At 44.6% G+C, this 71,570-nt stretch overlaps 1 protein-coding gene, 2 long non-coding RNA genes and 1 pseudogene across 4 annotated transcripts in view; all 4 read right to left on the bottom strand.

Moving 5' to 3' along the window:
* Positions 1 to 1,230, bottom strand: part of LOC114211774 (uncharacterized) — a 2,566-nt gene extending 1,336 nt beyond the window's left edge. The window contains exons 1-2 of the long non-coding RNA XR_015766746.1: positions 783 to 1,230; positions 256 to 652 (exon numbers count right to left, since the gene is read on the bottom strand). This is a non-coding gene — a long non-coding RNA (uncharacterized LOC114211774). The remainder of the gene's footprint in view (positions 1 to 255; positions 653 to 782) is intronic.
* Positions 1,231 to 20,209: 18,979 nt separating this feature from the next.
* LOC114211622 (uncharacterized) lies at positions 20,210 to 34,207 on the bottom strand. The gene is made up of 4 exons (XM_088018394.1): positions 33,954 to 34,207; positions 33,521 to 33,854; positions 20,764 to 20,890; positions 20,210 to 20,681 (listed from the first exon to the last, which is right to left on the bottom strand). Exons 1-4 carry the CDS (start codon positions 34,081 to 34,083, stop codon positions 20,214 to 20,216), a joined length of 1,059 nt encoding a protein of 352 aa, XP_087874520.1. The 5' UTR covers positions 34,084 to 34,207; the 3' UTR covers positions 20,210 to 20,213.
* Positions 34,208 to 35,821: 1,614 nt separating this feature from the next.
* Positions 35,822 to 38,464, bottom strand: LOC148162550 (uncharacterized). Its single transcript, XR_015766754.1, has 2 exons — positions 38,034 to 38,464; positions 35,822 to 37,934 (listed from the first exon to the last, which is right to left on the bottom strand). It is a non-coding gene; the product is annotated as an uncharacterized LOC148162550 (long non-coding RNA).
* A 24,337-nt stretch (positions 38,465 to 62,801) lies between these two features.
* LOC114211702 (T cell receptor beta variable 5-5-like) lies at positions 62,802 to 63,719 on the bottom strand (annotated as a pseudogene). The gene is made up of 2 exons (XR_015766727.1): positions 63,424 to 63,719; positions 62,802 to 63,287 (listed from the first exon to the last, which is right to left on the bottom strand). The product of XR_015766727.1 is annotated as a T cell receptor beta variable 5-5-like (transcript).
* Between the last annotated feature and the right edge of the window lie 7,851 nt (positions 63,720 to 71,570).

The following is a 71,570-nucleotide window of genomic DNA, read 5'->3' as shown; positions in this document are numbered from 1 at the left end:
ACCGGCCTGCCCGTTTTCATATTTCTAGGTCACCAATTATGTTAAAAAACAAAACAATTTTTAAAAAGTTCCTATTTATGTACTGAACAGAACAGAATGGGTGACTAAGATGATCCTGGGAAAATACCACAAATCGAACGCTGAGTGAGTGTAACCACTTTTCCACTCTTGGCCTAACTGTCAGTGGTTTTGGTAGGTTTCTGCCCAGCTTCTGTCTACAAATGAAGCAATGAGAGCCGTAAACCCGCTTCTTACTGTTGTCGTAGGATGGGCAGGTGGAATGGTCTAAAGGAGGCTCTTGGATCCAGGAAACAGAGAAGTTTATGCACAGGGGAGAGGTAAAAGTGCAGTTCTGTGTCTTTACTGCTGGCGCAGAGATACACTGCTGAGTCCCCGGGGCTTGGCAAGTGGATGCTGAGAGAACAGAAAGAAGTGTTGGGCCGGCTGGATTGGAAGTTCTCAGAGGTGTCTGCTTCTCTGTTAAGGTCTGTATCATAGTAGTAAAGCAGCAACTTTGGGGCTTGGCTCAGCTTCTGTTGGTACCAATACATGATGTCATGATTCAGATTCTGAGAACAGCTCAAATTCACTGGTCTTCCCACCCACGTAACCTGGTATCTTGGGCTCTGGATGACCATGGCATCCATGTGACCTGCAGAGAGAGAAAGAAAACGTAGAGACAGAGTCAAGAAGGAGACTGCTATTGCTGCCATAAAAGAAAGGTACAAAACTGAGGACAAGATAGCTTTAGTCAAAATACTTCCTTTCTGACCAGGACTCACCTGCTCCAAGGAGACAAAAGGCCACACAGTGGAGCAGCCTGGGAGCCATGGCAGGACCACAACAGGAACGGGGCATCTGTCTGCCCCAGACTCTGATCTCTGGGTGGAGAGATGGGCGTGCAGAGTCCCTGGTCCCTGACAGGTAGATCTACCTGTGATGACCGTCTGCTGTTGGCTTCACCAAGGCAAGGGTTACTCCTTGTTGTGATATTACACACAGCTTCCGGCTTGGCAGCAGAACCGGGGCTTGGCCAGATCACGTGTGGAGTAGAGGTGGTGCCGCCTCATATTGCCCCCCTTCCTATATCTGCCCCAGGCTCATCTGGACCTCTTGTCTCACTCCTCATTTCTTACACCCTACAAGGCAAGTCAGAGGTTCCTCAACACAGGAAGAGCTTTTGCTAAACTATCATTTATAAACCTGTTGAGATGTCTTTGTGTCTTGCTGTCTGCATCACAGATGGATGACTGATGGCTGCAAACTATCTCCACCTTAATACAGAAGTCAAGCCCTGCAATTCCTCTATTTATATCCACACTTCAGAGAGGATCAAGGACATTCTCTACAACTCTCCGTTATTGGTGACACCATAATGCCTCCTTGTGGCCAATAGAAAAGTGTCTAGAAACATTTCTCCTACAGTCCCTGTATTTTCAACTCAGACCCTGAACTCAGGGAGCCTACCAGGCTCCTCCTGGGTTTCCCCTCCTAGGCCACATCGTGGCCCCCCCTCCAGGTATTGAGGTAGATGGTGCTCAGCCTGGTTGTTTTCCATCTCTTAGGGATCGCCATCTCTTGTTGCCTGATTCATAATGTTTTGAAAACTGTTGTTTCATATATTATGTTTATTTGTTTTAGCTGTTTCAAGCAGGAGGTTAAATTAACTCATGTTAATCCATCTTGGGTAAAAGCAGAAGTCCACTCTCAGGGCCATAATGAATTTCTTCCTGCTCGGTCCCCAAGAGTTTCAATGGTTATAGACCTTTTTGTCAGTTTCTGAGCATATGGTTTCCATTTCACACAGGAAGGGTAATATTTTATTCCACAAACATATAAGACTCAGTCTGGAATTTCAAATTCTATATCTGTTAACTTTTCCCTTTTATCTAGCACTTAAAGGCCTGACCAAATATTCAGTTTTCTAACTGCATTTCAGGGTCTTTGTGTTGTAATAACGTTTAGTCTATAAAGTCTGTGACCATTTGGGTGCTCCAGGATGAATGCAGGACATGTCATCATAAGTCCTGTGTCATCTCTATCATATGGGCACTGAAAAGCCAGCCTCAACTGTGAGGCCTAGATTTGGTCTGAAACCTGGTAAGTCCCCATAGCATTGGCTCTTCCTTGCTCTGCCTGTAAATTCTCTTTTCTCTTCTAACTGGTGAATTTCTTTTTCTTTTTGGATTACCTATATATTGTGTAGGAGGTGAGGAGTATTTCAAATTTAGAAAGAAAAATGGACTAAGACAAAGGTAATTATCTTCTTCCTGTTCTTCCTTTATAGCTTCATCCTAAATAGTCAGAGATACATTTTACAACTTCCTCCTTCCTAGGACAAATATACGCTAGTGTATATAAACTTAAATAAGGACTTTACTGATTTAATTTTTCCTTTCTTTTTTTTTTATTTGTTTCTTTATTTGAGAGAGAGAGAGAGTGAGCGCATGAGTTGGGGGAGGGAAAGAGAGAGAGAGGGAGAGATAGAGAATCCCAAGTAGACTCCCAACTGAATGGAGAGCTCACCCAGGGGCTTGATCTCACGATCCTGAGATCATGACCTGAGCCAAAATCAAGAGTTGGATGCTAAACCGACTGAGCCACCCAGGAGACCCTACTGATTTAATTTTTCTTAAATAACCTTATATACTATACAAATTATGTTCCCCTTGACAGTTTATCTTGATCATCCCTACAAAATAAATAAATAAATATACATATTTGGTTTTCTTTTAACTTTTTCATGCCTGTGAAATGAAGCACAATACACATAAATGAGATCAGATCATACATTCTAGGAATGTATTTTTTTTTCTTGGTGCTTTTGTAGTCATCAAAACTTTAACTACGATTGGGGGCACCTGGGTGGCTCAGTGGGTTAAGCATCTGACTTTTGATCCCAGTTCAGGTCTTGATCTCAGGGTTGTGAGTTCAAGCCCTGCATTGAACTCAACCAACATGGAGCCTACTTAAAAAAAAGCAAAAAACAAAAAACCTTTAGCTATGATTGATGGATGAAACTAACAAGCAATAAAAAACACCAATTCTTTTAATAAAAGAAAAGTTTAGGCGGAGCAAGATGGCGGAGGAGTGGGGCCTGGATTTCATCTGGTCTCAGGAATTCAGCTGAATGGGGATCAAACCATTCTGAACACCTACGAACTCAACAGGAGATCGAAGAAGAGAGTAGCAACAACTGAACAGAGAAGCGACCACTTACTGGAAGGTAGGACGTGCGGAGAAGTGAATCCGAGGCGATATTCGGGAGGATAGACGGCGGGGGAGGGGGCCTCCGTCGGCCTCTTCTGGCAAGTGCTAGAGCCACGGAGCACAAAATCGGAACTTTTAGAAGTCGGCTCCCCTGAGGGACGTCGCTCCAGTGGCTAAGCGGGGGGTGGAACCCTCGGGGTCACAGAAAGACCGGGGGTGCCTGAGTGCGGCAGAGCTCCCAGGTATCGGAGCAGGGAAGCCGGCTGCAGAGACGGAGCCAAGGCGCGGGCTCTCAGCTCGGGGTGGCCATAAACTGTGATCTGCGGCCCAGTCGGGCTACTGCTCCCCCAGCAGGGACCCAACAAGCGGCAGATCCGGGGAGACTCCCCTTCCTCCCCTGGGAGGAGCGGCGCGGGAGCGCACCGCAGGGATCTGCTGGGTTTGGAGACTCCACACGGGGTCGGGTGCCAGACATAGAAACGCTCGGTCACAGGCCGGGTGAGCACGGAGTGCGGCCGGAGACCGGGGACACGGGAGTGACTGCTTTTCTCTGGGGGCGCACTGAGGAGCAGGGCCCCGAGTTCTCAGCTCCTCCGGGTGGAGATTGGGAGGCCACCATTTTCCCTCTCATCCTCCAAAGCTGTACTGAGAGCTTGCAGGGAACAAAAGCTCCTGAGAGCAAACCCGAGGAGATTACTTAGCCCGAACTCACAAGGGCGGGGCAATTCCACCTCCGGCAAAGACATTTGGGAACCACGGCAACAGGCCCCTCCCCCAGAAGATCAGCACGAACAGCCAGCAAGCCAAGACCAAGTTTACCGATCAAGGAGAACGGGAGAACTCCAGCGCTAGGGCAACACCGCACATAGAATACATGGCTTTTTACCATGATTCATTAGTTTTACAAAGTTAATTCTTTTAACTGTTTTTATTTTGAATTTTTCTTTTTCCCTTTTTCAACCAACATCTTATCAATCCCTTTTTTAAAAAAAATTATTTTCATTTTTAGAGTCTTATTCTATCCCTTCATAGTAGTTACCCTTATTTTTGGCATATATATATAAGTTGTTCACTCTTTAAAATTTTGAGATACAGTTTCTTCTAACAGATCAAAATATACCCTAAATCTCTAGTGTATGACTTTGTTCTAGTCTCCTTCCTGATCACATTCTCTCCCTTTTTTTAAAAAACCTTCTTTCTTTTTACAAACAACTTATCAACTCCTTTTATAAAATCTTTTATAATTTTCATCTTTATAGTCATCTTCCATCCCTTCATTGTATCAACCCTTATTTTGTACATATATAAGTCTTTCTTTCTTTAAATTTTAAGAGGCACTACCTTCTAACAGACCAAAATACACCCAAATCTACTGTGTGGCACTGATCTATGCACTAGCCTGATCATATTTGATCATATTCTGCTTTTTTTTTATTCTGTTTTTGTTTTTATCTTTATCTTTTTCTTTTTTTTTCCTCTTTCTTTTTTCTTTCTTTCCCCTTATTTTCCTCTGGTTTCAGGTCTTTTCTGATTTGTTTAGAGTATATTTTCTAGGGACATTGTCAACCTGTTAGCATTTTGTTCTCTCATTCATCTATTCTTCTCTGGACAAAATGACAAGACGAAAGAAATCACCTAGGCAAAAAGAACAAGAGGTAGTACCGTCTGCCAGGACCTACTCAATACGGATATTAGTACAATGTCGGCCCTAGAGTTCAGAACCATGATTTTAAAGATACTAGCTGGGCTTGAAAAAAGCATGGAAGTTATTAGAAACACCCTTCCTGGAGAAATAAAAGAACTAAAATCTAACCAAATCGAAATCAAAACGGCTATTGATGAGGTGCAATAAAAAATGGGGGCACGAACTGCTAGGATAAATGAGGCAAAAGAGAGAATCAGCGATATAGAAGACCAAATGATGGAAAATAAAGAAGCTGAGAAAAAGAAATAAACAACTACAGGATCACGAGGGCAATATTCGAGAGATAAGCGATACGATAAGATGAAACAACATTAGAATAATTGGGATCCCAGGGGAAGAAGAAAGAGAGAGAGGGGCACAAAGTATATTGGAGCAAATTATAGCAGAGAACTTCCCTAATATGGGGAAGGAAACAGACATCAAAATCCAGGAGGCACAGAGAACCCCTCTCAAAATCAATAAAAATAGGTCAACACCCTGACATCTAATAGCAAAACTTACGAGTCTCAGAGACAAAGAGAAAATCCTGAAAGCAGCTCGGGAGAAGAGATATGTAACCTACAATGGTAGAAACATTAGATTGACAACAGACCTATCCACAGAGACCTGGCAGGCCAGAAAGGACTGGCATGATATCTTCAGAGCACTAAACGAGAAAAATATGCAGCCAAGAATACTATATCCAGCTAGGCTGTCATTGAAAATCGAAGGAGAGATAAAAAGCTTCCAGGACAAACAAAAACTAAAGGAATTTGCAAACACGAAACCAGCCCTCCAAGAAATATTGAAAGGGGTCCTCTAAGCAGAGAGAGTGCCTAAAAGCAGCATACCCAGAAAAGAAAACGGACAATATACAGTCACAGTCACCTTACAGGCAATGCAATGGCACTAAATTCATATCTTTCAATAGTTACCCTGAATGTAAATGGGCTAATGCCCCAATCAAAAGACACAGGCTATCAGATTGGATTAAAAAACAAGACCCATCAATATGCTGTCTGCAAGAGACTCATTTTAGACACAAAGACACCCCCACATTGAAAGTGAGGGGGTGGAAAACCATTTACCATGCTAATGGACACCAAAAGAAAGCTGGGGTGGCAATCCTTATATCAGCCAAATTAGATTTAAAACAAAGACTGTAGTAAGAGATGAGGAAGGACACTATATCCTCCTTAAAGGGTCTATCCAACAAGAAGATCTAATCGTAAACATCTATGCCCCTAACATGGGAGCAGCCACTTTTATAAGGCAATTAATAACAAAAGCAAAGAAACACATTGACAACAATACAATAATAGTGGGGGACTTTAACACCCCCCTGACTAAAATGGACAGATCATCTAAGCAAAAGCTCAAAAAGGAAATAAAGACTTTAAATGACACACTGGACCAAATGGACTGCACAGACATATTCAGAACATTCCATCCCAAAGCAACGGAATACACATTCTTCTCTAGTGCCCATGGAACATTCTCCAGAATAGATCACATCCTAGGTCACAAATCAGGTCTCAACCACTACCAAAAGATAGGGATTATTCCCTGCATATTTTCAGACCACAGTGCTTTGAAACTAGAACGCAATCACAAGAGGAAAGTCGGAAAGAACTCAAATACATGGAGGTTAAAGAGCATCCTACTAAAGAATGAATGGGTCAACCAGGAAATTAAAGAAGAATTTAAAAAGTTCATGGAAACCAATGAAAATGAAAACACAACTGTTCAAAATCTTTGGGATACAGCAAAGGCAGTCCTAAGAGGAAAGTATACAGCAATATAAGCCTTTCTCAAGAAACAAGAAAGGTCTCAAATACACAACCTAACCCTACACCTAAAGGAGCTGGAGAAAAAACAGCAAATAAAGCTTAAACCCAGCAGGAGAAGAGAAATAATAAAGATCAGAGCAGAAATCAATGAACTAGAAACCAAAAGAACAGTAGAACAGATCAACGCACCTAGGAGCTGGTTCTTTGAAAGAATTAACAAGATTGATAAACCCCTGACCAGACTTATCCAAAAGAAAAGAGAAATGACCCAAATCAACAAAATCATGAATGAAAGAGGAGAGATCACAACCGACACCAAAGACATACAAACAATTATAAGAACATATTATGAGCAACTCTATGCCAGCAAATTAGATAACCTGGAAGAAATGGGTGCATTCCTAGAGATGTATCAACTACCAAAATTGAACCAGGAAGAAATAGAAAACCTGAACAGACCTATAACCACGAAGGAAATTGAAGCAGTCATCAAAAATCTCCCAACAAACAAAGCCAAGGCCAGATGGCTTCCCAAGGGAATTCTACCAAACATTTAAAGAAGAATTAATACCTATTCTCCTGAAACTGTTCCAAAAAATAGAATGGAAGGAAAATTTCCAAACTCATTTATCATGCCACCATTACCTTGATCCCCAAACCAGACAAAGACCCCATCAAAAAGGAGAATTACAGACCCATATCCTTGATGAACATGGATGCAAAAATTCTCACCAAAATACTAGCCAATAGGATCCAACAGTACATTAAATGGATTATTCACCATGACCAAGTGGGATTTCTCCCTGGGCTGCAAGGTTGGTTCAACATTCGCAAATCAATCAACGTGATACAATACATTAACAAAAGAAAGAACAAGAATCATATGATCCTCTCAATAGATGCAGAAAAAGCATTTGACAAAGTACAGCATCCTTTCTTGATCAAAACTCTTCAGAGTATAGGGATAGAGGGTACATACCTCAATATCATAAAAGCCATCTATGAAAAACTTACAGCAAATATCATTCTCAATGGGGAAAAGCTGAGAGCTTTCCCTCTAAGGTCAGGAACATGGCAGGGATGTCCAGTATCACCACTGCTATTCAACATAGTATTAGAAGTCCTAGCCACAGCAATCAGACAACAAAAAGAAATCAAAGGCATCCAAATCGGCAAAGAGGAAGTCAGACTCTCACTCTTTGCAGATGATATGATACTGTATGTGGAAAACCCAAAAGACTCCACCCCAAAACTGCTAGAACTCCTACAGGAATTCAGTAAAGTGGCAGGAAATGAAATCAAGGCATGGAAATCAGTGGCATTCCTATACACCAACAACAAGACAGAAGAGAGACAAATTAAGGAGTCGATCCCATTTACAATTGCACCCAAAACCATAAGATACCTAGGAATAAATTTAACTAAAGAGGCAAAGGATCTGTACTCAGAAAACTATAAAATACTCATGAAAGAAATTGGGGAAGACACAAAGAAATGGAAAAACATTCCATGCTCGTGGATTGGAAGAACAAACATTGTGAACATGTCAATGCTACCTAGAGCAATCTACACATTCAAAGCAATCCCCATCAAAATACCAACCACTTTTTTCATAGAAATGGAACAAATAATCCTAAAATTTGTATGGAACCAGAAGAGACCCCGAATAGTCAGAGGAATGTTGAAAAAGAAAAGCAAAGCTGGTGGCATCACAATTCTGGACTTCCAGATCCATTACAAAGCTGTCATCACCAAGATAGTATGGTACTGGCACAAAAACAGACACATAGATTAATGGAACAGAATCGAGAGCCCAGAAATGGACCTTTAACTCTATGGTCATCTCATGTTTGACAAAGCAGGAAAGAATGTCCAATGGCAAAAAGACAGTCTCTTCAATAAAGGGTGTTGGGAAAATTGGACAGCCACATGCAGAAGAATGAAACTGGACCATTTCCTTACACCACACACAAAAATAGACTCCAAATTGCTGAAAGACCTAAACGTGAGACAGGAGTCCATCAAAATCCTAAAGGAGAACACAGGCAGCAACCTCTTCGACCTCAGCCTCAGCAACTTCTTCCCAGAAACGTCGCCAAACGCAAGGGAAGCCAGGGCAAACATAAACTCTTGGGAGTTCATCAAGATAAAAACCTTTTGCACAGCAAAAGAAACAATCCACAAAACCAAAAGATAACCGACAGAATGGGAGAAAATATTTGCAAATGACGTATCAGATAAAAGGCCGGTATCCAAAATCTATAAAGAACTTATCAAACTCAACACCCAAAGAACAAGTAATCCAATCAAGAAATGGGCAGAAGACATGAACAGACGTTTTTCCAAAGAAGACATCCAAATGGCCAACAGACACATGATAAAGTGCTCAACATCGCTTGGCATCAGGGAAATCCAAATCAAAACCTCAATGAGATACCACCTCACACCCGTCAGAATGGCTAAAATTAACAAGTCAGGAAATGACAGATGTTGGCGGAGATGTGGAGAAAGGGGAACCCTCCTACATTGTTGGTGGGAATGCAAGCTGGTGCAACCACTCTGGAAAACAGTATGGAGGTTCCTCAAACAGTTGAAAATAGAGCTACCAGCCGATCCAGCAATTGCGCTACTGGGTATTTACCCCAAAGATACTAATGTAGGGATCCGAAGGGGTATGTGCACCCCAATGTTTATAGCAGCAATGTCCACAATAGCCAAACTGTGGAAAGTTTATAGCAGCAATGTCCACAATAGCCAAACTGTGGAAAGAGCCAAGATGTCCATCGACAGATGAATGGATAAAGAAGAGGTGGTATATATACACAATGGAATATTATGCAGCCATCAAAAGGAATGAGATCTTGCCATTTGCAACGACGTGGATGGAACTGGATGGTGTTATGCTGAATGAAATAAGTCAATCAGTGGAAGACATGTATCATATGACCTCACTGATATGAGGAATTCTTAATCTCAGGAAACAAACTGAGGGTTGCTGGAGTGGTGGGGTTTTGGGAGGGACGGGGTGGCTGGGTGATAGACATTGGGGAGGGTATGTGCTATGGTGAGCACTGTGAATTGTGCAAGACTGTTGAATCACAGATCTGTACCTCTGAAACAAATAATGCAATATATGTTAAAAAAAAAAAAAGAAGAAGAAGAAGATAGCAGAAGGGGAAGAATGAAGGGGCGTAAATCGGAGGGGGAGACGAACCATGAGAGACAATGGACTCTGAAAAACAAACTGAGGGTTCTAGAGAGGAGGGGAGTGGGGAGATGGGTTAGCCTGGTGATGGGTATTAAAGAGAGCACATTCTGTGTGCAGCACTGGGTGTTATGCACAAACAATGAATCATGGAACACTACATCAAAAAGTAATGATGTAATGTATGGTGATTAACATAACAATAAAAAATTTAAAAAAAAGAAAAGTTTACAGGCCTCCTTAAGACACAGTCTATGATTGTAAGGCTGCTTGGTCAGAGTCAGGAATTTTTTAGATTCTTTGTGCCACTCAAAGAGGCAGAGAGCGGACATCACCCCCCACCCCAGGTACGAAGAGTATTAATACAGTAGAAGGAGAAGAAGAAAAGTAAAGTGTAAAATATTACAGTTCCTAATGGGGTTGAAGAGTTGCTGCAAGGCAGTACCAGGGATGGAAGGAGAGGAGGTAATGGGAGAGAAACGGATGCTTGAGAGAGCAATTTTGGAGATGATTCAAATTATTTGTGATTACAGGTCTAGAATATAAAAAGTAGATGTGAGTATCTGAGATACACTGGAGGAAATGATCACTGAAGTGAGCAAATGAAAAAACTGAGAAGCCCTGTATCATCTAGGTGTTGCAAGCCATCTAAGATGTTGGGGGTTTTAAGGTAGGAGAGATGAGAAATGCTTGAGGATCAATAATGAAAAGCAAATGGGATGCCAGTGCTCATGAGGGTCACTCACAGAAACCAAAGATACCACCACTTAATGCCAGTAAGAGGAACTAAATTCCCTACCACTCCATTTCTACTGGGAAGTCAGGATCTGGGAACTGCAAATCTAGGATTATGATAGTGGATGTGGGTTCATAGGACAGTATTCACATGATCTTGAATTTCCAGTGAAACTTAAAACACAGACCTCTTAGAGCCAAATGCCACCAAAGCATTGCTGACTATATTACAATCTTATGTGTATGTGGGCTGCCATTGGTATACCTGTGAAAAATAAGACTGTGGAATTTGAGAATTACCACAACCAGGATGAAATGCAAGGTGATGACTATGAATTTCAGGCAAAATCCAGAGAAGAGTTTGTGGTCCTGGATCCGACAAGGACATGCCCAGAGAAGTCAGGGTGTGCATTCAGAACTGGTCGAACGAATTACGACCAGTTTGGGAGACATCATTTGGGAACTCTGTGTTTTTATAAATCAGGCACCTGGCCGTGGATTCATAGCTTTCTGAACAGCTGAAACAGCATTAGACAGCAGCAACCAATGAGGAGTAGATGGAAGGGACAGACCCCCAGGTGGGTAAGGATAGAAAGAATTCAAATATTTCTCAAGAGAAGAGTACAGAAACATCCAAAGAAAAGAGTATCTGGGTCTACCATGTTCGCTTTCTATTCTTTTAGTTCCTTGCATGTGTGTTGTGGAAATAATAAAGTGGAATGTTACATGTAAATCGAATTTACATTAAAAAATGAATTCGGGGCATCTGCCTTAAGCTCTGGTCATGATCTCAAGGTCCTGGGATCAAGCACCATGTTGGGCTCCCTGCTCAGCCGGAAATCTGTTTCTCCTTCTCCCTCTGCCCCTCCCCAACTCATGCACATGCACACGTGATCTCTCTCATAAACAAACAAACAAACAAAATCTCTAGGAGCATCAAATGATACAGCAGCTCTGGAAAATAATATGGTTCTGTATTTCAAAGGTAAGAACACACTCACCAGGTGACCCAGCAATCTCACTCCTGCGCATAAATGTATCCCAGAGAAATGAGGACTTATGTTCACCCAGAACCCTGAGCATAAATGTTTAGATATAGAAGCTTTATTTGTCATAGTCAAAAACTAGAAACAACCAAAATGTCCCGCCGGAGATGAATGGCTAAACGAACTCTGGTACATCCATGCCGTGGAACACAACTCAGTGATAAAAGAAACGAACTATGGATAAATGCAGCAACTTGGCTGAATCTCAAGGGCAATATGCCGAGGAGAACAAGCCCATTTCAAGAGGTCACCTATTATATGATTCCATTCATAAAACAGTCTCAAAATGACAACATTATAGATATAGAGAATAAATCAGTGGTTCCCAGGGGTTGGGGTGGTGTGTGTGTGTGTGTGTGTGTGTGTGTGTGTGTGTGTGTGTGACATTATAAAGGAAGATTTTGGGTGTTGCAACAGCTCTGCATCTTGACTGTGGTGGCAGCTGTGTGAACCTATACGTGTGACAGAAATAACGTAGAACTGCTTCCACACTCGGGGCCAATGTCAATTTCATGGTCTTGATAACTTGAGTATGATTATGTAAGATATGGTCATGGGTGGAAACCAGATGATGGGTGACTAGACCCCTTTGTTCTACTGGACAGCTTCCTGTGAATATATAGTGATTTTTAAATGAAAAGTTAAAAAATGTGAGGGTGGAAAATAATTCTGCTACAATTAAGGAAGACTGTTCGGAAAACAGAACGAGAAGGGTTGGAAGAAATGGGAAGGGCTGGGTGGGTCTGTGGAGACAACCACGCCCGCTTAACCATTCTGATGAAGGTGAAGGCACAAGGGAGCAAAGATCACCAACTTAAGAAAACCCAGGCTATGTGAGGCATAGTTTTGAGTTTACTTAATCACTTGAAAGCCCAGTGGGTGACATTCACCCTCAGTCTTGGACTCAGTCACCCTCTGTGAGAATTTGTGAGGAATGCCAGAAACCCACCCCCTATTGTCTTCCTACCAAAAGTTTTCTACTGTGATACTGAGAAGTATCTGTTCTTGCCTTCCCCAGAGACATGAAGAACACCAGACCCACATCCCTGTGCTGACAGGGGAGAAGCTTCGAAAGACTGCAGAGGACAGCTGGGGGCTGGAGGCAGAAGGGGAAGCTTGAGGGTTTCTGCATCGGGAGGGGGTGACTCGGCAGCACTGTGTCTACACTGCTGGCACACAGGTACGTGGCTGAGTCTTCAAGTTCTGTGGGCTTGATCCTCAGCGTGGAGAATGATTTGTCAGGCATCTCTGCTGAGAACCGTTTCTTGGGCATCCCCGAGTCATCTACAGGAGCTTGATTGTTGAAATAGATCAGCAGCTCTGGTCCCTGCCCCGAGGTCCATCTATACCAGTAAAGGCCTGTGTGACCAGAAATAGGCTTGCATCTCAGGGTTACTTCTTGTCCCACCTTTGTCACCTTGTGCCTGGGTGTCTGGATGACTCCAGCATCTGTAAACTCTGTGGAAAGGGACAGAATTTGGAGACAGAATAAAGAACCTTAATGGAATTATAATTGGAAATATCTAAAAATGCTGATTGTTTATTTCTGGAGACTCACCTGTTCCCAGGAGACAAAGGGCCACACAGCAGAGGAGCTTGGTGGCCATGGCAGGGTGGCGGGGAGGAGGCTTCACCGGATGAGGCCCTTGTGGGCATGAACAGAGGGGCGGGGCATCCTAGTTCCTCTGAGTTCCACAAGGTGGAGAATGCCCCAACAGTGATATTTATTGCTCTCTGTCACTACTCATGGGACCTCCTTCCAAAGGTGAGCATTAATTCTCTACAGAAGATTGACTGGACTGGATCATAACTACTTCAGGATGTGGTTGGCTCATTCAAAGCACCTCCCCCAACTGTACCCGTCACAGCCCTGAGCCTCCAGCACTCTGCTGTCCTGATGCATCACAAATCTACTGTCTGCTGGACATTTCCAAGACTGGGTGTGCCACCAGGGCCACAAATTCTGATACCAATACATTACTTTTCAAATCTCAAGACTTTCATTATTCCTCTCATGGGCAATCTCTATCTCCCAGACACAAAATCAAAATAATTCCTTGCTTAATTAGGGCTTTGCCTCAGATTCCTCCCAGAAGCATTTTGACTGGGCCACTGCGCTCTTTGGGAAGAGACCTAAATGGAAGTGCTGGGAAGAGACAGGATTGTGAAGATGTTATTCCTAGTGAAGGCTAGAGACCGATGCCCTCGTGCTGTGTGATTTCCCCCAGCCCACAGCACAGCGCTTCCTGTAACTGCATTTCTATACGTAAGGGATGCCATTTTACTTCTCTGTGGTGAAGCTCAAAATTGTGTTAATCCTTCAGGCACTGGTATGGATTGTATATGATAAATGAGAGCTTTAGCTCTCCTTGAAAATCCACAATAAAGTACTCCCCAGTTAATCCTGATCTTCTGATGCCTAGCAAAGCTCTACAAGGTTCTTCAATGATTAACACCTGACTCTCTCCCTCTACTAAGGTAACTAATACTTACAAACTCTTTTGGAGGTGGGGATGGAAATCTGGAAAATGACCTGTTTCTTGGGGTATGAATAGTAATGATTTTTGTCCATAGAGAAGATGGAACACATTAGCTCCATGTTTCCGCTGTTGGTGCAGAGCTCTACTCCTCCAACTTCCCAAGCTGGGAGTCTGTCAAGATGAGTGAAAAAGGTATGATTAGCCACTTGGAAGTTATGATAGTAACACTTTTTTTTTTTTAAGATTTTATTTATTTATTTGACAGAGAGAGAGACAGCAAGAGCAGGAACACAAGCAAGGGGAGCGGGAGAGGGAGAAGCAGGCTTCCTGCCGATGGTGGGGTTCGATCCCAGGACCCTGGGACCATGACCTGAGCTGAAGGCAGATGCTTAATGACTGAACCACCCAGGCCCACCAACACTTCCCTAACAGTAGAGAATCAGCAGTGCTCACTCCCCAGTCCTGTGTTTACCTGTTTCAGGGTAGCATCCTTTAGCCCGTGGGTGAAGAAGGCAGAGCTGCTTACAGAGTTTAGGAAGCACAATATTAACAGAGATACATGGAAAGCACCCTGAAATCAGGGCATAGCATTCCAGCAGGGATTTTCTTACCCCTGTCCAGGATCTATCTCCTCCAGGATACACAAGATCATAAAACAGAGAACCTTCGAACATGTAACAAGTTCAGAAAGTGAGTGGGCTGACTCCTTCCTCAGTACTCTGATCTTTAGTTGAAAGAGAAGTCAGACTTAAAGCCACTCTAGGCCCTGGTGATGTTAATGTATTTATGGACTTCTGAAGGTTCAGAGCTGCTCTGACTTAGAATATAATCGGGCTGTCCTCAGAGCGCTGCCTTAACCCCCTGGCCTACCCCATCCCCCTCAGTAGGATGGGACCAGGTTGGGATTCCAACAGCTTCTCTGATGTTCCTGGCTCGGTAGCTATTTTGTTTTGCTTCTATCAGGACACACAGTTTTATCCAAGCAGCCCCTGGCCCCCAAAATCCTGTGCTTGCTCAGAGGTGCCCACAGGGCATAGACAGATGGCCTTGAGGGCTCATTTCCTAAATCTTCTCAGCAACTTAGCCGAAAGCTGGCTCAGTGATCTATATTAACTTAGAGAAGAGCAAGATCCTCTTTTCTATCAAGACACTTCTACTGGGAAGGGGCTTCCATTATTACGTAGTCACAGAAACGTGCCCTACCCCGGCCTCCTGTCCCAGGGCAGGGCAGGGGCCCATTCCATAGAAAATTGGCCCGGAGCTCTGCAGTCCATCTTTGACCCACATAAACGCACACCTCTGTGTGTTCACAGGACTTGGGTTGGGGATCGTGTGCTTGTTTGCTTCTGCATGTGTCTATTTTTCCCACAACACACACAAAAACTATCTCAGTTTGGACTGATGGTGCTACTGTGGTGTGTATATGTGGCCCCTTTGCCTGGCAACCATTCTATGCTTGCCTGCAGTTTCAAGCTCCCTATTGGTCTTAACCCATTTGCACAAGAATAGAAGTCTTTGGGTGCTTCCCTACTCTCTCCAACATTCACCCAGTGTCTGCAAATCAAGGTCATGATTCAGCCATCAAGCCAGAGCTTCTCACTAAGGCCCACGGCCAGGCGACTCTCCCAGCTTCTCCCCAGAGCCGCTGAGTGGTAACGGAACCAGTGTCTCCTGGTGGCCAGTGGGCTAAGAGCCAAAAAAGGAAATGAGCCTTTTTTGTCAAGACCCAAAGTGCCCTATGCTGTGTTACATGGGTATAGGTGCAGAGGGGAGCTGCAGATGTTGGTATTCTAGGGGCTCAAAAATAATAACCCCTGTTTCTAAGACTGAAAACATTTGAGAGAGAGAGATATTGAAGTCAGAGAAACTGGAATCCAAATGGCAGCTTTGGTGCTGGTGAAGGTGGGGCTGAAAGGTGCAGCTTCAATAGCATTCCTCTGAATTGAATGGCCAACCCCCCTGACTTCCCTACCGAAGAGAGTCTGCCTACTGATTTTACTGTAATTTCAAGGCAGGAGAACAGAAAGTGTCTTCCCCAGATGCAGACAAATACAAAGATACAAGCTGGAGGGTGTGATCTGAGCCTGTTTGGTTCCTTCCTTTCAAAAGTCACAATCAGCTAACTCCGCTCTCCTGCTACAGAGAAGAGAGAGGGGATGGGTGGTGGCAGCTCTGGAGGACCGCCCCCATGAAACAGAGTGGTGAATAATATTGTATGCAAGTGTTGCACTTGTGAGCAGAAAGAGATGAGCATCTGTTAGGACAGTTCTGCTCCCACCTGGAGACATCTCCTCCAATATCATTACTGCTCTTTTGGACACCCCTTGGAACAACAGTTGTGCAATTAAGCAGGGTCTCAGAAGATATGAAATGATTCAGAACAGTATAGTAATTAACTCCAAGTCCACACTGGCTGAAAAACTGAGAATTAGCTATTCTCCCTTCCCTCCCCAATCTGTCCGGCCATATTTCCCATGACGACAAAATAGAGGATCAGTGCCAAAATGAAATGACATCATAATGAACTACCAATAATAAAATACCAACACCCAGCGATGCCCTGAATCTGAATCTGTATTACCTTCATTATAAATTTCCTTGTAAGCATCCAGGAAAGTCCAATTCCATTTCTTTTTTTTATCAACTGACTCTCTTTGCTCAAATATGGAATGTTCCAGGCCTTGAACCATATTTATTCCTACTCTAGCTTTTTAGTTCTACAAGAATGATGCAAATGTAATCATTATATTTCCCTTTGCTCTTACCTCATTCTTTAAGAAAGATTAGGTTGAAGTTCCAAAAGTAGAAAATGCTTTTAAAATTCATCCTGTTCCGTCTCAAACATAGTAATGTTAGTAATAATCACTGGAACTAAATTTTTAAATTTTATGTTTGCATCCTGATCCACGTCATGAATCTTTGTAATATAGTCTCGAAGGTTATCTCTGTGATCCTCCCCAGTGAGAGATGTGACATTTGTGACATCTGGGTCTTCTAAGACAAGCACTATGAAAACAAATATTGCATATCTTCAAATTCCTCTGCTAATGCCTTCTACAAGGTATTCTCATTGTTTTGCCTCTTCCTCATTTATTTGCCCCATTTTTCCTAAGCCGTTCCTAAGATTCATAATTTTATAAATATATTTATATATTGTATCTGTAATAGGCAAGCTCTTGTAAGGCACAGGCTATAGCTGACACTCTGAATAATTTCAGTATTTTCAACGGATCTTTCTAAGCATTCCCCTGTCAAAACTGTCCAGACCGTACGTAGCCGTTTTTACAGGTGTGGTTCTGAAGGCCACTCTCATCTTTTGGGGAGGCGTTCCAGTGGAATGAATCCTCTGAGATCCTGCATGGTTTCCTCTATTAGACTTCTCGGGGCCCAGTTATCTGATCTGCCTTAGTATCAAGAAAACATCTCTCTTCTCTAGTAGCTCCTTTGAGAGCAACTGAACCCAACGCTTCTCTTCTTCCCTTTAAATCTGTCTTTCCTGGCCCTCAGGATCCCTTTTCCTTTCACATGAGAATACGAAGTCTTCTAAGATTTTAGCACTTCTCCCAAGGAAATCTCCTTCTTCCTCCAATTGAGTAAATCTGCATTTTAAATTTTGTTTGCAGTAGTTTGTAAATGCTTAAAAAGAATCCGGTCCCAAATTTCTTGTGTCTGATTCCCATTTCCATCATTTCTTAGCTATATGACTTTTGGAAAATTATATATCTTTCTTCTTCTTCAATTTCCTTGTCTGTAGAATGGAGTACTAATTGAATGTTTTCAGCTTCTAGCAGGAATATAGTAAGAACCATATAAGAACTTTCTACTATAAATAGTTTTCCTTTGTTCCTATCCTGATGGCAAAGAGAAAGGACAGTGTGCAATGTTTCATCCATGCTCTTAGCACATGAAACTCTCTGTGACATTTTGTTCCAGCCACAAGAGCTCTTTCATTTGTCCTCTAAGCTTTTGCAATAATTATGTTGATTGATTTTGGGTCTTTGTGTGTACATGATCTAACTTATTTCTCCCTGAGAGTCCTCCTAATTACTTTTTCTTCAAGAGAGAGGGTCTGGCCAGTTTATGCCTGCTCTCATGTACAATAAATTATTTCTGTCTGGGAGTTCACCAATTACTGATAGTTCACACTCTTTGACTTTCAAGAAGACTCTTGGAAATATAAATTCTCCCATGACAGGCCACCTAATGAGACTATTTCAATAGGTATGTTCTCACTTCTGAAAGACTCAGTATTAGATTTGACCTTGCATTTTTAATCTCTTAACAGTAAATGGGAAGGTTGTCATCAACCAGGATCTCAAAAAATATCCAAACACGAGTAGCTGCCATTTTATAGCGCTCTGTATGATGGAGAGCCCATGCCTACAGCTGCGTCATCCAAAATACATATTCTGCGCTTGAATTGAGGAGTAGGGATGGGAAGAGATCTATTACTAAACCCAAATAAATCTGTTGGATATTATAGATACCTAATGCAAATAATCTACACAGAACTGCAGAGACCATGGTCTGTTCAACTCCTAATGAGATATAGCTCTGATCACTGACACTGAACAAAGTGCAACATTTCGCCACTTAGTTTTAGATTATTTAAACAGAGAAAAATTATGGCACATAAAGTCAAGACCTTCTTTACTACCCCCTTTGGTTCTTTCTTTCCCTCCATGATATAACCATTATTTTGGGGTCAGTGAATCTTTCTCCTGCTTTTGCTTTTACACTTTTGTTTGCATATGGGTTTTATCCACAACCACCGTCAAAATACATGGCTATATGTGTTGAAAGCCTTTATGTACTTTCCATGGATTAACTTATCTCTAAAAAAATACCACGAGGCTCTTATAATGATTATTCCTGCTTTAAAGATGAGAAAATTGAAAAGATGAGCGATGAAGTAATTGTGCCCACGGTAACATATTTAATAAATGTATAAACTGTCTGTGTGATGATTAGGTCACACAGGTCATATGTGTCCAGGAGGCGGGTTTTAGAGCAGGCGAAGAAAAGGGTCTGGGAGCAGCAGGGAAGAGCCAGGCCGAAGAACACACTGAAATCAGACACGGAAGCAGATTCTGTCCCACCGTAAACATGACAGAAACTGAATCTGATCTTTCAGTTTCCATCTTGAAGAGCAGGACCCCAGAATGGCAAAAAATGGGAGAATGACAAGTGGAATTTGGCTGTATGGCAGAACTCATTGAACCCGAATCTCCTTGGGCAGTCAGAATTCAGGCGTCTCTGCACCAATTGCCAGAGATGCCCCGATAAGGGCTGAGAAGGGTTCAGTACCTAAAATAAGACCGTGGGGAAGAGTAATTATAACCATTCAGAATGGATTGCAGAATGGAATGGAAGTGTCTAGCATAAGTCAGAAGAAGAATACAGGTTCAGGATGTAGGATCAGGAGGAAAGAGGGCAAAGTAAGTGTGTGTAGGTCTGCACACTTGTAGATACTCAGTGTGGAGCCTGTTTTTATTGTCCCAGGGCAGGCAGCCAAAGAGGCCCTACCAGCCCTGAGTCCCACACAGCCTTTGGCTGGCACTGGCCTCTGCTGTCTATCCTCAGGCAGGCCAGGACTCTCCTCAGGCAGGACAGAGACTGATGAACCCCAAGATTCCAGGAGTGGTAGCTGGTGGCTCATGGAATAAGCTGTCTGCTTTGCCCATATTTGAGATGCTCTTTGAACAGAATGAAAAGGCCCCACATAAACATTAAGTTACATTAACCTTAGAAAGGAATGTCCACAGTCACAGTGAAGAGGCTTCTGTTACAATCAGGAAAACTTGTGCTGGTGGTGGGGGATTCTATTAATACCCAGTGTTAGTAGAGAATGAAAAGGACCGAGGAGTTGTGAAGACATCAGTTATCAGGAGCGCCTACCATTCGGATGGGCATGGCAAATGCAGGAAGGCAGGAAAATCTACAGGGTGTGTCATTAAAGTCTATCTGACATGTGGTGAGTTCTGAGCTCGCAACTTGTCAGGAATCCCTGAAACCCATTTCCTAAGTTATTTCCCACATAAGATTTTCTATGTTGCTACCTTATCATTTTCTGTCGTTGTCAGGCCCCCAAACCCACTCATTTATCCTGGTGAAGGAGCAGGAGAGACCTCTACCCAGGACAGCTGGGGGCTGGAGGCAGAAGGGGAAGCTTGAGGGTTTCTCCATCGGGAGGGGGTGACTCGGCAGCACTGTGTCTACACTGCTGGCACACAGGTACGTGGCTGAGTCTTCGAGTTCTGTGCGCTTGATCTTCAGGGTGGAGGATGATTTGTCAGGCATCTCTGCTGAGAACCGTTTCTCGGGCATCCCCGAGTCATCTACAGGATCTTGATTGTTGAAAGAGATCAGCAGCTCTGGTCCCTGCCCTGAGGTCCATCTATACCAGTAAAGGCCTGCGTGACCAGAAATAGGCTTGCATCTCAGGATTACTTCTTGTCCCACCTTTGTCACCTTGTGCCTGGGTGTCTGGATGACTCCAGCATCTGTAAACTCCGTGGAAGGGGACAGAATCTGGGGACAGAATCAGAAAAATATTGGAGTCACACAGGGAAACCCAGAATGAGAATGTTACATTTTCTGGGGACTCACTTACCCCTAGGAGACAAAGGACCCCTAAGAGACAGAGGGCCGGGGTGCCCATTGCAGGGTGAAGGCAGATGTGGAACAGCCCAGACCAGGGCCCTTGTGAGCATGAGCAGAGTTGCGAGTTTGGGGAGAATCTATCTCCACGAGATGTGTCTGTCAGTGACATCACTAAATAAGCCGCCACCCACAACTCAGGAGCTCCCTGCAGAGGAGGCTACGTCTCTGAGAGATGAATCAGGCACAACTGAACCCAATTACAGCTGCCCTGAGATACAGATTTATGCAACCAGAGCCTACCAGCTATCCCATTTGAACCTAAACTCCAAGTATTTGCAGATAACTTCATTGTCTCCCTGCAAGCCAGCTTCTCTGCAAGCTCTCATACTCCCCTCACCTGTGGTTAAAGGCTCCTGGTCATATACACATGCTCAGAACCATCCATCAGTTAGTTAGGAGTTAGGCTCTGAGCACTCCAGAAAAAACAATACCATCTGCATTGTTAGGGCTCCAGGGGCTGAATTGATGAGAACTGATTCAATCTGAAAGCTCTTACTTGCAGTGAAAAACCTTTCTGAGTTTATTTATCCTTGAGCTCTGTTAAATTCCCAAGGCCCATGGGATAGAATCTTCCACACTTCTCTATCCCCACCATGAAATAAGTGGAGGATTTTCTCATTCTTGAAGACGTGCAAATAAAATTCTCTAGAGTTGATTTAAATATATTCTTACTCCTAGAAAAGCTCATTGTTTTTAAATCAATAACACTGAACCTTTCCCTCTAAAAGGGGTCTGATGCCACAAACCCACTTCTGCTCATGGTAAAGGTTATGGAGAGCAGAGAGAAGCGTTTTTTGGGTTGGTCAGTTAAGTTGTTAATCAAGAAGAAGGACCAGTTCAAGTCTGTATTTTGTGGTTAGCATAGAGATGTACTGTTGAGTCCCCTGAATCTAAGGACCACATGCTAATTTTATTATTATTTTTTAAAGATTTTATTTATTTGAGAGAGAGAGAGAGAGAGAGAGAGCACGTGAGAGAGAGAGAAAGCATGAGCAGGGAGGGGCAGAGGGAGAGGGAGAAGCAGACTCCCTGCTGAGCAGGGAGCCAGACACGGGGCTCGATCCCAGGACCCTAGGATCATGACCTGAGCTGAAGGCAGACGCTTAACCCACTGAGCCACCCAGGCGCCCCGACACATGCTAATTTCAAAAAGCAGATATTTTTCAGACTGGATTATGTTACCTGAGGTACCTGTTTGTCTATTGGTTTCTATTGGATCCAGAATGTAAATCTCTGGCCATTATTCTGTTTCCAAAAAGATCATTGTTTGCTCTTTCCTTGTTACCGTGTACCTAGGTGTGGTAGACAGAACGATGGCTCCCCACAGATGTCCATGTCCCATCCCCGGAATTGTGGGTGTGTTATATTACATAACAAGGGGGAATGAAGGTTCCAAATGGAATTAAGGCTGCTGATCAGCGGACCTCAATACAGGGAGTGTATACTGAAATTTAAAGGTGGGCCCAATATAATCCCAAGGGTCCTAACATGTGGAAGAAGGAGGAAGAGTCAGAGTCAGAGTCAGAGTGATAATAGCACGAGAACAGCCTCGACCGGCCATTGCCGGCTTGGAAGATGGAAGGGCTCTATGAGCCAAGGAAGGGTGGTGGCCTAGAGGTTGAAAAAGGCAAGAAAACAGTGTCCTTAGAGCCCCTATGACCCTGCTGACACCTTAATTTTAACCCCAGTTAGATCCATTTTGGACTCCCGACTCGCAAAACTGTGAGATAACAAATCCGTATTCTTTTGGGCCATAAAACATGTGGTAATTTGTTAGAGCAGCAATAGGAATTGAATAAATTACAGTATCCATGGGACTGGGGCAGAAGAGGCAGTACAGGATACAAGATAAGGTTAGGGGGAGAGACTGATACACAATCACATAGAAAGAACCTGAAATCAGGCCAAGGAAGGTCCAGGCAAAACCTTCTTATCTCTTATCCCCAGACATCATCTGCTTCCAGGGGGCACATGGGAATCTGGAGCAAATGGTAAAGTCAAAAGTACATTGTGGCATCTTCCTGGTGAGAACAGAAGACCTTGGGGAGAAATTCTGTTGTTCTGGCCCACCCCAGTCCCTGCTTGGAAAGTGCATTTGCGGGTGGTGTCCCCGCGACTGCCAGCTCCCTGGGGCCAGGGTCCCTCTGATGTGGTCCAAGGTAGCATCTGCAGGTCTCCCTGCTTTACCAGCTGCAGAACCACAGAGCAGATGGGCTGGCCGGGGTTGGTTTGGGTCAGGCTCGCTAAAGTTTCTCTGACACTCAGCTTTTCCCAGCCCAGAACATGCAAACCTCACCAGCCCCAGCTCCGTGAGCTCCCACACCTTCAGCAAACCACAACAAGCATACCTGCCATTCAGAGTCCAGTTCAGAACAAAAGTGTCTCCATAAAATAGAGGAAGGAGCCTTGGTCTTTAATTCCTTCATTCTCAGCCAGCATTCAAGGTATCTGCAATTCCCTGAATCTAAACCCAGCCCCATGGTTTAACCCTTAAACCCTCTCCTTCCAGGGGGCTTGTTCAGCCCTTCTGGACTCTAGATGACAGTGAAGCCACAGTGCCTCCTAGTGGCCAATGGGAAGAAACAGCACAGATGTGTTCTCTTGTCAGGACGGAAGTGGAGTTGTGCCTTGTTTCATTGAGTACAAGGGGTATGGGTGTATGATTTGTTAGTATTAGAGGGTCAACAGCTAATATTGTCTTATTGTGGCCTAAGATGGAACCGATAGTTAGACATTGGAGCCATACAGGTGGACATGATAATGTCCTTTTTGATGATATTGGTAAATACCAAAATAATGGTAAATAATGGGGCTCAGATGTGAAACCCAATGGTCTGGCTAACACTATACTGAGTCGGAATTTAACTCATTTTCTCTCTCCTCCAAACTGCAGTCTACCTAGTATGAAAAATAAAGTTCTCCACTAATCTTAGTTCATGCTGAGAAAACACCAAGGAATCGATCTCTTGTCTAGGTACCAGGAGGAAAGCACAAAGATGAGGAGAGACTAAAGAAAGATGAAGAAATTAAATGAGATCACTTATTTCCCTTCCCATATAGAAAAGTCGATAAGGAATGGGAAGATTAGAACAGAAGTATTAGTAGGCCCACCCGCGTAGCTCAGTTTGTTAATTAAGCGTCTGCCTTCAGCTCAGGTCCTGATCCCTGGGTCCTGGGATCAAGTTCCACGTCTCCCTCTCCCTCTGCCCGTCCCCTCTGCTTGTTCTCTCTCTCTCAAATAAGTAAATAAAATCTTAAAAAAAGAACAGGAGTATTACTTTAGGGAAATCTCCCAAAATGGGGAATGTGGAATAAAGTGATGTCTCAGGAGACTGGGTTTAAGTGGGGAAGATGGAGCCACTTGTTAGTTATTTTCCCAATTCCAGCCACTGCTCCTTGGGTGTACTCGTGAAAAACCGGCTCAAACGCATCACGACAGTGCAGCAATTAAATGAGTTCCAAGTCCATTCTGTGTTCTCTGCTCAAGTCTAAATATTCACTCCTTTTTCTATTTCCTGTCCTGCCACATGGTCCAATGACATGCCAGAGGTTATGGATAAAAGTAAAAAAGAACATAAAAGTACTCCAATAATACTCCAATGACAAATACTCCAATAATAAAATGACAAAAAACAAATGTCTCAATTTGACTATAAATACCCTTTACATTTTAAAAAAATTCTCTAGTTGAAATTAAAGTTTAAGTATAACATCTCTATGCCATTTAAGTTAAATACAAAGAAATTATAGACTAAGAATCTACTATTAATGCATTTTGATTTAAAATTCTAAATAAGGAGCACCTGGGTGGCTCAGTCATTAAGTGTCTGCCTTCGGCTCAGGTCACGATCCCAGGGTGCTGGGATCGAGCCCAGCATTGGGCTCCCTGCTCTGCGGGAAGCCTGCTTCTCCCTTTCCCACTCCCCCTGCTTGTGTTCCCTCTCTCGCTATGTGTCTGTCTGTCAAATAAATAAATAAAATCTTTAAAAAAATAAAATAAAATTCTAAATAAAATTCCTTGACCTCAGTCCCTAGAATTATAAATAAGAGCTCTCAAATCAATCCTTCTGTTGTTCCCCAAATAGTTGGGTGAAATGACAACATCAAAAACCTCAGTTAATTAATGTCTCAAAAATATAGTGGGAGACACAAGGCTGGAATCTTGGAGAAGGTGAGTGGCTGGAGAGGACAGCATAACAGTCTCTTTTTGCCTTTGGGGGCATTTGCCTACCCCGACTCAGTGCTCACGAGACTGACTCACTGGCCAGAGGGACAAAAATCAAAGTCCAGAATGTACCAAATGTACATGAATTAACAGATTCAAAGTAAAGATGAGATAGAGATAAATCTGTTCTCTAGGTGACCCAGGCCACCTCAAGCCTTGAATTCTGATTCAGGTGGCCCCAGGTTGTTTATACCCCCATGCACTTGGCAGAAGCAAAATGAAATTCTCTCTGGAGGAAGATCTGTCCAACCCAGCAAAAATTTATTTCTACAAATCTAGTGTCTGGCACAAAGCCAAAGATAATTGGATTCATAAGGAAAAATACAAACACCATGAAAATACAAACATCATGACTGAGAAGGAGCAGAAAAAGAAAATCGACAAAAATAGCCCCACAAAGATGTCAGATGTGAAAATATTCAGACAGACTCTGAAACAACTATGTTTCCTATCTATGAAGAGATAAAGGACAATCTCAGAAAATGTTATTAGGCTGAGTAACTATAAAATATAGCAAATAAACAAAGAAAAAAGGAGACAAACAAAAAAACAGAGTCTCAAATGTAGAGAACAAACTGATGGTCACCAGGAGGCAGGTGAGTGGGGCGATGGGGGAAATAGGTGATGGGGATGAAGAGCGCACTTATCATGATGAGCACTGAGTAATGTGTAGAATTGTTGAATCACTGTATTGTACACCTGAAACTAATATAACATGGTATGTTAATTTACTGGAGATATATATATCAGCAGACTGGAAAAATAACCAAATAAAAATTCTGGCACAGAGATGGTGGATAGTTGTATTCATCAATGACTGAAGTTGTCAGACGAGTAAACTGGATGAAGACACGGGCAGAGCTGTGCACCAGATAAATGGACGTAAATTATGACTCACCTCTTGGTTGGATAAGGAAGGAAGTAAAACCACAGGGGCTGAGGGGCAGTAACAGTGTTTTGAGGGAAATCTCAGGAAGCTGCTTACTAAAGAGTTCTAACCAATGGTTCAGAACGATGGCCACTACTCTCTTAGGGAATCTGACAGAATTTATAGTGGAGGATATGGATCTCAACACAAAGGTTGTTAATTGAAGAGTTAATCTGAGGGCATAAGTGGATCGGGGGCAACTGGTTGTTTCAGAAGTTCTTACTAAGGAATATTTAATGCGCGAGGGAGCTATTTTGATGTGCTAAGGCAGCCAGCTGGAGATGCCCTCAAAGTCTCTGAACTAGCTGGCTCAAGCCCGGGGCACAGTGCTGAACTGTGTTGGTTACTTTGAAGAGTTAGATCACTCTGGAGAAAGAATTCATTTTGAGCCAAGATTTGGGACTCGATGCCAGGATATCCATTGGTGTGTATTCCTTTGAAGTCGGAGAAGGGCTGAATAATACAGCTGAAATTATCAACACCATCATCATTAACAACACCAGGAGAACAGGAAAAAAATGTTCTCCAAGCACATACTGTGTTGAGACTTTGCTGCAGAAAACTTCCCACAGCAAGCTGGAGAGCAATTCGAATAATTTAGACAGTGGTAAGAACCACAGAGGGAGAGCCTGCTGTTAGCTACTCTCGAAGATTTGCCATCTGTATTATTAGAGTTTATTGCGTATGTTTTGTGATTGCGTATTTTCATAGGGGAACAGCCATCACTGGCCCTTGGGGCCTGAGTGTATGACCAGTCACGTCCAGTTTGGGATCCTTGAGTTATCCCCAAGAAGTGCTTCTAAATCTGAGTCATAATTATTTTCAAACAACATTTTCAGTCCTCCTGTCTTCCCTTTATAGGAATCATAGCTTATCTCTGCAAGCCCACTTCTATCCCTCGCATAATGAAGGATAAGGTAAGGCCTCCGTCTAGAGCTTCTGTGAGCTGACTAGAAAGGGGAATCATAATGTTTTGTGCGCAGAAAGGAAGTGCTTCTGGGATGCTGTGGCTAAGTTAGCTGCTGGCACAGAAATACAAAATCGAGTCCCCACCTCAGCAGGCTAGATCTTGAGGGTAGAGTCTACTCCTTTGGGCCTCTCTGCAGAAAATCAATTCTGAGGCAGCTGTGAATCATCTAATATGGCCTCATCCTCAAATGCAATCAGAAGCCCCAGGCCCTGTCCCAGGTCTGTCGATACTGGTAAAGGATTCTGTGGCCAGAAATAGGATCACACCACAAAAAGCCATGGCCTGTTTTTTTCTGTGATCTTATGTCTGGGAGCCTGGGCGGCTCCACCTTCTACAAATTCTGTGGGGAGAAAAGAATTTGAAAATGGAAAAAAAAAAAAAAAAAGAAAGAGTGGAGTAATCACTGGAAAGATAACATGCAGAGAGATCTTAGTGTTCTAAGGACTCACCCACCCTCCAGAAGACAGAAGGCAACTCAGTGGAGGAGCCTGGTGCCCCGGGCAGGGTCAGGACGGGAACGGGAGGTTCACCAGGTCAACGTCCTTGTGAACATGAGCAGAGGAGGATGGGCATCCCTGTTGTCCCCAGGAAGCAGTTCCTGTCGTGACATGAGTGTCTCTGCAAATGGCCACAGACTTAGAAACCAAGTGTTACAAACTAAACCAAATCTAGGAGGTTATTGAACGTATCTGTAGACTGTGTGTACGTTTATCCAAGTGTCTTCACGCATTGTTCCATCGTTCCAGGGTGTGAGTGATGGGGTTGACCACCACGCCTCTACATTTCCCACCACCTTCTCATTCTGCTGGATGTTTCCACTTCGATGTATCAAAGACAACTCACCGTGAACTATAATGTCACAACCTCTTTGTATTTTCTGGAATCATCCTTCCCTCTGGACATTTTTCTTTCACCACGCTCTCCATTCTCCCAGTCACACGAGCTTAGACAGGATGCAGGCTGGGGAAATTGCTACAGCATTATCCTAGAAGCACATGGAACTAAGTGACACACTCAAAGGTAACGGAATAAAATGATCCCTGAGTGCAGGTTAAGGTGGAAGCTTTTATTCCATCTGAAGGTCAAAGACTAGTTTCCTCCTTGCTTGCTCCAATCTCCACGGTGCTTTATGTACCAAGGTCTTCATCATGGGGCTTCCTATACATCTAGTTCATCAATGTAGCATCTTCAGTCTTATCTGGGAAGGCTGGAAAACTCTCTAATCCCTGAAAATACCAGAGTGGATACGATAACAATAAATACAAAACAGAACAGACCTTCTGGAATCTTAAAAAACTTCTAGAGTAATAGAACTGAATTCAGTGGTTAGTATCTGGCTTCCTTCTTCTTCTTTTTAAACAGGGCAACATTAGCTATAAACACACTTCCTTCCCTTGTCTGGGTGGTGAGCTAGGAAGTGCGGGAGGGTTGGAGAGGGTCCTGCTAGTTGGTATGAAGGGACAAAATGAGAACATGTGTGTCCAGAGAGGTGGGAACAGTATAGCCGTGGGCTCAGATATATTCTGCTGAGTCTCAAAAACTTAGGGCTTACATGTCAAGGTTATCAAGTGAAGACCCAGAGATGGGGAATTACCAGATCCACCTGTTTCTCTCACAAATTTCTCTCTCATCGAGTAAAAAAGCAGTTGACCTGAGCCCAGCTTAGTTGGCACCAGTTGATAACTCCAATATGGAGAGATTTTTTCACATCAAGATATCACTACTTATTCCGACCTGTGACCAGGGGTTAAAGAAATTGAGGTCTGCCGGTCCCAGGAAAGGCACCCCCCATGTGTTCCCAGGCCTCGCTTGCCTCCTGGGCAGCCCAGCTGATGAAATCTATGACCATCTGTAGTGCCTCACTAGAATCAGGCGAGTATTAGAGCTCATGAGGGCCAGCGCGCACGAGGGACCGTGCTTGTGAGGGACAACAGAGCTTGTGAGGGACGGAGCTTGGGAGGGTAAAACCTCTCAGCTCCATCTGATCCCCTTGTCTCCTCATTAGGCAGATATATGCTGTTCAACCACAACTCGGGGACGCACTTGTTTTCTTCTGTTTACAGTCAGGTCAGCTTCCCACCTTGTGAGTTTTTTACTAACCTTTAGGATGTTCCAACTCTCTTGACGCAGAGAAAATGGCCCTATACATTTGCTGAAAGGCCTCTTGGCATTCACTGCGGGTTAAATTTTGTGCTCATCTCAGAGATATAGAGCTGTTTTGTCTTCAAGCTATGAATTGTCTTGTCTTTGGGGACGTCTTTTCAATCTTACCCTCTTGCCTGCGTGGAAAATACACTATAGAGCTGCAAGAGGTCTTCTCTTATAGACTTATTTCATTGTAACTACAGAATGTCTCAGAGATTAAATTAAAAATGAATATAATAAATACCATCACACTGAAATAATGCCAATATTGTGGGATCTTAAGATCTTTTCCTTCAACAAACAATGAATCATGGAACACTGCACCAAAAACTAATGATGTAATATATGGTGATTAACATAACAATAAAAAAATTTAAAAAAAAAGATCTTTTCCTTCAACTTTTCACCTATGGGAAAGCTGAAAGAATGGTAAAATGAACAGAACAATAAATTGTACATCTGTACACCAATTGCTGACATTTTGTAACATTTGCTCTATCTCTTTGTATACATTTTACCTTTAACTTCTGGAACATTTTATCCTTAGTAATTCAGTTGGTCTCTCCTATAAAAAGAGGACATTCTCCTACATAATCAGAAATGCCAGCATTGCAATCAAAACAATATTATTATCTAATATATACTTCACATTCAACCTCCTCCAGCTGTCCTAAAAGTGTCCCTTCAAGATTTTGAATTTTTCTCCTCTGGGACAAAATTAAAGATCATGTTGTTGATCAACTTGGTTGTCAGGTCTCTTTAGTCACTTTTAAAAAGGCATCTCCCCGTGAGAGACTATGGATTCTGAGAAACAAACTGAGGGTTCTAGAGGGGAGGGTGGTGGGGGGACGGGTTAGCCCGGTGATGGGTATTAAGGAGGTCACGTGTTGAATGGAGCACTGGGTGTTATATGCAAACAATGAATCATGGAACACTACATCAAAAACTAATGATGTAATATATGGTGACTAATGTAACATAATAAAATAAAATAAAAAATAAATAAAATAGGCATCTCCGTCATCAACTTATCTATAATGGTTTTCATGACTTTGATTTTTTGAAGAGCCCAGCCTGCTGACCAGTTAAATGGCCCACAGTCAGAATTCCTGCATTATTACAAGTTAAATATCTTGGTAAGTATAGACTGTATGTGATGTGTAGATAATGCTCCTAGTACTTTCTCTGCCCTGGATCTGGAAGAAGTAATTTCTGCCCTGTCCCTTCTATTGAGGAATAACCTTTAGAAATCAAGTACTCTGCAATGGGATTGCTCATTGGTACTGGAAGCACAACCTACAAGGAAAATAAAACAATTAGCTGGTTTTTTAATTGTTTCCTAGACCTTTCCATGGATAGAATTAGGAACTACATCATCTTTAAATTATAAGTTCATATGGATACCTCCAATTCAAATCAAAACAAATTTCTTCCTCATCTTTCCCTGTTTTGTTTTTTATTATTATACCTCCCTTCTCTTAGTAGGAATCCTGGTTCCCCACAATATTGGTGAATTCACTCATTTGTCTCTTCTATAGTATATTACAAAGGTTTCAGGAGTACGACATGCACTGAAAATATAACCAGCAACCAATCTCCCAAGTGAACTTTATCCTCAATCTCATTGAGCCTCATCACAGTAACACTACTAAAATATAAAGACAAAGAGAAACTCTGAAAGACGACCAGACAAAAAAGACATTACTTCCAAAGAAGATTTACAAATGGCCAATGAGTGCATGAAAAGATGCTTACCACCACTAGTCATTAAGGTAATGCAAATCAAAACCACAGTGAGGTTCTACTTCACATTTAACTAGGATGCTGTAGAGAGAGGAGAAGGAAAAAAGTGTTGGTGAGGATGTAGAGAAATTGGAACCCTTCTACATTGCAGATGTAATGTAAAATGGTACAGCTGCTGAGAAAAACAGCTTGACAGTGCCTGAAAAAATTAAACATAGAATTACCGTATGACCCAACAATTCCACCTCTAGGTATATGCCCCAAAGAATAGAAAACAGGAACTCAGATACTTGTAGGCCAATGTTCATTGCAGAATTATTCACAAGAGCCAAAAGGTGAAAACATCTCAAATGTCCATCGACTGTTGAAGGGACATACAAATGCCGTCTATCCATACAATGGGATATTATTTGGCCATAAAAAGGAATGAAGTTCTGATCCAGGCTACAACATGGATGAACCTGGAAAGCATTATGCTCAGTGAAAAAAAAAGCCAGACACGAAAGGAAGAATATGGGGTTTCTATGGGGGCAAATTCATGCAGACAGAAACTAGACTAGAGGTTACTAGGGCCTGATAGGAGAGAGAGGTGAAAATTTTCCAGTCTGGTAAGTTTGAAGTCATAACTTATTTCTGTATACAATACTTTGATTCTAAGTAAGCTTGAGGATCTATCTACATGTTTAGTGGTAATTCATGTTTACTCTTATGTGAATCACCTAGATTAAATATTGCCATTTTTATTGGGTTTTCTTTCTTATTAAGTAATGAGAATTCTTTATTCCTTCTGGATACCATTAGACGAGGTCAGCTATGCCACAGAAAATAAAACAGATCCTAAAATCTCAGTGGTTTAACCAGTGACCGCAGATTTCTCGTGACCACAGAACACAATGTGGCGTGAACAGGTTTCTTCAGTGGTTGTCCACCAAATTACGATCCAGTGAGCCAGGCTGCTTCCATATTATAATTCAGCAATCTATAACTTGTACATTCCGAGTTCATCACAGCATGGGAAAGAGAGTTGAAGGGTGTCTGCACAGAAAGCAGTTAACACAGCGTGAGACTGTTGTGCTCAGAAAGGCTGCTTGCAAGATGGGCCATTGGCTGCCATCTGGGGACTTGGCTGGTAAAGTTATCTGTGCCGATACCAACTTTTCCCAACTAAGAAGGATGGTTCACTTTGCCTAGACTGTTCATGCAAACACGGAGTTTATGCTGAACACCAGATTTCCTTCTGGGAAACTACATTTTTAGTATGTGGTGGGCAGTGAGTGCCCATATGAACAGCCCCCAATAAAAACCTGGCCATTAAGTCCCTAAGGGGCTCCCGTGGCAGAAACACCGTACCCATGTTGCTGCCTTTTTGCCACGGGGGGAAGTGTGAGCTCTGTGTGACCCCTCCACGGAGGAGGAGAGCATAAGGACGCCTGTCTGTGGATTCCTTCAGACTCCACTTGTGTCTTTTCCCCTTGTGATCCGCCACTGAATAGTTACTGTGTCACTAATAACTCTTAGCCCTGACTACAACTAGATGCATCTCCTGTGAATCCTTTCAGCGAATCTCCAAACATGGCGTATACTTGGGGACCCCCAACACAATGCCACAGGACAATTTAAAAGGCAAGGCTTGGAAGAGACTTAGATAATTTTTACACACTTCCCATTGTTCAGAACTTGGTTGTAGGTTCCCAACTCCATAACTGCAAATGACGCTGGTAATTGCGAAGCAGCCATGGGGCTTCGGTGGGCAGGAATGGCGTCTGTCACACCAATTCTTTATCATTGGTTTGCACTCCTTGTGTCTTTTCCCGGTCTGTGGCTTACCTTTTCATTTTCATGGTGTGTTTTGATGCAGAAGAGTTTCATGCGACCGGAATTATAGTTTTCTTTGTGGTTTGTGTTCTTCTGTGTCTCCACTTAAAAAAAAAAAAATCCTTCCTCAAATAAATGCTTAAAAATAGTTTTCCTAATTTATTCTAGTAAAGTTTAAGTTTTACTTTTCATAATTGAAAGTAGACCTGAAATAGATTTTCATATGAGGGATGAAGTAGAGTTCCAGAACTAAGAGGGAGGGGCATATGTTTAGTGAAGAAATAGCCTGTAAAAAAAAAGATTCCAAGGGAAGAAAAGAACATGGTGCATGCAAGGAAATAACTGAACGTGTGTGAGTGTGGCTGGGGCAGACAGAGCCTGGGAGACTGGGCAGGGTGATGGTGGAGAGACGGGGGGAGGGGCAAACATTACAGGACCTTGCAGCTCTATTACCTCACAGAAGAAAGGCAGCCAGTAGCAGAGACCATATGAGTGAAGGTCTATGACTTGTAAGTTGAAGGGTAGCAGAGGCTGGGGAAAGGAGTAAGGAGTAAAGAAGTCACTGAAACTCAGAAGGGACAGAAGAATGTGGGGGCTTTGAGATTATCAAGGGAATCTTCCTGTATCTGAACTAAAGATGCATTTTCCTTCTGCGAGTGGAAAGAGAGGCCAGCAGAAGAGAGAACCAGCAAGCTAAGGATGTTGCGGTGATGTCCAGTCAGGCTGAGACTGGTGTAGGGACGGACTTCAACCCCGAGGGTCATATTGCCCACTGTCGTAAGGCTCTCATGCTGGCAAGAGTTCTGTGACTCCACCAGAGGCAGGGCCTTTTTGGGGCTCAGACCAGGCCTCGTGAGTTCAGGGCAGCTCAGTCTAACTACCCTTTATGTGCAAAGAGGAGGCAGCTGTGCAGCGCTGTGGGGTAACTGTTGGCACAGAAGTACACAGATGTCTGGGAGGAGGCAACAGATAGCAGTATGAGTTGGAAATCCTCCTTATTTGATCTAGACGCATTGTACCCATCGGAGACGTCTCCTTTATCAGTGCTGCCAATATCGATTGAATAATAGATCAGCCTCAGCCCATGTCCCAGGTCTTGTCGATACCAGTACATATAGTCATAGTTCTCTGTCTGGTGACATCCCAGAGTCACCTTCTTTCCTGTGCTCACTATCTTGTATCTTGGACTCTGGGTGATGCCAGCATCCATGTGTCCTGTAATAGAGAGTGACACAGACTAATGTTGTCATCTTGGGAGGAAGGCTTGTGTTGAGGTCTTGGGAATTCCAGGGAAGGAAGCCCACCTGTACTCACCTGCCCACAGGAGACAAAGAGCCACACAGAAGAAGAGCCTGGTGACCATTTCAGGTGAAAGGCAGAATCTCATGTCTTCTAGTTTTGTTTTGGGGAAATAGAACTTGGGCTTCCCGTCACTCAGTGACATCACTGTCCTTGACAAATGCTTGAGCTGCAGAGCTAACCTGCCATACCCCTTTCCCCACAAGAACGAATCATTTCAATATATACAAAGTTGAATGTCTCAGAAGGGGGAGAATTTGTTAGTTTGCTTTTTGAAGAAATCTTATATGTATATATACTCTTCCTCTACCTTTTAGTAAGGAAACTTGTTCCTCTATGAATAATGATACAATTCCTTATTTGCATCCTGTTACAATTTTTTCATAATATTTCTGTAGACTAAGAAAAAGTATTATGATGGTCCTGGTTCTTTGGTGACTTTTCTGCTCAAAATTTGCCTCCAAATACCTTTTAGTTTTTCTCTTTGCCTTAACTCTGGATAATTGGATGTTCAGCCTACAGTGATTTTCTTGTTTAAAATAACCATGTCCAGAAAGTTTTCAAAGTCTCAAGGTCAGGGTCATTGGAATTTGAAGAATTATTTTATGTTGTCTCACAGTGCCCTGAGTGATGGGAGCCCTGCCATCTGTAGTCAGGTCTTTAGGCTCTCACGAGTCAGATTCCTCCCCTTTGTTTCAGACGAGGCCACGGAGCACCAGGCCACATTAGTTCTTAGTTCCATGATTCTGCTTTCCGTGAAAAAAGAGGAAGCTCATTAGCAACGTGGATGAGATATCCATCCATGGGTTTACATGGAATTGTTTTGTCTCCATTCAGAAGGTCTTGCACCCACCCAATGGGTGCATATAGATCGAACCACACATTTGCTCTAGTGTCAGACTTACAGCTAGTCAATATCAGTACACACTGTTATTTCCTAGATAGGTCATATCTCAGTGTGAAGCTTCTCTATTCCTGTGGCTGCATTCTTGACATACTCTTCCTGGGTAATTCCAACAATCACACAGCAGTGAGAAAGGACATGGAATCAGAAATCTGACACAAGGAGTGCCTCACAGAAAGGCTTGTGGCCGGGGCCTGGAAAACCCAGGAAGTACTCTCCCCTTATGCACAGGACTCACCTGGTCCCAGGAGATTAAGAACCACACAGCAAATAAGTCTACTTCCCATGGCTGGGTCGGTACAAAAAAAGGGGGGATTTATTCAGCTAGGACTCACATTCTTTGGGGTAGGGTACATGGGATCTCAGAGATCTAAGGATTGTTCTCATAATAGAGTATGATCTACTCAGAGTATCAATATCCTTAATGATACCTAATTTCTTTAGGGGGATAAGCATTTACCAGGAATATTTCTTTGTAAATTTATTTTTAAATTAATTATTGATTCACAAATTTGTCACAAAATTTGCTAAAAACATAGACCTCATCTCGAAGCTTTGTCTGTTTTTGTTTTGTTTTGTTTTGCCTTTTTTTTTTTTTGCATTGGTGTTTCCCAAACACCTGGAATACTTCCTACACGTGGTGAAGAGTGAAGGGTGGGCTGGCCATAAAGTCAATGAAGAATAACTTCAGGCCCTTCTCATTTGCACAGGACCTTTCCAAGACTTAAATTTTTTTTTTCTATTGTCTTTTTCACATAGCACCCTAAAATTTATAAGGTTTAGGCTCCATAAAACCTGGATATGCTCTGCACATGTATTCAATAAATGTTTGTTGAATTAATGAAGAAAATCCAGGCAGACTCTGCTTTTGTAAACATAACCCTAGTCTGTTCAGTTACAAATAGGTTTGGAGCATTAAGGGAGCAGAGACCCATAGGAGTCTGTTGGGGATTCAAAATAAACCAAAACAAACTGGGAAAAGATTCATTCATATATGTTATTATAAGACTTGGAGAGGATGGATGACAATACGGATGAAGGAAAAATGGCGGTCTCTTCCAAAGGGAAGGGTCTTCCAATGGTCCCCTTAGTCCATCGCTGTCAGAGAGCAGAAGGGAAGAGGGAAGGAAAGAACCGGATAAAGGAGCGATATTGGGGATATGCGGGGGCATCAGGAGATGGAGTCCACTGGGACCTTCTGAGAAGCCTAGGAAATGCCTCCTTGAATTGTCCCCCTGAATGCAGATCCTGGAGGTTCTGTGTCTTGGCTCCTGTCCCGCCAGGAGCATTCGCATGCCTGCAGCTAAACCTATGATGTCACAGACAGCCCTGGGGCCGAAAGCCCAGGGATCAGGGCATGTGTGTGAGGGGCACGCCGTCAGCATGAGGTGAATGGAGGCAGACCTGCATGAAAATACTGTCCACAGCAGTGGAGGGTGAAATCAGAGGCAGGACAGAAGGCCCTAGAGGCTCTACCATGATGGACTCTTTTGAATAAAACTGTACGTTCCTTTATCAGATCTTCTGTGTGATCATCAGTCGCACCAAAGCTGCAATGTTCTGGAAGCACAGCACCTTCTTGCATATCAGACTTAATATCAAACAAAGAGTGCTGTCATAGACCTCATTTTCTCATTCCCATAAGAGGCAACCGTTTGCAGTTAATTTCACATAATACATTATCAGATGACTGTATTTACATTTCAGATGACTTCGTGTCTGGAACATAGGTGAGTCAGGCAAAAGTAATCCATGCCTGCCTTTGATCCCAGAATTGCACCCAGTAAATCATTGTGTTAGGCCAGAGCTTTGTCAGAGCTGACAGGGGAACCAAGATTTCTTGGGCCTAATCTTTGTGTTAGGCAATTTGTTTTATTTTCTTGCATAAAATCTCTGCAAGACACATATTATTGGCCTTAGTTTACAAGTGGGAAAACCCAGTCAAATATTTTCCTGGTCACCAGTCCAAGGCAGGTCCGAATATGAACAGATGGAAATCTCAGAAGTCCTCTTTCAGCAGGTAGCCTCCCTGCGCAAATGACTGTGTCAGGGCCCATGTTTCTGGAAGGTACTTTTAGGTCAGTGTTCCAATTGTGAAGATGCCTTCCTCTACCAAAATGCGGAAGGGGGGTAGCAGTTAGGTTGGCGTGTGTCCCATATCTGTGAGCTGCACCTCCTTCAGCAAATCATCTACAAGCCCCGAGAGAATTAATCGAAATAACGTACTTAAGTATACGGCACAGAGAAAATGAGCAATAAATAAGGGAATTTTCTATAAGTTCCCAGAAAAGGAATAGAATTAAAACCGTGTGTGTTCACTAATAAGTTTGTACCTGCCACCAGGAAACGGCTATGCCGCACATGTACTTAACTGTAGCTCTCTGCTGTTTTCTGCAGTTACCGGCCTGGGCAGAAGTAGCAATTTCAGCTTTTCTGATGGAAAGTGCTAGATGTATGAGCGAACTGCAGCCTCTGCAGAACCTCCTTCCTCCAGAACGTCCAATGGTTTAGAAGCACTAGTTCCCGTATTAACTCCCATTCTGCTTGAGATCCCCAGGGGGCTCCTATTTCCTTGGCTGAATCTCCGGTAGACTGGAAACCCCCTAGTCCCTCAGCTCTTGCATTGGGGGAATACCCTGGCCCCACCCTAGTGGAACTGTGACCGGACAGATACACATTCTCTGGCTTGCAGCTAGTTCTAGAAGTGGGCAGGCAATAGGTATGGTAACCTGACACCATGATGTATGACCTCCCCACCACAGCTCAGCCAGTACCGAGATGGAAGACACGGTGGTCTGCGACATCTTGTTGGTTAAGGTCCAGGAAACCCATTCAATTTTAGGGAAATGTTGATTTCAGAGGCTTGGAGACCTATGAACTGCTGAGCTGAGAACCACTCCGGGATGTCTCCTTTGTCTCTCTCTGCTCCTGTTCATAATACTCAATGAGGAACCGGGAGCCCTGGCCCGGGGCCTGCTGGTACCATCTCACGCTGCTGTGCCCAGTGATAGGATGGCATTTCAGAACAGCCTTCCCCCCGCGGCCTTGGATTAGGTGTCTGGGGGTCTGGATGACTTCAGCACCCACTGGACCTGTAGAGGGAGGAAATAGCCGCTGATGACCTGGTCTAGGAAGGAATTTGAGATTCCAGCATCAGTTCAAGGGATGTCCCACCTGAGCTCAGGACTCACCTGCCCCCAGGAGACAGAGGGCCACACAGCAGAGCAGCTGGGTGCCCCTGGAAGATTCAGGCAGGACAGGACAGCGCATCTTCTGACTCAGGGCTCTGGTCTTCCTCCCTTATCTCTATTCATAGGGCTTGCCTGTGATGTCACCGTTCTGATGTCACTGTCCTTGTCGGCTCCCGCAGGCCCCCGGCACTCCCTGGGCAGGCTCAGCTGCTGCAGGCCCTCCTCCAATCTGTCCAGGCGCCTGCTGGGCAGCCGGGGCTGGCCGCGCTGAGCTGGGTGGCCATCTCCCACAGCTTCTCTGTTTTCCTCTGTGCTCCTTTCTCTGCACCTGGCTCAGGTTACTCAGGCTGCCCCACAGAAGCCTTCATCACACTCTGCACCAATGTAGGCTCCAAGAGAGGCCCTCACACCAAGAAAGGTGGAGTTCATAGCTCCCTGTTGTGGCAAACACACCTGAGCATCAGTAAATGTGAGAAGACTGTGATGGGCCCTTCAGGCACCAGCACTGACTCTGATTGATCAACAATCTCCCTGATGCCAGGACCAAGGCAAGACTGCTTCTCCTTAACCCTCCCTCTCCCAGGCGCTGCCTCCCGCGGCCCGCTCAGTGGGTCCACAGCGTCCTCAAGTGGCCCAAGCAGGCCAGGTACAGACTTGGGCGCCAAGATTCAGCAGGGCCCAGCTCTGGGTGATTGGATGTCCACCTGTGTCTAGCTCACCCTTTGCACGTGTTCACGAGGGAAGCACGAAGCAAACATGGTTCCAAGGAAAGAATACATATTCTAAACCTCATCAATTAGTGTTCTAGGAAAGGGGATACCAGCCAGTCATTAGATGCCCGCTGCCCGGGGAAGGGATAGGGCTCTGGGCAAAGTGCTCTCTTTAACCAAAGGTAATTCCTGGAAGAGGCTGACCATGGAGTTCTAGCAGCCAAAAAATGTAAGCAGCTGGGGAAATAAACCCAACATTATCACGAAGAGGGAACTACACATGTGATATATACATGTGCATATATAATATATACTAATACCCTGTTCATACATGTGTGTGTATATATGTATAGTAACACCCTGTTCACATCTTTTGCTATTTCTTATTGAATTGTCGTTTTTATTATTGATTTGTAGGAATTCTTTATATGATGGCTACCTGCCCTCTCTCAGAAAGCCGTCTATCTATCTTAATATCTTTTGATGAACAGAACTTTTAATTTCTGATAAAAAAAACAACGTACTTTTTCAAGATGAGAACATTCCTTGCCCTCCTTAAGAAATCTTTGCCCACTTCAAGGGGAGGAGGGGAATTTGTTATGCTTTCTTTCAGAAGCTTTATCATTCAGAAGGTGTGCAGATCATCGAGAATGTTGATCCATCTCATAATACTTTTTTATGTCAAGGGTCTGCAAACTTTCTCTGTAAGGGGTCAGACAGTACATGGTTTCAGTGTTGAGCACGAGGCAGTCTCCTTCCCCCCCACTCAGCTCTGCCACTGTAACGCAAAAGCAGTCAGACGTAGTATGGATAGAAAAGAGCGTGGCTGCGTTCCTACAAAATTTCCTTTACAGATACTGAAATCTGAATTTCATATAATTATCATATGTCACAAAATATCATTCTTTTTATTTTTTTAACCATTAAAAATGTAAAGAGGGGAGGAGGGTGGGGGAGGGGTAACAGGGCAATGGGTATTGAGGAGGGCGCGTGCTGTGATGACCTCTGGGTGTTATACTGAACTAATGAATCACTGGGCACAGGACACGTGTGGGTGTGGGGAGGGGCAGTCACAACTGTGTCCTGAAAGCAGTTTGAATTTACCGTTCAGAGCTACAAGGGATGGGATGATGCCTCTGGAAGCTATGGATCTAAGTTGGGATCTTCTGTTAATTCTGGAGCTTAAAAACAGAATTCCTTCTATCAATTCATTCATCTCCATACTGCTTTTTGTCCTCAGCTCCTTATCATTGTGCCTCTGGTTTCTAAGTCACTTCTAAAATATATAAGGGGCGCCTGAGTAGTTCAGTCAGTTGAGTGTCTGACTCTAGATTTCTGCTCAGATCATGATCTCAGGGTCCTGGGATCCAGCCCACTTGGCCTCCTCACTCAGCGTGGGCGTAGGAGGCTCAGCTTGAAGACTCTCTCCCTCTGCCCCTTCCCCCAGTCATGCACACTCTCTCTTACTCTCTCTCTCAAATAAATAAATAAATTTTTAAAAATAAAAAATAATAAAATAAATAAGTGCTCCAAACCTCCCCCTGAGAAGGAGTCAGACTGTTTCACCCTTATCATCCTGATGAAAGGTATGCAATAAAGATGGAGGGGGTGGTAAACTGATCCTTGGGGCCCCTAACAGGCTGCATTATGAATAGATTGTTCATTTGCTTTCCTGGCATAACTTTCAAAACCTTATTGGTGGCCCCCCTCCTCTAAGGAACAAAATCCAAATCCTCCCAGACCAAGATAAGATGCCTCCGAGCTCTGATGTGGGGAAACTGGCCTGCTTTTGGCCCCTGCGAGTCTCCTCCGGTGCTGAATGATTTATTAGAGTGCCCACCGAACTTCTACTGTGGCCTTCTGCCATATCTCCAGCTTTCTCTCTTGGTCACCAGGCTTCACAAGCAAAAGGATAGTGGAGATGTCAATTTCACCTTCGATATATATTTCCCCATTTTCCAACCACTTAAAGGCAAACTGATCAGCATCAGCTTGGATTTTAATTAGTATTGTTTTCCCGTACATCTTACGTGCTTGAAGGGACCACTGACTTGCTTCTCCCGCTTCCCTCATTTTAACAATAGCTTCTCACGGATTTCCCTTCCCTCGTTTATCCACCTCTGTATCTCTGCTGCATGTCATGAAGGAATGATTTTCTCAAAGCTCAGCTCTCTAAGTCTGGGCCACCGACCAGACCAGCTGCCTCTAGGACCTCTCCGCGGCCAGGATCATGATGCCTTTACCACCAGTGGTTGCAGGACACACAGAGACCCTCCTAGCCTGGTCTGAAGATGGACAACCCCTTCCTCCCAGTGACCCCGAGGTTCCTGCACCTCCCACACGGACACGAACAGACTGGCCTTTGTAATCTGGCTCCAACCATTTATCAGCTCTGAGTCCATGCACGAGGCCATCAACCTTTCCGAACCTGAGCCTCCTCCTCTGTAATGCAGGGTTAACACCGCTTCATGATGGCTTATGAGGAGTAACTGAGAGATTGTATAGTCCTTGGTGGGTGTAGTAAGGGCCCACCCCTTTCTCCCTCCCCGTCTTGTCATATAAAGGGTCATGGCTGGAGCTCTCAGACCTCCAGGCTTATGAGTGATGGGAGCACCCCACTCATCCCCCAGCAGCCTGAGTCTGGAGAACATGGGAGCTCGAAGAAGTGGCTGTCCAGTCACTTCAGGAAAGACCAGTCAGGAAAGTGGACAGTGATGACAGAGTGTCCATGTACCTGTCACCCCCTTGTGCAATACGAAGCATCAAATAGGAGCAAGTTAGGTCTGTGTTTACCAAGCCGGACAAATACAATGCAAAGTAGATTAAGGGGGAGAAGTATGCAGGTGGCAGTAAATGGGCACAGGCCGTCCCATTTTTTGCAGGTATATTTGGGTGGACAGGTTTGCATGAACCCAGAGAAGAGAAACTCACCAGAATGTTAATACTGGTTACCCACCGAAGACAGGGAGAGATAGAGGTGTGTTTGGAGAGGGGAGAGGATTATTAACCTTTAACATCTTTATACATTGTTGATTTTTTTTTTAATTACAAGACATAACTTACCCACATGACAGCTTTATATTCAGACCCTTGATTGGGTTGCAGGATGTGTGGGTGTCTAAATGGGCAAGGTCCAGAAAGGCACAGGTCATGAAACGCTTATAAATGCCGCCCCCCTTTTTATTTATTTCTTTATTTTTTTGAATACACCCAGGGGAAATGGAATTAGGTAAAAGAGCACAAGCTCCCAGTGCACATGACTGGCCTCTCACCGGTGAGGCGGGTGAGCAGTGAAGTTGCCAGGTTTGATGTTGCCTTTAGCCGGTGCTATGAATTAACAGGGCTTCTATCTTTGAAGGACTGACCACCGCGGGGGGTGGGGCGGGGCGTGGAGGTCCTGCCTGACTCCTCCCAGAACAAGCTTTGCGTCAGCGGCTTGTTTGAAAAGGAAGGGACATGAGCGCCCTCTAGTGCCTGTATTTCTAAACTCGGCAAAAATAAAGCTCCGTTTTCACCGGCAAGAGACGCCTGTCTTCTAATTTCTAACTCAAGCAGCAGCATCATTGCAACGCTGATTGGGATGTGATCCCAGGGTTCGTCAACAGGTCACAGCCTCCTCAAATAAGGTTTTTGCGAACGAGTAGGAAGAGCTCCTGTCCCTAGGGAAGATGTTCTGACTCCAGTCTCTGTAAGGTTGGACTCTTTGAAATAAGTAGTCTATTTCTGGTCTTTACTGCCTCGGGAGATGAAACTGCATTAGCCTTTAAAGCATTGATGTGAATCATTCAGGCAAAACTGGGGTTCCAGTCTGTCCTTGGGCCATTCTAGGCATCCGTTCTTTTGATTATTTTCACCCTGAAGGACTCTCACAATTTTTCAAGGACTAATCCATGGCCTCTCTCTAAAAATGGAAGCTTTGGCGTGGCCTCAGCAGGGGCCTGGGTGGTCTTCCTTCTGCTGCTGGCACTGGGGAGAACACGGGGATTAAAGACATCCACGCCCCCGGCACGCCTGAGGTTTACAGTCTAGAGAGTGAGAGGCTTTCCAGTTAATAGTCCCGGGGGTCGTGTAAAATGACTGCTGCATACTGGAAGCTTTGAGCACCTGGGGGACGGGGACTGACCCAGTCATCCCGTGAGCAGTGCTCCCCTGACGGGGTGCTGGCGAAGGGGAGAGCTGCAGCAAGGAGGACGCAGAGGAGAGACCCGTGTTGACGCGGAGAGCACAGCCTTCTGTTGGGGAGAAGGGGGACGCCTGTGGGGAATGACGGGAGCTGAGGCCAGTGTGGTCGAGGCAGAAATGAGAGCGAAGGGACGCGGAAGGACAGCCAGGAGCGGACAGGCCAGGACAAAGGACATGTCTTTGGCTGAGATGAAAATGGCCTGGGGCAGACGCACTCATCCAAGGCTGTGGTGTCGAGTGTCGGATTTCAGGGGCGCCTGGGTGGCGCAGTTGGTTAGGCGGCTGCCTTTGGCTGGGGTCAAGATCCTGGGGTCCTAGGATCGAGCACCGAGTGGGGCTCCCTGCTCGGTGGGGAGTATGCTTTGCTTTCTGCCTTTCCCTTTGGCTTGTGCTCTCTCTCTCTCTCTCAAATAAATAAATAAAATCTTTAGGGGGAAAAAAAGAGTGTCCGATTTCAAACGGTTTTCCCTTTCTGTAAGCTCCTGGGTGAGCGGAATGGCTCTGAAGTCCAGAGCTGTGGCAGTTCGGAGAGCAGAGCTGGGGCAGGGGCATGAAGAGGAGGCTGGCCTCCGTGCTGGGGAGTCCAGGAGAGGCTGCACTGTCCCAGCATCCTCCCTGACCCGGGACAAGCCCACGCACGTCTTCCGTTGGCCTGTCTGTGCAGGACAGGCGACTATGGGGTGGCGGGTAGAACGAGAGGACACAGAAGTCAGGGACACACTGTCAGACAAGAGGACAACATCTTTGGCTGTGACAGAAAGTCACAGGCCCATGGGGGATTTCTCCCTTGTGCCTGCGGTACTGTATCAGCTTAGCCCGGTTTGGGGTCCTGTTGACGCCTATACATATATGGCCATGGACGGCAGTCACGAGCATCTCAATGTCCCCTTCTGTCGTGCTCCTGTTATCTTGGGATCTGGATAGTTCCGGCACCCATGGCATCTGTGACTGAGAGAAGCCGGAGCTGGAGACGTGCCAAAGAGGGACCCTGCTAAGGTAGACACACAGTAAAGACTTAGGATAGGGCTTCCTGTGCCCAGGAAAGGGCTTCGGGGGGCTCCCCTGCCTCCCCCCCCCCCCCCCCCCCCGCTGACAAAGGGCCACACAGCAGAGGAGCCTAGCGGCCATGCAGAGTCAGGGCAGAATGGGAGTTGGAGGGGGCATTTCTCCAGTTCGGGTGTTGGGAAAATAAGACCTGGAGCCAGTTGGGGAAATAAGTCAGTGGAGCCAGCCAGTGACCCCTTCACCCACCCCCTACCTCTCTGCCTACCTTCCACTACCCTCCAAATCTGGCCGTATACCTTCACTGATATGGTCTCTGCTCCTGGCTGCCAAACGTGCTGCAAGGTCCTGTAATGTTTCACCCCCTTGTCTCTCCATCAACACCCTGCACAGTACCCCCCGCTCTCTCTGCCCCAGCTGCACTCACGCACCTTGTTATTTCCTTGTGTGAGCCATGCTCCTTTCCTCTCTTGGAATCTTTTTTACAGTCTGTTTCTTCCACCCCAAACATATGTCCCTTCTTTTTTTTTAAGATTTTTAAAAATTTTTTATTGTTATGTTAATCATCGTACATTACTTCATTAGTTTTGAACGTAGTGTTCCATGATTCATTGTTTGTGCATAACACCCAGTGCTCCACGCAGAACGTGCCCTCTTTAATACCCATCACCAGGCTAACCCATCCCCCACCCCCCTCCCCTCTAGAGCCCTCAGTTTGTTTTTCAGAGTCCATCGTCTCTCATGGTTCGTCTCCCCCTCCGATTTACTCACCTTCATTCTTCCCCTCCTGCTATCTTCTTCTTTTTTTTTTCTTAACATATATTGCATTATTTGTTTCAGAGGTACAGATCTGTGAGTCAACAATCTCACACAGTTCACAGCGCTCACCATAGCACATACCCTCCCCAATGTCTATCACCCAGCCACCCCATCCCTCCCACCCCCCACCACTCCAGCAACCCTCAGTTTGTTTCCTGAGATTAAGAATTCCTCATATCAGTGAGGTCCATATGTCCCTTCTTATTCCTAGATCTCTACTCCATTCCTCACATGAAAAGATATTCCAGGTACATTTACTCTTTCTTGTGAAAAGTGAAATTTTAATTTTATTGGAATAAATGAAGGAAAATATTTTTAGGCATTCACTGAAGGAAGAATTTGTTCAGTTGAGACACAAAGAACACTATAATTTCAGTTGCATTACATGAAACTCTTGCAGAGCAAAGCACACCGTAAAAATGAAAACGTGAGTTACAGACTAGGAAAAGACGTGAGGAATGTGTACAGAGGATGATGAATTAGTGTGGAATTATATGTTCCCCACAGTTGCCAAGAAGAGGCCACGATGGTGCATGAACTGGCCACTGCTGTGCAGCTGGACCACAGGATGGCCTGGAGTGCCCCGGCCTCCCCCTACCGACTGGGCTGCCGGGGCTACTGATGGGGGAAGGGCACGTGGGGGAAGCTTGGATTTGAGAAACACAAATTTGCTTCCCGGTTCTGCTTCTACTAGACCACGAGACCCTGGGGAAAGGACTTAGTGTCCCTATGCTTTTTCACCTACAAAGAGGGTGTAAGACTATTTGATTTGGCTGATTGTTGCAAAGCGTTAAAACATACAACATCTACAAAGAATTTAGCACACCCGGAGGGCTCAGTTGCCTCTCCTATGTTGGTGTCACCCAGGGCTTGACAGGCACCGGGTGATGCGGGCACAGATGTGGAAACACTCAGTGTGGGGACAGAACATGGAAACACCCAGTGCATGCGTGCCTGGGAGCCTGGCTTCGGCTAGTGGGCGAGCTCTGAGCTCAGCAGGACAGGAAATGTCTTTCCAAGGACTGAAAACCTCCCTGGCAGGAGAGAAACCCTGGTGGGAGCCTGCCTACTGTCTCACTGTTAGAGCAAGACAGGGAGGTTTGTGCCAGAACGCTGGTGACCCCGTAGGGTCAGCTGCTGGCACAGAGATATACGGAGTCCGACAGCTCCAAGGAGCTCACGGGCAGCTCAGCTCAGTCACCCAACTCTTGCCCTGAGAATCGATCTGAGAAGTTTTCTTTTGTTCTTTGCATACCTTCATAAAACTCCAAGAGGACCTGGGAGCCCTGACCTGTTGATATCAAGATACACTGGCTGCCCAGAGATAGGGGGACATCTCAGTGTCACTTGTTGTCCTTCTGCTTTGATCAGCTGTCTTGGAGTTTGGGTGACTCCAGCCTTCCCTGGGCTTGTGGAATGCAGACATAAAATGAGCACGGGAGAGAGCCTAATGGCTTGTCCAGATGGTAAAGTGGAGGATTCAGGAGTCAGCAAACTCAGAAGATCGATGCTGTCCTTGCCTGCAGGACTCACCTGCTCCCAGGAGACAGAGCATCAGCCAGCAGAGGAGCCTGGTGCCCATGGCCTGGCTGGGGTGGGCAGCACGGTGCCTCTTGCATTCAGGGTTCTGGCCCTCTTGGGTAAGAGCTGAGTTCTCAGGTTCCCCTTTTCCTGGCTGGAAGATTAATCTATGATGGCACTACCCTGTTGGCATCACCCCACAGACAGCCCTGCCCTGCACCCCAGACTCCCCTCCTGTCTGCAGGCAGGAGGGCTGGCTTTGGGCCAGGTCCAGGCCCATGCAGCTGCGCTGATGTGTCTTTGAGGCCGGCCTCCTCTGCTGCAGCTTCCTCACCCCCCCGCCCCCCCCACCAGGATGCCTGTTTACCTGCCGCCCTCCTCATCCCACCTCTGATTGTGCTGGAGCTCGCCCACCAGTGCATCAGTTGGGGAGAGGGTCTGTGAGTAAACCCTGTTCCTTCTCTGCCTGCGTGTCCTCCAATCACCTCCTGGATGCTAGGTTCACACAAAGCTTTGTCATTGCATTTTCCTTTCCCTAGCAGCATACCCAGCCCCTGTCCTAAGTGGCTGTTGCTGCAGAGTCACCAAGATTCAGTCCATCTGATCAGATCCTAAGGGGCCTGGGTTGTGCATAAATTACTAGGAGTGCAGATTCCCCAGAAACAATTCCAGGACTTTACTGGCTTACAGCACAGGCTTAGCTGACTCAGGATTTCCCGCCCTCAATCCCAGTCCAGGCATAATGTTCTGGATAGTTTATGTCTAGCCCTCCAGATCCACCCTGTCCTGAGAGGCTAACCTCTGTGGATGATATTAACTGGGGTCCTTTCTCCTCTACCTTGCAGCTGAGTGTAGCTCGTGGGAGAAATGGCAGGAGCGAGGAGGCAGGGTCACCAACTGTCCTGGTTTGCAAGATCTATTTCCTCAGCCCCCTTCTCTGGGCTATGTTTCATAGTCCCTACTTTTCCCTGCCCAAGGCCACAGCACCAACAGGCTGCAGTGTCCCTTAGCCACAGCGCCCGAGTGCCTAGGGACCCACACTTATCATCCTCTCAGGCCAGTTGGCTCAGGGAATAAGAGCCACCCGCTTATGCCAGCCGTAGGATGCTTCTTCCCTTCCCTGCCTCCGGGCTTCCCTTCCCCTGCCACACCTGTGTACTCCTAGACATAGCAAGGGAAAATGAGGCATGGAGACTGTATTTTGGCTTAAAAAAAGGAACAAAAGCCCAAACATTCTGCAATTAGCAGTAACAGAAGTTCTAACATTCTGCAATTAGCAGTAACAAAAGCCCTAACAGTCTGCAATTAGCATTGCTGAGATAGTCAGCAGAAGTGTAGAGAAATACGAATGTGAAAATAAACAGTGTGATTTGGGGACAATGAATCCAAAGAAGATGCAGAGAAGAATGACTATACTCCTTACCTCCTGTCACCTAGTGAAGTTCAAGGCAGGGCAGTTTCCTTACCTCCGTGGTGGGCAACATGATGTTCCTTCCGTGCAGATCTCTCTTCAGGACCTTCACTCTGACCTCCCCCCCAGCGGTCATGCCCCTCACTGGGCACTGCCCTCGGCTGCAACGATCTCCTTTCAGTGGCAAGAAGGGAAGCTGGCAAATTTTAAGGTGAGTGAGCAAAGTTTTACATATTAGAAATAATGTAATATTTGAAAGCTATCAAGGGCACTGGAATCTCAAAGCCAGGATGTAAAGGCAGGTAAGGTTAGTAACCACCAATTTATCATGATACTAGTTGGTGCAGGGGTGTGGCTCATTCAGATAGTGCTCAGCTGTTGCCGTGAACAAGAGACATCAATGCAATCCCTCTGGCTTGATTTCTGCAGTGTAAGGGCGACCTAAGATCATGGTGAAAGAATGAAGATGGTTTGTAAGGTTATGTCAAAAGAATGTAAAATCACTGAATCTACCCTAGTTTGAGGTAATGAAAATTTAGAAGAACCCTAGGGAATAAGAAGAAAGAACAGTTACCAATGGATAGGAGATCCCAATAAGGTCAAGGAGCAGGTGGTGGGGTAGGAAACTTTGGGCAGATAGTGGGATGATTAATTTGTGATTTTGGAGGTGGAGCATTTTCAGCTGATGACCAAGAGCAAGGAATGGGGCAGTGACAGGAGAGCAGAGCAAGAACTGGAAAGGAAAGACTCATCTTGGGGGTGGGCAAATGTGCTTTAGACAGGAGGCAAAAGGCTCGAGAAGTTAAAGAGAAAAATGATAAATGAGACTTCACAAACATAAAATTTCAGCTCATCCAAAGGCAACATAAGGAAAGCTCATGGGCAAACCACCGTGGGAAGACAGACTCAGCATATTTAATGGTCCAAAGACTCCTCTCTAGAGCATAAAAATATGTCCTACAAATCAATGGTATAAAGACAACCCATTTTCTTAAAAATGAACAAGTATAAAAGCAGGCACTTTATAAGAGAAGACAGGAAGATAGAAATGGCCAAAAAGCAAACAGCATCACTCAATGGTGAGATGCAAACAAAATCCCACCACACCGCCCACAGAGTGGCTAACAACAAAAAGAGATCATCAAACGTTGGTGAGAATGGGGAGCCAGGGGGACCCCCCCACCCTCAGTATTGTAAATTGGCCACTCTGAAAAACTGTTCAACTGTTTCTAATGAAGTCAAACGTGCATCTACCCTATGCATCAGCAATTTCCCTTTTCTGCCTACACCCGAGGGAAATAAATGCATTTAGCCACAATTACTCGTACAAGAATGTTCAGAGAAGCTTTATCCCTAATGGTTGAAGCCTGGTACAACCCCTGATATCCATCCATAGGTGAATGGATAAACAAATCCTGGTATATTTATGCAGTGGAATACCACACAGTAATAAGAAAGGATAAACTACCGATAAACCCAACAACATGAGTACATTTCAAAAATGTTAATTTTAGAGAAAAAGAAGTCAGTTGAACAAGAGCATTGACCAAATGGTTCCATTTATATGAATGTCAAGCTCAGAACTATCAAAAAGATGAGTTTTTGGAAATAGTAGAGGAAGCCCACTTCAGGACATGCAGACTGTAGCACACTCCAGGAGAGCCCATTGAGGGTTTGGGGTGGGCTGTTCCCATGGGCAGGGGATGGAGACAGGAGAGAGATCAGTTAGGTCTGTTAAAATCAAATACAAAAGGAAACCAGCTTTGAAAATACAAATTCCATCCAGTCAGACAAACGAAGCTTAATTCAGCTTATTTTGCAAGACCCACATGACCTGGATCCTTTCTTGTTTATGCCTCTGGAAATCGTAAGCAAAAATTTCCCGAGGGCAATATGAGGTAACCCCTGACCAACTCCCTATTATTTTAGAAAATCCCAACATTGTCAGTTTTCTATAACTCAGGCATTTATGGGAAATCAGTCTCTCAGTCCTTATGTTTTGTTTTTCTGAGGGCACGTGCACGAGATTTTCCATTTTATATCCTCCTGGTTCCATTTTAGATTGAAATTCTTTCCCAAGAAATTCAAGTATAAACAAAACTATGGTGATAAAAATCAGAAAAGTGGTTAGCTCTGGGAAAGAAATTGACTAGAAATGCACAAGAGGAAATTTTCTTGGGTGATGGAAACGTTCTTTTATCTTGATTTTGGTCATGGTTGCACCGGTGTAGACATTCGTCAAAATTTACCAAGCTGTACATGTATCAGGTATTAATTTGAGTTTTTTTACTCTCTATTAATTATACTTTAATAAGCTATTACTTAACCATAAATAAGTGAATTTCCTAAAAGATGGGAGACATACATAGTTTTATGCTTGCATTCCACATAGTCCAATTGGAAAATGAATCACACACAAATAAGAGAAGACAGGACACTCACATACATGAAATAGAAATGTGAGGCATTCCTGGAGACTGAAACATATAGCATCCAAATTTAGCATCAAAATAAGCTAGACTAACAAGTTTGCTAAGAAATAACTGAGGATCAATGGCTGAGTTTTTGAGGGTCGATAACTTCAAAAAAAAAAAATCCTCCAGTGATTTAGAGATTATTCTATGAATCGTGAACTGCTGTAAACTCCATGATTTAGCAAATTGGTCATTTATCAGTCTCACCATTCAGCATCTCATTAAGCTTTCAGCAGATTGGCCAATCCATGAATTGATTTTTTTTGCCAGGCAAGGAGCCTGCACCCCTCTCTGCAAGCAGGTCCTGGGTGAGCCAGCAGCACCCTCGCAGGCTCAGGGGTATACAAGGGCAGTGCGTGACTGCATGGGGTGTGCGGCTCATGGGGTTTGCACTTCCTGTAAAACCCAACTATGCATACCCAGTCTTGGAGTTAATGGATCCCAAGGTAGGCAGCATTGCTTTTGGGTTTGGACTTCTACCTATAAGGAGCCAAGGAGGGAGATAGGCTGTGGGGAGAATAAAATTATTACCCAATATCATTTTGTAATGTTTTACAAGGAAAAAACCGAGGAGTTCATGGATTTCACACCAAGCCAAAGGGATGGTAGGAAATTGGTGCCTTCCTTCATCCACCCTCCCAAGCCTCAGAACACTCAAACCACTGCCCTACAACCACAGGCAGAGACTTAGTTGGTAGTCTCTTTGACTATAATGCGGCTGTTTAATGCATATACTAACATTTCCCCTAAGTGGCTTGTTTACTTGTGTGTTTTACAACTTGTTATTAAGAGTTTTTTGTTTTTTTTTTTCCTCCAGAGAGTTTTTGCAGGGTCTGCAATGGTTTTGATCCTACGGCAACTTTCTGTAATCATTTTAGATCTGGAGAATCCCAGACCATTCAAGGAGTTTAAATCTGCTTTGTTCCTTTCCACTGAAAAGAAAGTGAAATATAAATTTCATGTTAGTTGCTACTTGATCCTCTGCTTTATCAATTACCAGAATATTCCAGATTGCATGGAATCACATTAGGTGCTCTTTGCATCTACTTTCACACCCCCTCGCACAATGATGGAGCACAGTTCACACTGAGGGTCATCCTGCTCAAGGCTCCCCCCCACACCCGCCCCCCAGCCTGAGATCCCAGCGCTACGAAGTCAGGTGAAAACCTCAGTAAGGGCAGTTTTTTCCCCATTATGAGGCAGGATCTCAGGAAGGAGTATCTTCCAGGCTTGTGGTTGAGCTTTTTGTGCAGGTGGCTGAGCAGCATTGTGGATTCACTGCTGGCACAGAGGTACAGAGAGGTCTGGTTGGTGCTGGAAGACTCCAGGGTCAGGGGGAAATGCTCCTGCTTGTTTCGGGAGACACTGTACCCTTCCGCGACATCCCTTTTGGCAGTGCTTGTGGTACCACTTGAATAATGGATCGGCCTCAGCCCATGTCCTGGGTCTTGTCGATACCAGAACATTGCAAAATGGTTCATATCCTGGGAACATTCCAGGGTCATCTTGGTTCCTGTTTGTATAATATGGTATCTTGGCGTCTGGGTGACTGCAGCATCCATGGGGCCTGTTGGAGAGTCAGACAGAGGGTAAAGGCAAAGCTGGGACTTTGCAAAACCTTGGCACAGATTTTCAGCTGAGTCCAGAACTCACCTTCTCCCAGGAGACAAAGAGTCACACAAAAGATAGTGAGGCTCATGGCAGAGGCAGGGCGAGAAGGGGGCTGTCCCAGCTAAATGCTCTCATCTACAAGACCAAGAGAGGAAGCTTGGAAGCCCTTCTCCAATAGAAAATTGAGTCTCCCTGGGATGTCACTGTCTCCCACCCCTGCAGACTGCCTGGCCCAGGGTCCCTACTGACTCAGCTCAGGTGGGGTCAGCTACTCCTCTCCTAGACATTGCTTAGCAAGGCCTGCAGGGGAGATGGGGTGTGGCTGTGGTGCACTGCGTTTACGGTGCACCCCACCCCCTTGGTTTCCCATATGCCACTGAGACAATTTCTCCTCTGTCTGCACCTGCCCCTGGCATCAAGCTGCCTTGCCCAAATCCTTCAACTGTGGAGCACATTACAGTTTAGAGGGACCTCCCACATCTTCCATAGCTGTAGGTAGCCTAGCAATAACTGAAAATTTCTTCCACATCTGCCTGATGTTGGATCCATGCCTAAGTTTTTCTTAACCCTTTCCCTTCCTTGGCTGCTCTCCCAGACTCCCCCCAGAGCCCCTTTGATGTCAGTGGCCTCACAGTGCCGCCTTGAGGCCAGTGACAGCAGTTTCACCATTGTTTCTTCTGCAATGGCCCACGGGATGCTGGGGAAGTATCTGCAGAGTCAGCAGGGAGAATATTCCAGAAGTAGCATCCTGCAAATTTTATGCTCAACTTCCTGAAACCCTAATCCCAACACCAACACCTAACCTTGACTCTGTTCCTTTGAGTTACCATGCTTAATCTCCCACCCTCCTTCTACTAAACTGCTATCACATATCTGACAGTTAAGTCTAACTGAAATCTTCTCCCTTAAAGCTATCTCCTGAAAGGGAGAGGGACAGAATGGGAGGAAAGGAAGAAAATAGTATTTAGTCTAAAATAGGAAGAAAAATACAGATGATTGAAGTGTAAGGAAGTTCTTTTATCTCTGTTACTGAGGTAAACAAAAATATCCCCTTCCACCACCAAAGGGCAATCAATGATACCTCCAAAATACAGATCCGCAGAAGACTAGGAATACAATGAGATTACCTTCAGGATGGGGTCCCATGTGTGTCAATAAATAGTAAAACTGGAATATAAGAAAAATACAGGACACCTTATAAGATAATAAGCAATCATGGAGGATGCAATATCTAATGGGAAAAATAAAGATGGATGGAATTAAAATGAGCAAAGGACAGTCTACACTAAATGGACAGCTTGTACAATGTACATCTGCTCATTTAGGCAGCAGGGAGAGAAGAAAGTATTACAAGGAAGCTGAATCTGCCAGGGTCATGTGGAGAAAGTTGGCAAAATTGGAGACAGGGTCTAGGGAGGAAGTCCCCAGAATGGCATTCCAAGGATAAAGAACTCCTGACTGTACCTTAGCCTTTCTCAGTCCCATGAAAACAGGGCAGCAGAGAAAGCAGAGCTCTGCTGATGTCACAATTAAAATAAAACCAGGGGCTCCTGGGTGGCTCAGTCGGTTAAGCATGTGACTCTTGATTTTGGCTTAGGTCATGATCTCAAGGTTGTGGGATGGAGCCCTGTATTGGGCCCCACGCTAGGAGTGGAGCTGGCTTAAGATTCTCTCTCTCCTTCTCCCTCTCAAAAATAAATGAATAAATAAATAAATAAATAGGAAAAAAAATAAGACCAGGAAAACTCCCTTCCAAGGACACTCATTCCTGGGGAAAGAAATTTGGTGTCCTGAGCTACCACAATTTCTGAGTAGATTTGGGGTCACTGTAACCCCCTTACCAGCTATGAAAGACTCAGGACACCTCCATCATCGCTGAGTCTATGACATTCTGTCCCAGTCTCGAAATCCTGGGCTATCTCTCAAGACACCCAGAAATCCATGATCCTATAAATGCTGACCATGGCTTTAGATTATTTTTAAATTTTTTATTGTTATGTTAATCACCATATATTACATCATTAGTTTTTGATGTAGTGTTCCATGATTCATTGTTTGTGCATAACAACCAGTGCCCCACGCAGAACGTGCCCTCTTTAATACCCATCACCAGGCTAACCCATCCCCCTACCCTCCTCCCCTCTAGAGCCCTCAGTTTGTTTTTCAGAGTCCATCGTCTCTCATGGTTCGTCTCCCCCTCCGACTTACTCCCCTTCATTCTTCCCCTCCTGCTATCTTCTTCTTTTTCTTTTTTCTTAACATATGTTGCATTATTTGTTTCAGAAGTACAGATCTGTGATTCAACAGTCTTGCACAATTCACAGCGCTCACCATAGCACATAACCTCCCCAATGTCTATCACCCAGCCACCCCATCCCTCCCACCCCCCACCACTCCAGCAACACTCAGTTTGTTTCCTGAGATTAAGAATTCCTCATATCAGTGAGGTCATATGATACATGTCTTTCTCTGACTGACTTACTTCACTCAGCATAACACCCTCCAGTTCCATCCATGTCCTTGCAAATGGCAAGATCTCATTCCTTTTGATGGCTGCATAATATTCCATTGTGTATATATACCACCTCTTCTTTATCCATTCATCTGTCGATGGACATCTTGGCTCTTTCCACAGTTTGGCTATTGTGGACATTGCTGCTATAAACATTGGGGTGCACCTACCCCTTCGGATCCCTACCTTTGTATCTTTGGGGTAAATACCCAGTAGTGCAATTGCTGGATTGTATGGCAGCTCTATTTTTCAACTGTTTGAGGAGCCTCCATACTGTTTTCCAGAGTGGCTGCACCAGCTTGCATTCCCACCAACAGTGTAGGAGGGTTCCCCTTTCTCCACATCCCCGCCAACAACTGTCATTTCCTGACTTGTTAATTTTAGCCATTCTGACGGGTGTGAGGTGGTACCTCATTGAGGTTTTGATTTGGATTTCCCTGATGCCAAGCGATGTTGAGCACCTTTTCATGTCTCTGTTGGCCATTTGGATGTCTTCTTTGGAAAAATGTCTTTTCATGTCTTCTGCCCATTTCTTGATTGGATTATTTGTTCTTTGAGTGTTGAGTTTGATAAGTTCTTTATAGATTTTGGATACTAGCCCTTTATCTGATATGTCATTTGCAAATATTTTCTCCCATTCTGTCGGTTGTCTTTTGGTTTTGTGGACTGTTTCTTTTGCTGTACAAAAGCTTTTTATCTTGATGAAATCCCAAGAGTTCATTTTTGCCCTGGCTTCCCTTGCCTTTGGCGACGTTTCTAGGAAGAAGTTGCTGAGGCTGAGGTCAAAGAGGTTGCTGCCTGTGTTCTCCTTTAGGATTTTGATGGACTCCTGTCTCACATTTAGGTCTTTCAACCATTTGGAGCCTATTTTTGTGTGTGGTGTAAGGAAATGGTCCAGTTTCATTCTTCTGCATGTGGCTGTCCAATTTTCCCAACACCATTTGTTGAAGAGACTGTCTTTTTCCCATTGCACATTCTTTCCTGCTTTGTCAAAGATGAGTTGACCATAGAGTTGAGGGTCCATTTCTGGGCTCTCGATTCTGTTCCATTGATCTATGTGTCTGTTTTTGTGCCAGTACCATACTGTCTTGATGATGACAGCCTTGTAATAGAGCTGGAAGTCCGGAATGGTGATGCGGCTAGCTTTGCTTTTCTTTTTCAATATTCCTCTGGCTATTCGGGGTCTCTTCTGGTTCCATACAAATTTTAGGATTATTTGTTCCATTTCTTTGAAAAAAGTGGATGGTATTTTGATGGGGATTGCATTGAATGTGTAGATTGCTCTAGGTAGCACTGACATCTTCACATGTTGGTTCTCCCAATTGATGAGCATGGAAAGTTTTTCCATTTCTTTGTGCCTTCTTCAATTTCTTTCATGAGTATTTTATAGTTTTCTGAGTACAGATCCTTTGCCTCTTTGGTTAAATTTATTCCTATATATCTTATGGTTTTGGGTGCAGTTGTAAATGGGATCGACTCCTTGATTTGTCTCTCTTCTGTCTTGTTGTTGGTGTATAGGAATGCCACTGATTTCTGTGCATTGATTTTATAGCCTGCTACTTGACTGAATTCCTGTATGAGTTCTAGCAGTTTTGGGGTGGAGTCTTTTGGGTTTTCCACATGCAGTATCATATCATCTGCAAAGAGTGAGAGTTTGACTTCCTCTTTGCCGATTTGGATGCCTTTGATTTCTTTTTGTTGTCTGATTGCTGTGTCTAGGACTTCTAATACTATGTTGAATAGCAGTGGTAAGAGTGGACATCCCTGCCACATTCCTGACCTCAGGGGAAAAGCTCTCAGCTTTTCCCCATTGAGAATGATATTTGCTGTAGGTTTTTCATAGCGGGCTTTTATGATATTGAGGTATGTACCCTCTATGCCTATACTCTGAAGAGTTTTGATCAAGAAAGGATGCTGTACTTTGTCAAATGCTTTTTCTGCATTATTGAGAGGATCATATGATTCTTGTTCTTTCCTTTGTTAATGTATTGTATCACGTTGATTGATTTGCGGATGTTGAACCATCCTTGCAGCCCAGGAATAAATCCCACTTGGTCATGGTGAATAATCCTTTTAATGTACTGTTGGATCCTATTGGCTAGTATTTTCGTGAGAATTTTTGCATCCATGTTCATCAAGGATATGGGTCTGTAATTCTCCTTTTTGATGGGGTCTTTGGTTTTGGGATCAAGGTAATGCTGGCCTCATAAAATGAGTTTGGAAGTTTTCCTTCCATTTCTACTTTTTGGAACAGTTTCAGGAGAATAGGTATTAATTCTTCTTTAATTGTCTGATAGGATTCCCCTGGGAAGCCATCTGGCCCTGGGCTTTTGTTTGTTGGGAGATTTTTGATGACTGCTTCAATTTCCTTAGTGGTTATAGGTCTGTTCAGGTTTTCTGTTTCTTCCTGGTTCAGTTTTGGTAGTTGATACATCTCTAGGAATGCACCCATTTCTTCCAGGTTATCTAATTTGCTGGCATAGAGTTGCTCATAATATGTTCTTATAATTGTTTGTATTTCTTTGGTGTCGGTTGTGATCTCTCCTCTTTCATTCATGATTTTGTTGATTTGGGTCATTTCTCTTTTCTTTTGGATCAGTCTGGCCAGGGGTTTATCAATCTTGTTAATTCTTTCAAAGAACCAGCTCCTAGTTTCGTTGATGTGTTCTACTGCTCTTTTGGTTTCTAGTTCATTGATTTCTGCTCTGATCTTTATTATTTCTCTTCTCCTGCTGGGTTTAGGCTATATTTGCTGTTCTTTCTCCAGCTCCTTTAGGTGTAGGGTTAGGTTGTGTATTTTAGACCTTTCTTGTTGCTTGAGAAAGGCTTGTATTGCTATATACTTTCTTCTCAGGACTGCCTTTGCTGTATCCCAAAGATTTTGAACAGTTGTGTTTTCATTTTCATTGGTTTCCATGAATTTTTTTAATTCTTCTTTAATTTCCTGGTTGACCCATTCATTCTTTAGTAGGATGCTCTTTAGCCTGCATGTATTTGAGTTCTTTCCGACTTTCCTCTTGTGATTGCGTTCTAGTTTCAAAGCACTGTGGTCTGAAAATATGCAGGGAATCATCCCAATCTTTTGGTACCGGTTGAGACCTGATTTGTGACCTAGGACGTGATCAATTCTGGAGAATGTTCCATGGGCACTAGAGAAGAATGTGTATTCCGTTGCTTTGGGATGGAATGTTCTGAATATGTCTGTGAAGTCCATTTGGTCCAGTGTGTCATTTAAAGTCTTTATTTCCTTGTTGATCTTTTGCTTAGATGATCTGTCCATTTCAGTCAGGGGGGTGTTAAAGTCCCCCACTATTATTGTATTGTTGTCAATGTGTTTCTTTGCTTTTGTTATTAATTGCCTTATATAATTGCCTGCTCCCATGTTAGGGGCATAGATATTTACAATTTTTAGATCTTCTTGTTGGATAGACCCTTTAAGTAGGATATAGTGTCCTTCCTCATCTCTTATTACAGTCTTTGTTTTAAAATCTAATTTGTCTGATATAAGGATTGCCACCCCAGCTTTCTTTTGGTGTCCATGAGCATGGTAAATGGTTTTCCACCCCCTCACTTTCAATCTGGGGGTGTCTTTGGGTCTAAAATGAGTCTCTTGCAGACAGCATATTGATGGGTCTTGTTTTTTAATCCAATCTGATAGCCTGTGTCTTTTGGTTGGGGCATTTAGACCATTTACATTCAGGGTAACTATTGAAAGGTATGAATTTAGTGCCATTGCATTGCCTGTAAGGTGACTGTGACTGTATATTGTCTGTGCTCCTTTCTGATCTATGCTGCTTTTAGGCTCTCTCTTTGCTTAGAGGACCCCTTTCAATATTTCTTGGACGGCCGGTTTCGTGTTTGCAAATTCCTTTAGTTTTTGTTTGTTCTGGAAGCTTTTTATCTCTCCTTCTATTTTCAGTGACAGCCTAGCTGGATATAGTATTCTTGGCTGCATATTTTTCTCGTTTAGTGCTCTGAAGATATCTTGCCAGTCCTTTCTGGCCTGCCAGGTCTCTGTGGATAGGTCTGTTGTTAATCTAATAGTTCTACCATTATATGTTACATGTCTCTTCTCCCGAGCTGCTTTCAGGATTTTCTCTTTGTCTCTGAGACTCATAATTTTTGCTATTAGATGTCGGGGTGTTGACCTATTATTATTGATTTTGAGAGGGGTTCTCTGTGCCTCCTGGATTTTGATGCCTGTTTCCTTCCCCACATTAGGGAAGTTCTCTGCTATTATTTGCTCCAATATACCTTCTGCCCCTCTCTCTCTTTCTTCTTCTTCTGGGATCCCAATTATTCTAATGTTGTTTCGTCTTATCGTATCGCTTATCTCTCGAATATTGCCCTCGTGATCCTGTTGTTGTTTATCTCTCTTTTTCTCAGCCTCTTTATTTTCCATCATTTGGTCTTCTATATCACTGATTCTCTCTTCTGCCTCATTTATCCTAGCAGTTAGTGCCCCCATTTTTTATTGCACCTCATCAATAGCCTTTTTAATTTGACTTGGTTAGATTTTAGTTCTTTTATTTCTCCAGGAAGGGTTTCTCTAATAACTTCCACGCTTTTTTCAAGCCCAGCTAGTATCTTTAAAGTCGTGATTCTGAACTCTAGGCCCGACATTGTACTAATGTCCATTTTGAGTAGGTCCCTGGCAGACGGTACTACCTCTTGTTCTTTTTGCTGAGGTGATTTCTTTCGTCTTGTCATTTTGTCCAGAGGAGAATAGATGAATGAGAGAACAAAATGCTAACAGGTTAACAATGTCCCCAGCAAATATACTGTATACAAATTAGAAAATACCTGAAACCAGGGGAAAATAAAGGGAAAGAAAGAAAAAAGAAAGAGAAAAAAAGAAAAAAAGGATAAAAACAAAAACAGAACAATACAAAAAAAGTAGAATATGATCAAATATGATCAGGCTAGTGCATAGATCAGTGCCACACACTAGATTTTGGGTGTATTTTGGTCTGTTAGAAAAAAGTGCCTCCTAAAATTTTAAAAGAAGAAAGACATATATGTACAAAATAAAGGTTGATACAAAGAAGGGATGGAAGATGACTGTAAAGATGAAAATTATAAAAGATTTTATAAAAGGAATTGATAAGATAAGTTGAAAAAAGAAAGAAGAAGATTTAAAAAAAAAGAAAAAAGGGAGAGAATGTGATCAGGCAGAAGACTAGATCAAAGCCATACATTAGTGATTTAGGGTATATTTTGATCTGTTAGAAGAAACTGTATCTCAAAATTTTAAAGAGAGAACAACTTATATATATATATGCCAAAAATAAGGGTAACTACTATGAAGGGATAAAATATGACTCTAAAAATGAAAAATAAAAAAAATTTTTTAAAAAAAGGGATTGATAAGATGTTGGTTGAAAAAGGGAAAAAGAAAAATTAAAAAAAAAACAGTCAAAAAAATTAACTTTGAAAAACTAATGAATCATGGTAAAAAAGCCATGAATTCTACGTGCAGTATTCCCCTAGTGCTGGAGTTCTCCCGTTCTCCTTGATCGGTAAACTTGGTCTTGGCTTGCTGGCTGTTCGTGCTGATCTTCTGGGGGTGGGACCTGTTGCCGTGGTTCCCAAATGTCTTTGCCGGAGGCGGAATTGCCCCGCCCTTGTGAGTCCGGGCTAAGCAATCAGCTCGGGTTTGCCCTCGGGAGCTTTTGTTCCCTGCAAGCTCTCGGTACAGCTTTGGAGGATGAGAGTGAAAATAGTGGCCTCCCAATCTCTGCCCGGAGGAGCTGAGAACTCGGGGCCCCGCTCCTCAGTGCGCCCCCAGAGAAAAGCAGTCACTCCCGTGTCCCCGGTCTCCGGCCGCACTCCGCGCTCACCCGGCCTGTGACCGAGCGTTTCTATCTCTGGCACCCGACCCTGTGTGGAGTCTCCAAACCCAGCAGATCCCTGTGGTGCGCTCCCGCGCCGCTCCTCCCGGGGGAGGAAGGGGAGTCTCCCCGGCTCTGCCGCTTGTTGGGTCCCTGCTGGAGGAGCAGTGGCCCGACTGGGCCGCGGATCACAGTTTATGGCAACCCCGAGCTGAGAGCCCGCGCCTCGGCTCCGTCTCTGCAGCCGGCTTCCCCGCTCCGATACCTGGGAGCTCTGCCGCACTCAGGCACCCCCGGTCTTTCTGTGACCCCGAGGGTCCTGAGACCACACTGTCCCGCGAGGGTTCCACCCCCCGCTTAGCCACTGGAGCGACGTCCCTCCGCGGAGCCGACTTCTAAAAGGTCCGATTTTGTGCTCCGCGGCTCTAGCACTTGCCAGAAGCGGCCCACGGAGGCCCCCCTCCCCCGCCGTCTATCCTCCCGAATATCGCCTCGGATTCACTTCTCCGCACGTCCTACCTTCCAGTAAGTGGTCGCTTCTCTGTTCAGAGAGTTGTTGCTACTCTCCTCTTCGATCTCCTGTTGAGTTTGTAGGTGTTCAGAATGGTTTGATCCCTATTCAGCTGAATTCCTGAGACCAGACGAAAACCAGGTCTCCTACTCCTCCGCCATCTTGCTCCGCCCCCGGCTTTAGATTTCATAGACCCAATCCACAGCTTCATCCACAGGCAATTGGAAGATGTTATTACTGCATACTTATTTATATTTATAACAAATAACATGTAACAATATATAATGTAGCAAATAAAACAAGTAAACATCCTCCCTGGCCCCAGCACCTTGCTCCCACCAACTGAGTCCTCTCTGCTCCCGTTCTCTCTCTGAAGCAAAGGATGCTTGTAACTCCAGTCAACCCACTGATAAAAGCGGCCAGACATTAATGGCTAGAGAAGGATGAGAAGCTCTGCTCACAGTCAAAGGGAGAATTAAACTAATTATGGCATAGCATCTTAGGTTTCCAGGAGAGTTAAGTTTATTATTTCGCGTTACACACCAGTGTTTTGAAGGTCAATGAGGTTGAGTCTTCTTCCATAAATAAGCTAGAAGGAACCTAATTTGTAATGCCTGATGATGTATTCTGGTGGGGGGCTTTGCTATGGGCTGTGGAGACATAATATTGCACAGAGACAAGGGAACACAGAGAGAACACAGGTCTTTGACCCGCAGAACATCAGCTCTTCCTGCTAAACGGCCTTTGAACTTGAACATAGGCTGTCCCTGCTTAACCTCTGAACTTGAACATCGGCCCTCCCTGGGTCTCCAGCACCACCTGCCCAGCTTATAGATGTTGGACTTATCGGCCTCCACAACTGTGTGAGCTGATTCTCTATAATAAGTAGATTATATACATATATAATTATATGCATGTGTGTGTGTGTGTGTGTGTAATATGTTCTCTTTCTCTGGAGTACTCTGAGTGATGCCGATGGATATTATTACTCTCATTTTATACGTGAAAATTCTCAGCCCATCATGTCAAGAACCTGGCCTCAGGTCTTGACTAGCAGATTGTGCTGGAGGTGAAACCAGAGCTGGGTGTACTGGGCTCCTAGTCAGACGTCTTTCTTCACACCACTTTCTCCCCGGGAAACTGATCCCTGTCAATGATTTCATTAGAGCCAGCCAGGCTGACAAGCCATGGAACAACATTCTGACATTGAGGGCAGGCTTCTCTATGAATATGCATGATAGAGTAATCAGGCCAGGGTTTGAGCTCCACTTGGGCATCCAACCAGCTATTTGATTTGGTCAAGTTCTTTATTTAAGGGCAACTCCCCTCATCTTTAAAGGGAGCAGAAATTGCATTTGTCTCTTAGGCTTTTATTTTCTGACAATTCATGGAAATTTTGCAAATAAGGGACTTTTAAATTTGGCATACAGTAAGTTGTCAATACGTGACAGTGCTATTTTCTTTCGTGAGTCTCTACCTGCAGCAGGGTTGAACTGTGTCTGGTCACTGATGTATTCAGCACTTGCAGTTTTGTGAGTCACCTGCTCTCATGGGACAGGTGGATCCAATAGAAATCGTCAAATATTTAAGATAAATAATATACATTTAATACTGCAGACCTTAAAACTCTCAAAGACAAGAAACATAGTAAATTGCATTTTCTATTTTATGTGATACAGTACTTTGTACAAAGTAAGGGACCCCAAACTGTGGACTAAAAGAAACTAAGGGATAAATAACAAGGATCCGTGAGCTTTTCCTTGCACACATACCATTCCCTGTGCAGCTAGAAGAGCACATCTGGGAACCTCCCTACTCACGCAGCCTCCATTGAAGACACGACATAACCTGGGGTCATGCTGTGCAGAAAACTGCACCTTTCTCTCTCTTTTATTTTTATTTTTTTGTTGTGGTACAGGGAAGGATCAATGGCTATTCTTCGCCTTGAAGTCGCATTCCTTGAAGTTGACAGGGAAGAGGTTATGATCATCATATATGGTGCATGATCTTCCCCATCCTGCTCATCTGGACCTGGGAAGGGAAGCCAGAGGAGGGCCAGTTCCATGTGGGGGCGGGGAGCACAGGTGTTGAGGAACTGAACTCTTCCTTACTCTGTCACTTCTGAAATAGAAGACCCGGGGAAGCTACTTCCCCTCCTATACATGTAAACAGGTAACATGATACTTATCTCGCATGATTTCTGTGAGCTTTAAGGCACACCACACACAGAAGCAGCAGAACGAGCGTCTGGGAGAAGCCTGTCTGCTTTCCCAGGGCCCGGGCCTCTGTGGCTGGCACCGCCACCCTCGTCATCACTTCCTGAGCTGGGCGGTGGAAGATTTTTGTACAGTAGGCTGCTGATCCTGCAGGGCTGTGCCTAGCTGCTGGCGCAGAGATACAGGGCTGAGTCTCCCAGCTCCAGCAAGTCCAGGTCCAGCTGGGAGCTGTAGTCCCCGAACTGCTGAGCTGAAAACCGCTCCGGGATGTCTCCTTTGTCTCTCTCTTCCTTATTGTAATACTGAATGAGGAACCGGGGGCCCTGGCCCAGAACCTGTTGGTACCAGTACACAGATTGGTGTCCAGAGACAGGGGAACATCTCAGGGTCACTTTCAATCCTCTTGTTTTGATCAGGTGTCTTGGAGTTTGGGTGACCCCCGACTCCACTGGGCCTGTTGGGGAGGAGACAGAAAGAAGCTGAGGGCAGAGCATAGGGGGAGGCCTTCGGCTGAAGCCATCCTCAGTAAGCCTGTATCACAGGCATGGCAAATGCACATCGGAGGTGGGCACACTGTGCCTAGAACTCACCTGCTCCCAAGAGCCAAAGGGCTACACAGCAGAGAAGCCTGAAGCCCATGACAGCATCGGGAAGCCAAGATAGACTCCCTGCTCAGAGATGGGGTCTCCTGGGGTGAGCAGTCTAAAGTTCTGAACCTCCCATTTCCCTGATAGGAGTAGTTGCCCATGATGTCACCACTGTGACATTGCCGCTCTGGCATTACTCTGTCTGCAGGCCACCTTCAGGTCTGGTACCAAAGGGGACTTGGGTAGGACTCCGGATCAGCTACTCTAGGTGCATTCCTGTCCTGCCCAGTGCCTCCACAAGGGGTGGGTGCGAGGTGAGCATGTCCTAATATGCCCACAACACTTAACCTTATTTCCTTCCACCTGCCCCTGCCTGACACCAGTTACCCGGCCCCTGGGCTCCAAACCCTTCGCCCTCCATTTCCCTTCCAGGCGCAGGGACTACCTCCTTGGTGCATTCTGAAGCTCAAGGCACAGCTCCTCTTCTTGGGCAGCGAGGAGTCTGTGTTAGCCCCATGTGTCCCAGGACCTGCTCAGGGAACTCGAATCCCCTGATGCAAGGAGGTAGCCAAGAATTCCCTGAAACTGTCCTCTCCTGGGCCACTCTCTCAAACCCTCCCAGGGCACCTCGCCTGACTTGTTGGGGCACAGTTCCTCCGTGTGGCTGACGGCTCACAGTCTCATGGATGCACACCTTCTGTCTAAATCAAGGACAGAAATCTCCCCCACCTCCCACTGCTGTAACACCCCCACCACACCCTTTCTTCTGTTTTCCCAGCCCGGCAGATTTAGGGGTGATCTTCAGATCCACCCTTAGCCTGTGGAGGCGAAAGATTGTCTGAGCCAACATTCTGATTATAAAGGAAATAATTGCTATACCATTGCAATTAGTAAGCTATAATGAAAAGAGACAAGTCATAATAATATGAGCCATAAAAATAAACAGTCTGATGATCTCATGTGGATCCAGCCTGGAAACACTATATGCCAAACCTCCTCCGGATTAATCAGATCCATGTATTTCCAGATTTTGTAGATAAATTATTGCCAAATTTTAAATAGTACATTTCATAAAGAGGGTTTCTCTATTTTACCTATTTATTTTTGAACTTATAAAACCATAAATAAACCCTGTCAACTCTAGTCAAGGTAGATCCCGTTGGACCTGACATTTACGATCATTACCCAGAAAGACCTCTGCATCCTACCCTCTGACCCAATGCCTCTTAATACCTTCCACCCAGAGAGAAGCTATTCCCTTTGGGTGCGTCGCCACAAGAAAACACCCACTCGCATGCACACACGTGGACACAATTACCCTTTAATTGGCAAGGATGCCAAGGTTTTATTACCAAGCACAGCAATTTTTCTTTATCTGTTTTTCAGATTCATTTCCGAGAAGCACCCTTGATGATGGCAAAAGATGTTTCTAAATATGTAGTGGTGGCCGGTGAAGGAAAATTTTTGCAGGATTCTGAGACCAGATACATGTGACCCTAACATAATTTTCTCTGTTCCAAAAGAACGTCAGTGTATTTCAGCTCTAGATTCCATTAGGCTACTTTACAGGACTGGTCATCAATCCTGGCTATGAAAACAGAATTGCTCAGAATATGGCAGAAGTTGGATGGAGAGCCAAGATTACCTATTACATTCCAGGTAAGAGGAGATCCCTGTGAAGGAAAACCGTTGGTGATGAATAATATTCCATGTCTCTACATAAGTGGCCATTAATTCATTCATTTCACAAGAGTCAAGGAATATCAAGTATCTACTTGGCTTTTCCTATGAAAGTAAAGAGAGCAATATTTTTGTTATGAACTGAATTGTGCCCTCCAAATTCATATGTTGAATGTGATTGTAACCCCCCAGTGTGAGTGTATCTGGAGATGGGGTCTTTACGGAGGCAGTTGGGTTAAATGAGGTAACAAGTGTGGGACCCTAAACCAAGAGGACTGATGTCCTTATAAGAAGAGGAAGAGACACCAGAGATCTCTTTCTCTGTCCTCAGGTAAGCACACAGTGAGAAGGCTATTGTCCACAAGCCAGGAATAGAGCACTCCCCAGAAACTAACCAGACGGCCCCGTGATCTTGGACTTCCCAACCTCCTGAGCCTTGAGAAAATAAATGTCTATTGTTTGAGCCCCCCAGTCTGTGGCATTTTGTTATAGCAGCCTGAGCAGACCAATAGAACAGTGCCATGGGATGTCTGGGCGACAAGCAATGGCTGAGCCAGTCCCTGCAAGATGACTAGTATCTGGCCATGCTTGGGCAACAGGGAAGGGCCTTCTAGACCATGAGAATAGCAAGAGCAGATGCAGAGGATTTAAAAGGCTTCGATGTTTTGGGCTGTGTTTCGAAGAGTGGTCTGGTCACAGAGTACGATGCATCCAGAAGAATGCCAGGAAGCCATGCTCTGAAGCTAATAGCATCTGGGCGATGACGTGTGAGAAGCTATTCTGGGGAAGCAGAACTGCTCTTGGGGGAAGCGGGAGAGCCTTTGCCTATTTGTGATCAGGGGAGGCATGCCTGTATCTGTGTGGGGAGGCCAGCCTGGGATGAGAAGTCCAGGAGGGAGAGGTCAGAATCAGCTCCAGGGTTCTCAGCCATGAACCTGTCCATGCCTGGGACCTGCACGGGGTGATGCGGCTGCAATTGCTTTGTGTTTTCTGGGTATTGAAGATTTTGAGTGGAGTGAAAAAAGCGATTACATGATAAATCCCATAGTTTTTAATAATTTTGTAGCTCCATCTCTATTCTCAACCATCTTTAATCATATTTTCTCTTGAGAAAAATCTCAACTTTTTCTCCCTGTGTCATATAAAACACATTTCTGTGATTCTCCCTTCTAGCTACATATTTATTAAACAATTTAGATCCCCAAATGAACTCTCTCTCCCAGAAAAGAAGATGCCAGCTATGAAACTGTAAATTGTTCCTTTTTGCTTGCAGCATCGAGTGCCAGGCAGGGAAGGTAATTTTGGAGTGAACCTCTGGATGTGGCACCATCCTTTGAACAGAGCTTGTTGTCCTGTTGTCTCTGCCCTCAGTGGCAGAGGAGCCAGAGGCTACCACTGGCAGGGCCCTGAAACCATTTCTCTTTCCGCTGAGTCCCCAGTTCTCGCAGATCCACCAGCCCTGAGGTTGTTCCACGCTGGGGCTGGGAAGTTTATGCACAGAACGCTGGTGACCCCACAGGGCTGTGCCAGGCTGTTGGCACAGAGATACAGGGCCAAGTCCAAGCTCCGAGAAGTTCTGGTGCAGCTGAGTCACTCAATTGCTGCATTGAGAATTAATCCAAAGGAAGTGTCCTGTTGCCCTCTAACTCGTCCTCATATGCAAAGAAGAGCTGGGGCCCTGCCGCAGGGCCTGCTGGACTCAACATACACTGGGCTGCCCAGAGATAGGGGAATGTCTCAGTGTCGCTTACCGTCCTCCTGCTGTGATCAGGTGTCTTCGTGTTTGGGTGACTCCAGAATCCACCGGGCTTGGAAGGGAAGGACACAGGGACTGGGGCAAGAACACGAGAGGGAGCCCGATGGTGTCACAGATTCAGGTGCTGTCAGGCTTAGAACAGAGATGTCCCACCCGTTTCAAGGACATACTTGGTCCCAGGAGACCAAGGTCCCCCCAGCAGAGGAGCCTGCAGCCCACGGCAGGTGGGGCAGAACTGGACAGGTTTCTTCCTGCTCCGAGTTTGGGTCTTCTAAGAGCTGAGGATCTGGACATCCCTTCTCTGGAGTTTAAACAATAATGTCACTGCTCTGATGTCACTGTCTTTCCTGTCCCATGAGCCTGGCCTCCCTTGGCGGCTCCCTGGCTAGCCTGATCCAGGAGTCCTGCTTTGTCCTGCTAAGCTTCTTAGATAACACGTAGGGCGGGGCTGGGATGGTCTAGACTAGCTGGGTTTAGGACACATGCCCATTCCCACAGCACCTTTGCTTTTTTTTTTTAAGATTTTATTTATTTGAGAGAGAGAGCGAGCACATGAGAGGGGGGAAGGTCAGAGGGAGAAGCAGACTCCCTGCTGAGCAGGGAGCCCGATGTGGGACTCGATCCCGGGACTCCAGGATCATGACCTGAGCCAAAGGCAGTCCCTTAACCAACTGAGCCATCCAGGCGCCCCTCCTTTGTTTTTCCTTTGAGGCAGGTGTTCCTCTACCAGTGCCTGCCCAGGGCAAGTTGTCTGCCCCCTCCCAGCACCATGCCCCCCCCTCCCCCGTGCAAAGCTCAGAGAGACTCCCTAATTGCTGCAGAGCTCAAGTTCTGGCACTCTGATGGGACAGCACCACCGCAAATTAGTGTTCATAGCCTTAAGCCTCAAAGTGGATAAAAGCACCAAATAAGGCTGTTCCTTAACCCTGTCGGTCCCAGAGAGTTGTCTGGCTCTGGCCCCTTGCTCTGCCCCAACAGCTTTGGGAACTCCGCAGTTCCACAGGGCCCCCTTGTGGCCCATTGGGCAGGAATCAAGATTTTGCCTTTGCAGTGATGCAGGAGTCCCGGAGTGTGTTTAAATGGGGGACTCTTTCCCCCTTTCACTGTTTGCCCATTGCACTGTTTTTGTTTTCTTCTCCCCACCACCCAGAAGACACACACACACACACACACACACACACACACACACACACACACACACACGACAAAAGATAGCCCTACCTGCGTGGTAATAAAAATAAAGGTGACTGGAGGAAATGTTTTGCTTTGGAAAAAAATTCTGAGTCAACCTAGCCTAGGTTGCTTAAGGAGAACCCTGGCAGAGATTACAGAGACAGACAGCCTTTCTTTCTTATTGCAGATGGACTCCAAAGGAGTTTTGGATGACTAATAATGAACTGAAGTTGTTTTTGCTCTGATGACCCCAGACAGCTTGCTCAGGGCAGACCATTAAGACAGGCTTATTTGCAAGGTGCCTGCTAATCAGCTCACCCCAAATAAGGAAAATAATACTCACTGTTACCCTACTGCTAGAGAATTTCTTTCTTTTTTTTTTTTTTAAGATTTTATTTTTAAGTAATCTCTACACCCAACGTAGGGCTGGAACCCACAACCCCAAGATCAACAAGTCTCTCACTCCACCGACTGAGCCAGCCAGGTTCTCCTAGAGAATTTGTTTCTTTCTCTTCTAACCTCTTTTAAAAACCATTTTCTTGCCTCGGTTCACTGGTAATAGAATGTCCATTCCTCACATAGGAGAGCGTATGTGTATGTGATTAAATTTCTTTAAGCTTTCTTCAATGTTCAAGTAGGAAATAAAATATTTTAACCCTCTGTACAGAATGCTAGGAAGGAGAAGTCAGTCTGGATTAATGTGAGGAAAATAAAATAAAATAAAATAAAATAAAATAAAATAAAATAAAATAAAATAAAATAAAATAAAATAAAATAAAAAGTAAAACAGAGGAATTTGGGAAAACAGAATCTGAGAAGGATTTTAACTCCTAAACCAGATAACTTCCCACCTAATTGCTATTTCTGCCTTTGTTTACTTCCAATGTAAATTTCTTTAAATATTTACATTTGACTTAAGTGCTATTAAATTTCAAATAGTGCAATTTATAGAGTGAATATAGGTATTCTAATATAATCTATTTCTTGACTTTCTAAATCCAAAGGCAAACAACATCATCAAATAACACTGCCAATGAGCTATGATCAGTGACCCCTTTTAAGATGCCACCCAGAGGAGGAAAATTCCACCCGGAATGAATCTCCATGGATATAAACCAGATAAAATTATCTCAAGCCCAGATGGCAGTGTTCTTTAACTGAATACTTTTTTATGAATTTTCTGCATATGTAACTCATTAAAACCTTTTATAACAGCAGCTGATGTGTTTTACGGAGTTTCTGATGGTAGATAAGGAGAAACTTCTACACAAATACATAGAAATATAAACTATCAGCACACGTCACACTAAGAAAATATATCTCTCTGCTTTAAGGAATACCTGTTTTTTTTTTTATTCAATTAGATAAAATTTCTGGATTGCCAATCAATTCTTAATTATAAATATAAATATAAATCTTACAAATATGTAAGATTGCTTTAGAGGTGCCTGAGACCCTATGATAAATAGCAATTCTATTTCAGACAAGAGGAGCCCAGCTGATATTATAAAGATTGGCTTCTGGATACTACTAACATTGCAAACTAGCATCATTTCCTGTCTTTTTCCCCAGGGGAACCTTATGAGGCAAGAAGCAAATATGAATACTAGAGACTAACCAAAAGCCAAGAGAATATTCTGGAAGGACTGAAGCCATTTTGGGCTGGATTCCAAAAAAAAGATAACCAACTGGACAATATATATCTCCAGAATGTAAGTTATTGAACCACATGAACCGAGAATTTAAAACAAGCACGACAAATAATGAAGATCTGCAATATAAACAAAAAGGTAAAAGATGTCTAGCACATAAGATGCATAGGACCAATTTATTGAAGATCTTAACAGTAACATACCTGGCATATTTTACATTGACATTTCCAAGTGTTTTATTATGGGGAAGAATGTTCATGTCATCTGAAGATAAGATAAATAAGAGAAGCCAATGCCTCCTATAAACACTAAGAGTTTTTGTCCAGTAGGAGCTAATATAATTATTATTTTCCTAAAATAATGACTTATTCTCAGGGGCTTCCCCCCCTTATTTTCATAAAAACAAGACTTCAGCTAATAAAATTATAATCCAGATAAGACCTGGGAAATTCTCTCTTCTGCAAAAACTAGGTGGAATTTCCTAGAGCTTTCAAAACTGTGGAAATCCAAAGCCCTTCCCGATATTTCTGACTACTACCACGGACAATTGTTTTCTTCTGGTCTTCTCTAACCCTGCCACAACACCTGGCCATGAAGCCTTTTTTTATTCCATCAACAAAATCATGCACATCAATAATTGGAGAATGTAATAGAATCTCCTGAAGATTTGGGACATCCTACAAAGGAGTTGTACAGTGCAGAAGGCAGATCTTTACCCTTTCTCTCCCTTTCTCTCCTATCCTTAATCATGATGGCCCCATCCAAGACATTCCAGGGTCTCAAGTTCTTCTGCCTGCATTACATAGAAAATGCCATTGCTGGAGGCGGAGCAAGATGGCGGAGGAGCAGGAAACCTGGATTTTGTCTGGTCTCAGGAATTCAGCTGAATAGGGATCAAACCGTTCTGACACCTACGAACTCAACAGGAGATCGAAGAAGAGAGTAGCAACAACTCTCTGAACAGAGAAGCGACCACTTACTGGAAGGTAGGACGTGTGGAGGAGTGAATCCGAGACGATATTCGGGAGGGTAGACGGCAGGGGAGGGGGCCTCCATTGGCCGCTTCTGGCAAGTGCTAGAGCCGCGGAGCACAAAATCGGAACTTTAAGAAGCCGGCTCCGCGGAGGGACGTCGCTCCAGTGGCTAAGCGGGGGGGTGGAACCCCCGTGGGACAGTGTGGTCTCAGGACCCTCGGGGTCACAGAAAGACCGGGGGTGCCTGAGTGCGGCAGAGCTCCCAGGTATCGGAGCGGGGAAGCCGGCTGCAGAGACGGAGCCGAGGCGCGGGCTCTCAGCTCGGGGTGGCCATAAACCGTGATCCGCGGCCCAGTCGGGCCACTGCTCCTCCAGCAGGGACCCAACAAGCGGCAGAGCCGGGGAGACTCCCCTTCCTCCCCCGGGAGGAGCGGCGCGGGAGCGCACCACAGGGATCTGCTGGGTTTGGAGACTCCACACGGGGTCGGGTGCCAGAGATAGAAACGCTCGGTCACAGGCCGGGTGAGCACGGAGTGCGGCCGGAGACCGGGGACACGGGAGTGACTGCTTTTCTCTGGGGGCGCACTGAGGAGCGGGGCCCCGAGTTCTCAGCTCCTCCGGGCAGAGATTGGGAGGCCACTATTTTCACTCTCATCCTCCAAAGCTGTACCTAGAGCTTGCAGGGAACAAAGGCTCCCGAGGGCAAACCTGAGCAGATTGCTTAGCCCGGACCACAAGGGCGGGGCAATTCCGCCTCCGGCAAAGACATTTGGGAACCACGGCAACAGGCCCCTCCCCCAGAAGATCAGCACGAACAGCCAGCAAGCCAAGACCAAGTTTACCGATCAAGGAGAACGGGAGAACTCCAGCACTAGGGGAATACTGCACATAGAATTCATGGCTTTTTTACCATGA

The sequence above is a fragment of the Eumetopias jubatus genome, unplaced genomic scaffold, assembly GCF_037043125.1.
Source record: "Eumetopias jubatus isolate StellerSeaLion01/CBP00866 unplaced genomic scaffold, mEumJub1_p1.0 scaffold_14, whole genome shotgun sequence".
Classification (NCBI taxonomy): domain Eukaryota; kingdom Metazoa; phylum Chordata; class Mammalia; order Carnivora; family Otariidae; genus Eumetopias; species Eumetopias jubatus.
Note: the sequence above shows the minus strand (reverse complement) of the source record. Positions and strands in the feature narration are given on the sequence as shown.

Excerpts from the sequence above, each read along its gene's own strand:
- LOC114211622 (XM_088018394.1), bottom strand. The coding sequence starts at position 34,083 with ATGTCACTGAGTGACGGGAAGCCCAAGTTCTATTTCCCCAAAACAAAA. Across the intron at positions 33,855-33,953 it reads TCTTTGTCTCCTGTGGGCAG|GACACATGGATGCTGGCATC; the intron begins GTGAGTACAGGT and ends TCTCTATTACAG. Across the intron at positions 20,891-33,520 it reads CTCCTCTTTGCACATAAAGG|ATTCTCCCCAAACTCGCAAC; the intron begins GTAGTTAGACTG and ends TCGTGGAGATAG.